Genomic DNA, 60,948 nt, shown 5'->3' with positions numbered 1-60,948 from the left:
TGCTACGGAATTTGATGGCGCTATATAAAACAATAAATAATAATAATATGTCCGGTGGCTGTAGCTATAAAAGCACAAGTTAAGGTCTGCTAGAACAGATCAGACTATCCATGCACTGGAAAGCAAAACTACATTTAAAAGCAGACAAGCTTCAGTAAAGGCAATATGACTCAATATACTAAAGATACGCAGCAGCATGCTAAAAGTGCAGTAGTATGTGTATACCAAATAGATGCCCAAAATAGAGGGCAGACACCAGGAGCTAGTTACTTTACTTGTAGGAGCCTTGGCGTCAAATAAATGGTACTCCATGGTTCAGATCAATGGCACTCCAATCAACCTCAAATTGGGCACTGAAGCAGAAGCAAATGGGCTCACAGGAACCCTACTACAGATTTCTGGCAAAGTGCACGTGAGAGACACAAACTGAACTGGTACCGAGATACCCAAGGGCATTTGAAGGAATAGGCCAAATAAAAAGAACATATGAATGGGTAGTCCACATGGTGCATGTTGTACAAATGTGCTTCAGGCTTCTTTATTACTGGGCCATGTGGCTGGAATTGACCACCCAGGCAAAAGGTTGTTACCTCACCCATGAGCAGTAGTTACTCTGTCCAGACTCCTGGATGTGGGTGCAACAATATGTGACCATACAATGCTAGAACATCGGCTCCCAACAGTTGAAAAGATAGAAGGAAGGATAGAGCCATCCCCCGGACAGGTAAGCTTGTTTTGTGTGTGTGTGAGGGGCCTGTGTTGTTCACCCTTTTTGGTATGAAGAATGATCCACAAAGGTTCTGTTAAGTCAACATTTATTTATTCCAGTTCTGTATCATGACACATTAGGGGCTTGCTTTGCACTCTACTCTGGGTGTCTGCAGTTCTGCTCTTGTTGAGGCATAATGTCACTTCCTGTTATCTGACCCTTATGCATATTCATAAGGCTCAGCTCAGCACTGGGCCCTCAAAATCCATACATGTAGAGGCCATATGGGTCTTAATAATGCCTTTTGGTGGTAGAATGATTGAGGGGACTGTAGTCACACAAGAAAAAAAATGGCATGATTCTCTTTGACATAGTAATTACCAGAAATCATGGGAAGGCTCTGTACTGACAAGAAAGTCTGGTAAGTGTCCAAATGTTAATCCTAACAAGATAACGTCTTTAAACAAGATAACATTTATCAAGCTCAACTATATGACAGTTTGGTCATTGCGAATGCTTCTGTCAAATGAATAGCTGAAAACTAAATTATAAATATATCTGTAAGAAAAAATGCCCAAAGGCTAAACCATAGTATACTAGTATGAAGTACATTTTTTTTATTTATTTCTGTTTTTTATTGCCTCATACATTTAATCTGCTAATTTGGAACTCACCATTTCAGGTTATATATTTAAATTAGTCCCCCACAATGTACTTCCAAACATCACTGTGAATATACATATCAGATTATAAATGAACATAAAATGCAACTACAATGCTGTTTTAAAGTATAATCTATTATGAGTAAACTAAACATTTTTTTTTTTATTAAAACACAAACATTACTATTTTAATATATATATATATATATATATATATATACCGTATTGGCTCGGATATAGGCCGCCCCCGTATATAGGCCGCACCCTAAAAGTTTGGTGCTTTTTAAAAGAAAAAGTTTTTTTTCTTTAAAAAAGCACCAAAAAAAAACATGCTGCCACTCTGTCCCCCCCCCGAGATATGCTGCCACTGTCCTCCCTCCCCGAGATACGCTGCCGCTGTTCTCCCTCCCCGCGATACGCTGCCGCTGTCCTCCCTCCCCGCTATACGCTGCCGCTGTCCTCCCTCCCCGCGATACGCTGCCGCTGTCCTCCCTCCCCGCTATACGCTGCCGCTGTCCTCCCTCCCCGCGATACGCTGCCGCTGTCCTGCCTCCCCGAGATCCGCTGCCGCTGTCCTCCCTCCCCGAGATCCGCTGCCGCTGTCCTCCCTCCCCGCGATACGCTGCCGCTGTCCTCCCTCCCCGCGATACGCTGCCGCTGTCCTCCCTCCCCGCGATATGCTGCCGCTGTCCTCCTCTGCCCCCCCCCCTCGACTTACCGGAGCAGACTCCCGGATGTCTTGCGGGGCCGGCGAGGGACATCTACGCAATACGCGTATGCAACTTCCGGTACCGGAAGTTGCATGCGCGTATTGCGTAAGTGTCTCCCGCCGGCCCCGCAAGACACCCGGGAGACTGCTCCGGTAAGTCGGGGGTGGGCAGAGGTAAAACGCTTAGATAACCTCCCGTGCCGGCACCCCCCCCCCCCCCGTGGGAAGTGCTGGCAGGGGAGGCTGTCTGAGCGTATCGGGGAGAAGGATGCAGGTCCCCTGCACCGCTGCGGGGGATCTGTATCTTAACCCCGCTGCCTGCCCGGCGCCCGGGACAGCATGTCCCGGGCGTTGGGCGCTAGAGCCCGAATATAGGCCGCACCCCCACTTTAAAAACTTAAAGTGGGGGAAAAAAGTGCGGCCTATATTCGAGCCAATACGGTATATATATACGAGGTTTATCTTATAGAAATGGTCCCTCACAACTGGTTAATTAGTATAAATAATTGTACAGATTAGGTTAGCGCAGATACACACATCATCTGGAGTACACATTTTTGTAGCTGCTAGTCTTATTTGAAGTTACTGTGACATTTACCCTAGGCATAAGTGATAATCACAAACAAGTATCCAAATATGTTTGGTTTCTCTTTACCATATGCTCTTGTTGCACGTAATGGGGCCCATAAACCGACATTTATGCCTTTTAAACATGTCCAATAACACTTTATATGGAATGCGGTTCTCTGAAGCTCTGAAGAGACATCATTCTGTCCCCCTATGTCTTTTGCTGACTTTGTATATGCTTAATCACAAGGTACAGTTATGGTATTTATACTTATTTACTGGTAACGGAACCAAACAGTATCCAACTAGGGTAAAACATTTACAGAGGACTTTAAAGAACGTTCTTGATGGTCAGGTTTGATGGTCAGGTGCTACAAGCATAATTATTATTTTTACTTGAAATGCAGGTGTTTCAAGGTTGAATTCCTCAGAAACAGTCCAGGCACATGCATATAGCATCATATAGCACAGAAGGCCATAAGGTGTACTCACTGAGGTTGTGTGTTTTGAGACCCTGACTTTACTATGTATCATAAAGAGCCGACCCCAGTGATATGAAACATGGCAGGGGATACAGGAGAGAGAGAGATAACAGGGCATTTACCCCACCTGCGTTATTTAATTATCCCCACCACGCATATAGGGTGGGAGTAACTGAAAGACCCTCTTGGTTAATAGGCATTAACTAGAACTCTCAGCATTTTGTTCCAATATGATGATATCTAAACTTCGAATTAGTACAAGTCATGATATCCTTGAGGGTAGGTATTAGAATAATTTAATTAACACATGTGATAAATTATTTAGAAAGGTCCCAGTTCTGGTAATGGGGTCCTGGGGACTATTGTTTTTTTTTTGTGTTTTTTTTAATGTGGGAGGAGGAGCTGATGGGACTCACAGGTTAAGTTCCAATACACATTTTGAAAATTAATCTTTAAATTCACATTTAAAGTCGCAGGCAACTTGCAAATTAGTGAATATGTGAGTTGCCTGTTTTTTCAATTTGCATGCACTCACATAGAACTGCATCTCCTGCATTTTTTTGTGAGTTGGCTTCAATGAACTTGCTAGTTAAACTTTTGTCAAAATTGTGAGTTTGCTGCTAGAAACTTGTTACATAGTTACATTATGTTAAAAAAGATCCATCAAGTTCAACCCTTCTATATAACCTTCCTACTCTTGATCAAAAAGAATGAAAAAACCCCAATTAAGCTACTTCAAATTCTGTCATCAGGAGAAAAAATTCCTTCTTGACTCCAAAAGGGAATCAGATTTCTCCTTGGATCAAGAAGCTCTAAAATATTAATTCTATTTATAGCCCTGTATGTCACGCCTTTCTAAAAAATATCCAGACCCCTTTTGAAGGCATCTAATGTATTTAATAACACTGCCCCTTGGCAGTGAATTCCATACCTTTATTGTCCTTACTGTAAAGAATCCCTTCCTTTGTCGTCTATGAAATCTCCGCTCTTCCAGTCTCAGAGGGTGACCTCTTGGTCTTTGTACATATTTATATAATGTTATTATATCCCTTCTAAGACATCATTTTTCTAGTGTATATAGTTTTAACTTTTTAGTCTATCTTCATAAGTAATATCTTCCGGTAGCTATTGTAGCCCTCTTTTGCACTTTTTCTAATTCCATAATGTCCTATTTAATGACCGGTGCCCAGAATTGTACCACATATTCAAGGTGAGGTATTACCATTGACCTGTAAAGAGGCAAGATGATATCCTTCTCCCATGAATCAATACCCCATTTTATACATGCCAAAACTTTATTGGGCCTTGCAGCTGCTTGCTGGCATTGTGCACTGTTACCCAGTCTGTCTACCATATTTTTTGCAAGCCATAAGCACTTGTACTTTAGTGGATAGAGTTGACATGAATGTACCTAAATTCTAAATGCATATTTCTTTCACAGAATTTCATCCTTTAATCCAGGACACTAGATATATTTTTCCATGCTGAAATTTATGTGTTTTCAGCATTTTAATATCGGAGATTTTTTGGGGCCATGTAACTGGATTTAAAAAAATCTGTTTATTTTCTAAAAATCCTTCCATGAATAAGGAACATAACATATCTGTGTATCATACGTGGCATATTTTTAAAGTTTGATTTCACCTGCAATACTACTGAAACCACTACTACTGATGAATGCCTTCATTCTATGTATTAAAGTGTATATGCTGGAGTATCCCTTTAACGATAAATAATCAATTTCTAACTTAGTGATTCCTGCTAGAGAAACATGACAGGTTATAAAACTTGTGAAGTTAAATGTTATATCTCACATCAACTCCTAAAAGTGTAAAACACCCAATATGGTCATAAGTGAGTGCTATGTGAATGTATAGCAGGACACAGTCCTGGTAATATGTGATTATTTTGGTTATGTTCCTCTGATTTTATTTTCTCTGTGTCGGTAGTGTTGTTATTATATAGAATTTAGTTGTAGTCATATAATGGTCCCTTGTTCCCATGAACCTCAGGCGCTTACGTGACAGTGGGCCACTGTCCCAATTTGAATCTGTTGGTCACCTTAGAAGCCCTATTGGCTATAGACAATGATAACCTGGCCGATTGGTTATTTGAACCTTTGATTTTCTTCTATATAAATTTAGTTTTTCCCCACATAATTAGTCTGTCTACCCGATCTTGTGTTGTGTTGTGACTCTGGTGGTTTGTTTGGAACATATTTACCCAGAGTTGTTCAGAGGACTGGAGGGGCTACTTGTCCAAGTGTGAGAAAGACTGCAACAACGCTCAGTGACGTTATAGGATGAAAGGTATTTTCTTTCATTTTTCTTTTTTAAATCCAGTGTAATTTTCTTACAGTTTTATTTAAATTAGTTCCTGTTTGTGTATGTGAGTCTATGAACAAAACGAGTGACTAGCATTGCTGGGCAAAGCAATTAATATTTTGGAAATATACTGTCAGCTGATAACCAGATAAAGCACGGAAATATTTCTGCATAATAATATTTTTTTTTTGGCTTTGGATGAAACACTAGCGGTCATTTGTAATCTTTATGTTTATATGATAAAAAAACAGAAACATGCACTGTTTTATCTACAGTATTTTATCTAGGAATTATTTATTTATTTATTTAGTAAATTTTTTCCATGCATTCCATTGTGCCAATTTCCAAGTACATTTAGTTAAATAACTGTACATTCATTTCTAGGTTTTGGATAGTGAAGGCTTCACATTATTAATTATGGTTGTTTGATGGAAATTAGTCATTTGATTAATTATTAATAAATACTTATTTCTCTTGATTAATTATTTTTCGAATTTTTTAAATATTGTATTGTAACTATAGTATTTTTGAAGTTGCAATTGGTTCATTTTCGTATACTTTTACACAGAAATGGTATTTTATGCCATTTTGTTAAAATATGGTATCAAGGAGGCTTCATGGAAGCTTCAGAGCTTTACTTTTTCGCCTACTTGCTATGGCCAAGGGACGATCAGAAGTTCTCCCCAACTGGCACATGTTCCTCACTGCCTGCAAAAGTGTGAGCAGTGGGGCAGCTAACTGGGACAGATCAACAGTGGCCGAACATCGTGATTCTCTTGTGGATACCGGATATTAATAACAATGTAACATGCCATATTTTTTTCTACCGTGAAAATTTAGTTCTAAATTACGCATACGTATAATACATATAAAAAAACATCTGGCACACTTCTTCAAGGAAGTGTATTAACACAGGTTTCCTCCTCCCAGTCTTCTCCTCTCAAGCTATGCATATGTCTAGTAATGTAATATATTTAAACAATATTTACAGTGGTATTCAGTTGTAAGGCTGGTCCACCTCAAAAATTAGCATTTTACCTCTTGTACAGTATACCACTGTTTTTTTCTTGACTGTAAGTTTATTTGACAGGCCCGCATCACGTTTTTATTTAATTAAGTGCAAATTGTATGCACTACTTATGTCCTATTTGCCCATTGTGCAGTGTGACAGAATATGATGATGCTATATAAATCAATAAATTGCCCTGAGCTCAGTAAGGGCAAGTAATGTGACATTACGAGACGACTTGATAGCACATCTCCTACTGTTTGCAAGGTGAGTGAGCGTGTGAGAGTTAGATTATGGTGTTAGTATGTGTGTTTGTGTATAACTGTATGTGCGTGTGTGGGACTTATGGGGGAGGAGCTAGGGGCCGCTTGGCTTTACTTGCCCCCGAGGATTGCTTTCCCATGTTGTGGCTTCATTGATCACATCTAAGTACCATATATATAATTAAAATAAGCAAAAACAACTATGAAAACCAGTTAGTGTATTTTGTGTGTATTATTATTATTGCCCTAATGATTACAGTATACCATAGTTGTGCAGAGGATTGTCAAGCTGCAATTCACATGGTGAGCCTTCAAAGAAGTAAAAAAAGAAAAAAAGCTAGAGCTACTATAATGTAGCACAGAGCAGGATAAATATTTAAAGTCACTGTTTATCCTCGAAGAACGATAAAGTCCATCAATAAAAATGATATATCATATCTCCCAAACATTATCCACAACAGGTCAAACAGGAAGTGGCACAGGATGTCACTCTGACGACAACAATGACCTTGCTGTATCTGTAGAGTTCAGTATCTGATTTGGGAATTTAAAGTTTGCAAATCAACAAGTAAACGGCCTGTACATAAAGCTGACATATGGAAGGGTGGAGAGGAAAAGGTAATCAGTCAAAAGGCTTTGCTTTAACTAATGTATGGAACTTGTGAGAAAGTACATATAGGATGATAAAATAGGAAAAAAAGTTTTCATGCAAGACAGACATCCTAGTTTGTAGTCTGAAATATTTGATCTTGTACAAGCTCAACAATGTATATCCATGCTTTATTTAATACAATCACTATCTATTTCCCATTTGAACAAAGAATCTAAATAGTTCAACTAAGGGGCTATTCATATTCACCTTAATGGACCCGCATCAAAATTCCCTTGCCCCTCCACCCTTACACAAGCAGAAAAAAGGACAGTAAGTAAAAGTTAGCTGAAAGATTAAGAATTCTGAAAATTAAGGCGGCTTCTATAAAACCCATGATAGATCTTCAATTAACAGTAGTTAAATACTATTTAAAGGCTGTTAAAACCTTGCAATAAGTAAAAATAAAATAAAAACCTCCGAAATATGTACAAATACATTTATTTCATAAAAAAGCAGGTGAGCACTATTTCCCTATAACTGCTATGACCTTCTCCCAGAATAGTGATGAAGATCAAGCTATACCTCACAAAAGGGGTGTCATCATTGGGCAAAATACATTTAAGTACATATTGCAAAATTATGGCATATAGTCCTCATCTAATCATTGTCTACCCAGAATTATGTTGTCATGGCAGCATCTGTTGTACAGCTATATATTGCTATATAGTATATATATTGCTATATAGTATAAATGTATTAAGGGGCTTGGGAATTGAAGAAAAATTATTACTTTTTTTTCCTTTTTCTATTAGGGTTTCCATATACAGAGGCATAATTGGGAGGAGTTATATTAGGGAGTAGACAGACATACAGATACAATCATGGGGTAAGTGCAAGGGTCTTCTGATCATGCAAGCATAAGCTAACATGTTTTGTCACTAAAAGAGGTAGATTTCATTTGTCCTGGTGAGTACCTAACACACAAAATGGAATGGGCTTTAATAAAATTGAATGATTGTTCCTCTAAATATTTGCATTTGATATATAGTATAATTAGAGTTAACCGTACAACCACCTAGTTGTCTATACCCCACAACTTAGTTAGCGAACAGTTGGGTTTTCATTAATGTGCCATTAAACATGCCCTAAAGAAGGAAAGCTCTAATAGAAACAAAAAATACGACAGCAGATAAGAACTATTCAGCTCATCAAGTCTGCTAGTTTTTCCCTGCTGCAAAGACTCAAACCTTAATCAGTGCTTGGTCTCTTCTTAGATTTAAGATGCCATATGCCTACCCAATACTTTCCGGCTAATTTTATACTATGACTTTTAATAGTTTGGTATAAAGTAAGTCCCAAGCGGATACCATGCTGCTTTAATCCCTACCGGCAGTAGGAGTAGGTTTTTACAATAGAAGCTTTGAACATTTCTGTCTATTTTGCTGTTGAAGATTGGACTCTGCACCCAGTAGGTCAGTCTTTAAAAAGTACACGTGACAGTAAAGAAAAATCGTGAATTGTATGCACACTGCAAATGATACATGCATATACTATATGACTCCTCACCTGTTGTCTCTGTAAGTCACATTGTTATGTTACATACTACTTGTGTCCTGTCCACCCATTGTACAGCGCTATGGTATTTGATGGCACTATATAAAACAATAAATAATAATAATAATAATAATAATATGCAGACCATATTGAGCCATTTTTCCAGGACACATATACATTTTACTTATTGCCGACCAGCACAGTATGTGGAATGTATAACAGTAACTGATGCATGATAAAAAATGGTTGAATGTGGTCAGCTTAGTAGAGTAGTGATATGATGTCACAGTTTCAATGATGTGACCCTACCCCTGATGCTTACTTTCCTCCTACATTCTTTGCACATATTGTGGGACAGAACTATATTCCAGAAACGCTATATGAAACAACTCTTTTAAATGACTTAATTAAAACAGGACATCCTTCTTGCCAAATAATTAAATTGGATTTAGAATAGCTTGCCTGATGCTTAATGAATTGTTATGGTGTCATTGTCATGCACATGAAAGGGTACTCATTGGAGTTTATTTGGTGTTTTAATAAACACATTCATTTTTGGTGGTATAAAACATGTTGCTATAGGAAATTGTTACTGGCTAAATGCATGTAAAGTAAAACCTTTACAAAACGGCCACATTTTTTCAATTTGAATCTGGCTCTAGCTTTGAACAGAATTCTTCATTATTTGATGAATGGTGTGCTAGTTGTTGCACTTGTCTAACTCCCAGGTTTGCATAACATAAACTTTAAAAATGCTTAACAGGAATAACATTGTTTTCGATGGCTTAGACGTGGACAAACACACCACCACAGCAACTACAGATATTTGAAAGTATCCCTTACAAAGCTATAATATTTTTGTGAGTTGAGTTTAAACATAAAATATATAAATTTATGATTTTAATAAGGGTCATACACCAAGTTGACAAACTGGTTTCTTTTTAGGGACCACCTGGATCAGGAGGCAGATGATGGTCATTAGGATGATTTGATACAACCTAGCTAGAGAGTGAAACATGCTTGCCACCAGTCCATTGGCCGGTGGGCAAGCAGGGTAGGTAAGCTTACACAGTACTGAGCAATGGCTTGTTTTGCCTTTTGCTTCCTTGTTTGCTCTTGCTTGTTTGCACATAAGTGCTTAATCATAATATAACTAAGCACTCAGTGTGAAACACGTTAAGAGTATCCAGTTTGTTGTCCTGCTGTTTATTAAAGTCTATATAAAGAATATACAGTATTTATATACTGAAACACTAGGGCTGGCCTTGCCTATTCTAACACATATATAGAAGGGCACTGTTGAGAAAAAGAGTAGGAAAAGTGTAGTTTGTTTGCATATTGCAAACAATTGATATATCAATCATAAATATAGTGGGAGAACACTTTATAAATGTAGAGGGATGAAATTTGCCATACTTCATTTCGGTTAATTATTCTGTTGGGTTTGAAAAATTACTATTCAAAATATTTCTGTTTATGTGAAAAGAGAAGATAGAATGGAGAAGAAAGGAGAGCAAGAAGATGCAGAACAAGAACCAGCAAGACACGTTAGTGGAGCAGTGAGACACGGAAGCGTGGTTGGCAGAGAAGGTAGGGAGACATTCAGTGAGCATGAGAGGGAGAGTGAATGAAAATGAGAGTCTCAGAGACTGTGAGAGAGTGTAAATGTGGGTCTCGAACAACAAATGCATTCCCGAATTTAAAATGGCAGTAAATGGAATTTGTTCCCTAAAAATGAATGGGCTAAGAAAGAACCCAAACATTTGTCAGAATCATTTGGTCCATTTGCACGTCTAATATATATATATATATATATATATATATACATTCCACTAGAGACACACATTTATAAATAGCATCGTGTTTACTTCTACGTGCTTATGGTATTGTGCTTCATTTGTTTATCCTACACTTTCGTCTTGCTTTTAGAAGTAAACGGGTTTCCCTTGATCACTGTGTCTGTTTATAAGATTGGTGCAGTGGAAATAAATACTTTACTTCCTTGAAAGTTAGTGGTGTGGTAAATTGATCCCCAACAGCTTTAGGATATGGAATTGACCATGTAATTTGTTTGGTCAATGACAGTATTCCAACAGATGACGGTCTATAAACAATTCACCATGTATTACCAAATGTATTTAATTGTGTAACCTGTTCTCCTGTTTAAATATATCCTTACATTTTTAAATTAAGTTCCTCTACAACACTCCAGGAACATTAGAAGTAGATACAATTTCAATGCATTAATACCCATATTAATATAATGCCTATTCATTGGCAGAAATGATATATCCATTAATTCCATCCAATAATACCTTTTTTAAGAAAATGATGTATGGAAGCATTAGAAAGAAGATTGATGCTTTTCCCATATGTTTCTTGATGCTTAAGGTTTGCTGTGTTTCTCCTCTATTACATGTATTACTTTTACTTGTCATAGTAACCATGCTCATATAATGTGGCCCTCCTCTTTGAGCACACATTAGTATAGTGATATCCAGCCAAGCAGGTACTGCCTCAGTAACTAGAAACAGAGATAGCAGCATCTGTACTCTACTAGGGACTACAATTCAAGTTCCTTTGGAGCATTGTTTAGTCTTACAGTCTAGTAGGTATGAGTTAGGCGCTCACCTCTTTCCGAAGAGCCCATAATAACATCTTTTGTTAAATTAAGTGTTTAAGTAGGGCTGATCAAATGAGAAATTCTGGGCTACATAGAAATGTCCTTGATTTTTTTTTAAAAGAAAAGCTCTTTGTAGGCATACAGAGATCCTTTTTTCAGCAACCATCACTCCTGTATTCCAATAGCATGTTGTGTTAGCTAATCCATGTTTAAGTTTAAAAGTCTAATTTATCATTAGAAATGCCTATTGCAATTATATTACAGCTAGAAATGGCATTGCATTCCATGAAAACAGTTGTGACCTAATCTTTTGAAAGGCCATGTATATTTATCAACAACTAGTAATAAGTTAAATTTTTACTTTTTTGCATAGGCTACTTCCTAATCACTATGTGTAAAAATAATCGTTTTTAAAGCTTTCGCTTCAAAATATGATTATTTGTAGAGTTTTGAGTGTGTCCTAATCATTGTATGAGAAGGACCGCTAACAAGGGGAGGTTGTGGTACGTGACCATTGGTCTGTAGGTCAAGGACCCACTCTCATTCACACAGAGGCTACATAAACAGAAAGTGTTCCATCAAAGCGCTTAATTGCATAGTAAACTGTATAATATAAACTAACAATAAAGGGAGAGTAAAAAAATCTTACATCCACCAATCTGCCATTCCTTTAGAAATATCGACAAGACATGCTTACAGTCTTCAGCATAATCTGCAAAGTTTGTGAAATTACAATATTATAATGTTGTGAAAAAGTGGAATTGGCTATACACGATATTTCATTTTGTTTGTTTAAAAAGCAGAACTTGTGGATCTCGCATGAAGAGGGGCCAAAGCATGCAGGTTCAGTAGGCCAAGAACAACCCAAGTAAATTAAAAAAAAAAAAAAAAATCAGTCCAATTCAAAAAAAAAGACAGAGAGACAATCCAGAAATGAAAGCCAAAAATCTGGTTAGCCAGGAGTCAGTCCAGTCCAAAACACCAATACAAGGGGAAATCCAGGAGCTTAAATTAATGCCAAGTCCAAGTCAGAGCCATATATCAACAAAGTCCAACCAAACAGTCCAAGGAGTAATCCAAGAGCCAAAGACAGAACAAAAATTCAGATCAAACTGTGCAACAGGAACTGGAAACAGGAAGACACAGAGAACCCAGCAAGACAGGACAGCTGACTACCAATTTCATCCACTGAGTTGGTGGAAATGTTTGAAGTAACCAGGTGAGAAGTAACCAAAGCTTGATGGCTAATGTCAAGAGGAAACAAAGAAGCCAGTGACTACATACGCTCCTAGTGGAGACATAGTTATGTGTAGGATCTTTTAAGCACAAGGTTGCTTAAACTAGTCATGTGCCTCCTAAGAGTTAGCGCTTCTTAAATGGTATATAAGCATATCCTCTCAGTTATAAAATCTGAGAGTTGAAATTAAAATTTGGACCGTCACTTGGATAACAAACAACATGTGTGTATATACCGTATTTGCTCGATTATAAGACAAGGTTTATTTCAGAGCAAATGCTCTGAAAATACCCCTCGTCTTATAATCGGGGTCGTCTTATAATCAGACCTCAAATAGGTCTGACTATGAGACGACTAAGATCCAGATCCCCCGCAGCTGCAGGGGACCTGGATCCTCCTGTCCCCCCCCCTGCCCCACTTACCGGTGCTTCTGAGTCCCCGGTGTGCAGCCGGGGCAGCGTGTAGATGTCTACGCGATTCGCGTAGACAACTTACGCTGCAGCCGGAAAGGAGGTGTTGCTAGCAGCGGGGGTTGTCTGCGTCCATCGCGCAGACCTTCCCCGGCCGTCAGAGATCAGAGTTCCCGGCACCGGCACCGGTGTGGGGAATTCTCTCTGAATGTTTGGGGGGGGGGGGCGGGGGAGTGTTAAATGGGGGGCTTAAGGCATTTCTGGAGGCTGAGTGTTCTATGAAATGCCTTTTAACCCCCTTAATGCCACTCTGCCTCCTGAAATGCCTTAAACCTCCCTATATGCCACTCTGCTCCATAATATGCATTTTAACCCCCTTAATGCCAGAGTGGCACATAGGGGGTCAAAGGCATATCATGGGGCACAGTGGCATATAGGGTTAAAAGGCATATCATGGGGCACAGTGGCATATAGGGTTAAAAGGCATATCATGGGGCACAGTGGCATATAGGGGGGTAAGGCATTTCTGTCAATGTATTTTTCTTAAGTACTGGTTTTTCTTCTGGGAAGGCAGTACATATATATATCAGGGGTCAACAAATTTGGTCTGGATCTAGGAGCCAGCCAAACAGTTTAGTAGCCAGCTAACCAGCATTTTTTTCTTCCCCAATTATGTTTTTATTTTCATACATCACCCCCTGGTCTGCAGTTAAAATACATATATTGTGGCAACATGACATAAAATACACCTTTCTTCAGTGCTGCACCACTTTGTATAGTACCAAAGTACATGACAAAGGGTATTTTACACCTTAAAGACTCACTTAAAGCTTGTGTGTTCAACTGTTATTCCTCTTTTTGTGTTTAAGTGTGCCGGTCAAATGCTTGGCACTCCTCCCTCCATATTTGGCACGCCTCTCCCCATTTATTCTAATTTTTTAACATTTTGGCTAGAGATCTTTTTCGGGTTTTTATAGAGCTTTCTGTGGAAGCTGTTCGAAGATGTGTTGCTTTCCACTACTAAAGTGTTTTTCATTTGTTTATTTTTTTAAAAACAACAATGATTAATTTATACTTTTTCAGCTCTATATTCCTTCCAATTCCCATGACTTTTTATCACAAAGCTTATAAAGATAAGACCTAAAGCTAAATAGCTAGCAAGACCTTTCCTCTGATATTTACCAACATGCATGCACAAAACAGTGAATGAAAACATCAGTTCTTTTATCTGCTCTGTTTGTAAATGGATGCTTCATCCATGACAAATTGGGGTATGTACCTGTTACATCATACACTAGAAGACACTGTATAATATACACTACTGTTAGGTCACAGAGTCACAGCTGTTTTCATGGAAAACAAGGAAGTTTGTAACTGTGTTAACATAATTACCAAATAGTTTTCTAATGATCAATTAAACTTTTAAACTTAAACTTGTATTAGTGAACGCAACGTGCCATTGGAACACAGGAGTGATGGTTGCGGATAAAGGGTCTCTGTACACCTATGAAGATATTCTATTAAAAATCAGCCATTTTTCAGCTACAATAGTCACCTACAACATTAACAATGTCTATACTGTATATCTGATCAATTTCATGGTATTTAAATGGACAACGAGGACATTTCTAAGTGTGTGTATGTTTATATAAGGAAAAATTTTGAGGATGAGTGATAATGGACACTGCATTAAGGGATGCAGAGGGAAATTGCATTAAGCTGTCTGGCCTACATAATTAAGATTATTTTTGTCAGAGAATTGTATGTGAGGTCTACAGTGACATGTGTTTCAGTGAGTCTCATTTGACTGAAACTTCTGTACGGTTTAAACACAGAAACATAGAATGTGTCGGCAGACAAGAACCACTCCGCTCATCTAATCTGCCCAATTGTTGAATACTTTCCTTGGTACCTGGCCTAATCTTATATCTAGGATAGCCTTATGCCTATTCCATGCATGCTTAAACTTGTTCGCTGTATTAACCTCTACCACTTCTGCTGAAGGTTTTCCCATGCATTCACTGCCTCCTCCTGATCTTTGCACCTCTCTATTTTAATTTGATGCTTTGGTTGAGTGTGGCGTGTGCGTAACCTCCCTATATAAGGCGAGGTAGTTCCTGCCGACGCCACTAGGTGGCACAAAAAGGACCTCGTCTGGACAGGAATGGCGAACCCAACTCCTGCCGTGCCGAGGCGGGGGGTCTGCCCCTTCTTCGCCGTGGCTGAGGCTGCTGGGCAGAGGCGGGAGGTCTACCCCTTCTTCGCAGCGGCTGAGGTTGCTGAAGAGCGGACCCGGACGATGTCACAAGATACGTAACACAACAGCCTGATTTTCCTTTTGCTGTATTTGACCTCTTGCACCCAGTCATGGATTGTTTCCTGGAGAGTTTGCATTTGCTAATACTTAATAAGCAGCACCTGTTAGATTTATTGGACTACCCACTTTGAACCTTTATCACATTTTCTGGAAATATTGCCAAAATGCTAACCACAGCTTTTTTAAGCCTACTTGACTTCAGAAAAAGTAACATTTTGTAATTACTGGCAACCAATGTGAAAGAGAGATTACTTGGCTACAACGGGCAAACAAATAAACACGTGTTAAGGACATTTTGGAGGTTTGTTTTGTTTGTTTTGTTGGAGACCCTCCTCAACAGGCAATCTTGTTAAAGAACAAGTTTGTACGAATGCGAATGCACAAATCTAGTATTTATATTGTAGATAACAAAGGAACTAGTACAAACAATATTAAACAACAGCAGTAAACATAACTTAAATAGGTTTATTGATAATATTTTTGCGCCCACATATGACATCATTATATAAAGTCACAAGACTAAATGCATCATTTAAACGCACTATTCTCTTATAATAAAACAATAATATACAAAGAATATTACTTTATGAAAATAACATTTACAATTCTATATTTATTGTCTGTGTTACCCGTTTTGAATATAAAAATGCATTTATTGGAATAAAAAATATCTAAAATATATTTAATAGTTTTTGCATAGTAACTAACTCCAAGCAACTTTATAAAATCAATAAACTAATTTAATATTAGCATATTGTTTGAATTTGAGAACACTGACTTTTTTGAACTTAAACATTCTAAGATGGGTTATTTCTCCATTAACCGTGCTGCCTTTATTAATGTTTCACCCAACGTTTTGTATTAAATTACATTGATATATTTGTGATGTATGTTACCACCCAAGGGCAAATATATTTTAATACTCCGCACAATATAATAATTAACACCACAATGTGTTATTTAATACCATATTTAGATATGACACTCTACTCTCACCCTAGTTAATACATTTTCTGAAGATATAACCCCATGATCCTACAATAGGGATGGGGTTTAATCGTGGATCTGTCCACTTCTTTATCTTGTAGTGCATACTTGAGATTAAAGGTGTCACAACCCTATGGTTTGCAAAACCATACCCGATGGCTATAGAGGTTTGGCCTGGAGGCTCTGGGTATGACAGATGTCTGCCAGTCTTCTGTCACAGCCTTTTGCTATCCATGCAGGGAAATGATGTTAAGCAATGCCTAGCCTCTACTTCCACCCAATGCCTAGCCTACTTCCACCCACTTACCATATATTCTTCCCATTTTCTTCTTCTAGATCATACTGTTGCATTTTAGTCCTGCTTTGCTTGGATCAGCTCTGTCTTGACTACCATATGAAGGTGCAGAGACATTTGGGGAGCATAGCCATGAAGTTCCCAGGCATATCAATAATACACAATGTGTTTGATCATTAGATAAAATAGAAAACAATATGAAAGGGCTTTACCTCCTGATTACTGATCTGTTTGCATTCAAACATTGTGGGTACACTGTGAAGCACCAATTTGAGGTTGTAATGCCCACCTGCATGATATCTGCAGTGACAGTTGTGCAAAGATGTATTTAAAAATATATGTAGTCTAATGTGCCTTATTTTCACAGTTTGTTGCCTTGTTTTAGCATGACTGTGTGGTTGGATTTACTGTAAAATATTAAAGTATAAAATATACTACAATTGTAGTCGTGAGTTTTAGTGGTTTTCAGCATTTTGAATTTGACCTTTTTGGCCATATTTTCCAGATACCCAATTTATTTTCATCCTCACTCTCACTAAGTATTTTTTTGTTGGTCGCCAGTCATTGTTCTGTATGATTAAGTATTATTTTGCTAGACATGAGATATTGCTAGGGATAAATGGAATGAAGATCACTGGGAAGTACAGGCTCACATTACTTGAAATGTGAGTTCTTGTGAGTTCCTTTTGTTTTGGACCCAAGCCTTTAAATTATCAGCCTTGTTTATCTGTCATTTTGCTAAATGCTATCCAATATAGATTACAAATAATGATTACAGGTTACTTAAAGTAACATTATACATGATGTGAAAGGTGTCTTCATGAAGAACTGTCTTTGATATTTGAATGAAAATTGTCGTATCCTGCGTGGTCGTGACCTTTGAATTTCGTACAGGAATGGTTATCTTCCAAGCTCAATAAATCTTTAGGTTGGCACCAACAGCATAAACATGACTAATGAAAAGCAAAACAAAAACATAAAAGTTAACTATGACAAGTACGGACATCATGCATTTATATATACATACATTGGTATATCTAGTATGTTTGTACAGTATGTATAGTATATGCAATAACAGATCTACAGAGTCATTTGAATGAGTGAGGAATGGATACATTCTTTAAAATCAATATATGATTGCAAAGAGTTTTGCTCAGTTGTTAAGTCGACTTAAAATCCGATTGTGCAAAAAAAAAGTTAACCCATTAATAGCGTCTGAATACATATTAACCCTTTGTTTAGAGGAATGCCATATAAAGATAAAAAATATCAAATATAGAGCACTAAAAGGGCCACTACATGCAGCACATACCCATGTACATCCTCCTGAAAGACTGATGTCTCATCAGAAACTATTGTGCTCATTGGCACTGAGATTGAAAGGCTGGGATTTTACGATTTTTCAAAAAGTTAATGATTTAGAATGGCTAGAATTGTAGTAAATGTAATAACATTTCCTTTTTGGCACATTGGAACAATATAAACAGGGAGCCCATCCTGTCCTTGCTATCAAATTGTAAAATGTGCTATATTCACATTTTTGTGATTAAATCTACCCTGCAGTGAAACAGTACAGCGTAATCTTTAAATAATTATTAATAGTATTGAGGAGATAGGGATCTTTAAACAAACTCATAAGCTATCACTAAAAAATGGTACAGAATTGCCCCTTTTACCTGCATAAACAAACAAAAATACTTTATTGCTTACCTTAAAACAATTTTTAAATTTTTTGCTCACTAAATAAAGAGCTATTGGGTTGATGCAGGAATTCAGATTAGACATGTTTAGTCCAATGTAGTCCAAGGAGAGGAGAAAGCTGCAATAAAAGTACAACGAATTACCTTATTTGCAGCAATATTCTCTTATTGCTTATACATATCAAATGGTTCTCTCTATGGATCCATACTAAAAAAACTAAGATGTAACCCCTGAAAGGGAAAATGTGACTTTACCGCACAAATAGTCACGCAAAGTGTAGAATATGATGGTTTTAAGTATTTCTTGTATAGCCAGATATTTTTCATGCTTTCTCTACGGAGCTTTAGGCACTCCCGGTTTGATCCTTCAGTGTACATTACATTTAGTTTGTGTGTGCCAAATAAAGTAGGCAAATCAGCTGTAGCTGAGATAATACAGGGAAGAAATGGAATGGGTTGGCCTTATTTGTTAAACCAATTTGTTACCAATCTGCTGCTAAATAATCCAAAATAATGTTATACAAACAAAAATAGCATTCCTGGATTACTTAAAATATGGAACATATTTCTATAGATTATAAACAAAGTGTTACAGTGTAATTAGTCATCTATTGGAATCACTCTATTAAGGCTTATAGCCTTCAGACAGTTTTTGGATGTTAGTCATGCTGAAGAATTGGTGAGTTTATATATATATAAATATTTTTATTTTGTATCTTCAGTTGACAAATATATTTACCTTAGAAGTTCACAACGATTGGGATCTTGTTCATCATAAAAGGTAAATTTTATAATCCGGCTTAAATGTAGAGGAAGCCAGCAAACAGCAAATACAAGCACAAGACAGAATACTGTTTTAGCGACTTCACGCCTCTGAAAGAAAAGAATTAAACAGATGTTTAAAATATTTTTACATTTCATACCAAACGATTAAAATCCCACTAAACCATACATGTATACCTATTAGTGCACAAGAATGTGAGACTAGCTAAACCAAAGAAAGACAACACAGTAGTAGTCCTACTTTGAGTCCTCACTTGGAAGGGTCAAATGTTATCTCACTACAATTACTGTAGGAAAATCACTAACACATTTTATCTCACTTCAATTGCAATAGGAAAATTAGACTAATACAGAACCAAAAAATGAACAACAGAGCTCAGTGTAAAATGGTCAACTATAATAATTGTTATCAGAATAATCCTGCCCACAAGGGTAGTCTAGAACCAGGTTTAAAGGCATTTATTTTATCAGTACAAAGATGCTTATTCACAACAGCTGTATGTTATTGTTTGAACATAGCAAGAATGTGGGAGGCATATATTTAGTGATTTAGATGACCAAGATTCCCAGCAGAACTGCAATAATAGGCATTGTTAGAGGTTTAGAGGTTAGATTGATAGAGGTTTAGTAGTAGTTGGGTCTTTTAAGACTCAATGTCTTAGTACTTAAGAGCCCTATTGCATTACATACAACCCTTAACATTCCATCACTGTGAGTAAAATAGTTGGGGAAAAGAAAGTACATTATAATTATAGGGTTTATATTGATAGTTTATCATTTTGTCAAATGATTATGCAGTATTTTAAACAATTGCATATTGCGTATAGAAAGAAGATTATTGGTGGTTTTTGTCTGGATTTAAAAATGATTGAAAACAATATCATAAATCATTATTACTACAATACCTGTCTTAAGTTGTCTGTTAAAGCAATTGTCATTCCACTTTTTTTCCGAAGTAACTCCAGTGTCATCAATGTGTAGAAAACTGCCGTCACAACCAATGGCAAACAAAAATAGAAGATAAAGAGCCACAGATGCTTGTATTTCTGATAAAACTAAAAATAAAGACATGTATTTTATTAATTATTTGTGCAGAGCCTGCAAATAAATAGTGATATGTCTTGCATTAATCTCTAATTAATCCCTCATGTCCTTAGGATCTGTCAATCAGTCACTCCATTGACTCCCCATACCCTCCAGAATCAAATTCAATTTTTTTTTCAGGCATATCCAGCCAGCGGCCGCACACTGCTGCAGAGTATGGGGTGCTGAAGGCCTGTCAGGACCTGCCTTAGGTGCATAAAGACACCAAAGACATCCAGATAACAAAAAAATGAAAAAAGTGACTTAAATACCTTACAGCTCAAATACCATAAAGCCTTCCCACTAGAACTATAAAATAAAAAGCCCTTACCTATTCCCCTACCGAAAACTTTAAAAAAATAAAAATAACAAATACCATTGCCTCTTGGAGTCGAGAAGGAATTTTTTTTCCCCCTGATGGCAGAATTCAAAGTAGCTTTATTAGGGGGTTTGTTGCCTTCTTTTGGCTCAAGAATGGGAATGTTAGGTAGAAGGGTTGAACTTGATGGACTTAGGTCTTTTTTTCAATGTTATGAACTATGTAGCTATGTATATATGTAACAAGTGAAGTATGTAAAAGAGCATTTTGCAAAAAACCTATGCATGATGGATATTACTGTGCTTACTGTTTTGTTTTTTCAGCAGTGGTGCCAAAATTGTTGTTATTTATTTTAACATAGTACTCATACTTCATGATGAATATGTATAAAAAATGTATAAAAAAGCTTGGGGTCAGCTCTATTGGATCACTATACTACTTAGGTGTCTTAACAAGTCTTTGTGAATGATGTGCCACATTCAAATTACAACACACATATATAAACATTTAGTAAATAGTTTACTTGATAATTTTTTATATTTATAAGGATATATAACAATTAAACGATACGACCAACTCACCATCATAAAGGATGTTGTTTGTACAGGAAGCAGCAAGCATGCTTGAATCTGTTGTGTGGGGTTGATTGTTACCGTGCCGAAACCAATCGCTTCCGGGATGGCTAGCACAACTGATAAAACCCAGATTAAAACAATTTCCAATGCCGTCCATTTTGAAAAACCAAGCCCTTTAATATGACTCCAAGAAGCCACAGCCCGGTACCTATGTTAGGAAAAATATTATGAATATTATTTAAGAAATAATTAACTTTTTTGAAAAATATGTATGCAAGTTTATCCATATATTGTTTTTGTCCATACAATACAACAATACATGATTACATTTTTCAAATGAGAATTCAAAATAATAAATATTGCACTGAAACAGCTCTAAAACTAGTCGAAGCTACCCACAATTAATGGGTTGCTCATTCCCCCCTTTATGAGATGCAACCTATAATTCCCAATTCAGTATGTTCTCATGTATACAGTATACAGTATTGTGCGTGGTGGAAACAGATGCATATGTATAACTAATTTTGAATAGAAGTACCATTGTTCTTGTCAATGGAATTTACCAACACTGGGTTGGACTGGAGCAGCACTTTCATTTATCCTAAACTTTCTCTCCTTAAATTCTTAAGGGAGCAAGAGATGCTTGTATGATAGCACAGATATCTAAACCTCTGCTGTTGTGATGGCCACAGGACGGGCAGAATTAGCATATGTTTATAAATCTTGGCATCCTTAATCGCAAGGTTACACATAGCATGAGCAGCGGTATTTGAGCATACAGTGGCTCCACTTTTAGTCTTTAAGAAAAATCCAATTAAATCAAAATCATAATCCACTCTTGAACTTGTAAAAATATAAATAAAAATGGTAAAATAGTGATAGATGTTACCTGTCAATACTAAGTGCACATAAGCTTAGTACTGTAATTCCCACTGATGATTTTTGTAGAAATGGTACTAGTTTGCATATTTCAACTCCAAAGGGCCAGTCTTGAGCTAAAAGCTTTGGAAATAGAGAAGAAACAATTCATTTACGGCACAATATGGTAAAAGCTTTCTATACTATTCTGCAACATAAAAGCAAGCAAACTGTGGCCAAAATTGCACATTACAAAAGTAAGATTTATTACATGCCTGGAAGTATAAATGTTGAACACTTAAGACTAGACGTTTTGGACCACATCAAGCATTGGAAAACATCAGATGTTGTTTTTGCCAACACAGGTTCAAGTAGGACATGATCTGCCTAATGTTAACCCTGAAACAAAATTAACGACTAAATGCTGGAAAAATAGACACAGACCATTGGCAGAATGTTGACTATTTTAGTATTCATTTTGTAGAAAAAAAATACTCAATAGCTTATGTGCCTATTAGTGGGAATAGTGTACATATCTTCTAAACATATGTAAGCAATCAGACTGTTTCAACAAATATCGAAACGAGTTTGGAAGATTATTATGCATTTCTTTATGTTATTCATATTTCGAGAAACTTTGTTTGGCAAGTAAAAGTAAATGTCACTTAGATTGACCAAGTGTTTTCTTACAATCCTTTCTTAAAGATCACATTCATATGGAAATGTACTTTGATTTCCAAAAATTGAGTTTTTGAACCTATTACAAATATGTTTAAGCATCCAAACGTATTAAAACTGGTGCACATGAATTCCTGTAAAATATTTATACATGTAACCGGATTATACCTGATATTGTGTCATTATATAATAGAAACTAGTAGTGGGGTGTTTTGATTTGGATATTAATGCTTTCCCTTTTAAGTTTGCCTGCTAATGATTAAATATTCCTAATAATCTACAAAAACAGTGAATGTAAAAAAACCCTTAATTTTAAAAGTTTATCTATGTAAATATATTAAGGATCAAAACCACGTAAAGTGGCATTAAATCTTTTTTTGACTCTTTGGAATATGGTTAAGAAAATATCAAAACTAAGATTTCCAAAATCATGTTTTAAGATTTATGAAGAAAAAAGCTTGCCAGATCAAAAAGTGTACTCGGCTCCATATTGTTTTATGGACATAGCCAGCTGCTGTATGGTTGGAGACTGGCTTCTGCAATGAAGATCAAGGACAAGAGGGCACTATCTAAGCGAAGAGCCAACAACAAGAATTTACAGTGAAGACCAAGGACAAGACAACAAGCAGAAGTGAGCATTGACAAACAAGTACATTGACTTTTTTTCTTATAAACTATTTTAAAAGATTCTTCAAATCTTATTTTTAATTATTTATACAATAAACACAAAGTTTAACGCTAAATGTTTCATATCAATAAAGATGATGTGGAAAAACTAGTTAACTCTTGTAAATTTAGCAGGGCAGAACTTTTGATGCAGTTTAGGTAAGTATATCGTCACTAGAAGGTTGCTATGAATAAGTGGAACAGACATTATTATTATTATTATTATCTTTTATTTATATAGCGCCAACAGTTTACGCAGCGCTTAATACAATACATAAATTCAAGGGATATGACAGGACAAGAATTGACAGACTAAGACAAACCGATACATTTGGTGGAGAGAGCCCTGCTCGCAAGCTTACAATCTAGAGGGAAAATGGGGTGATAAACATAAGGCATAGAGAAAGGGTGAGAGGTATTGTGGGGGTATCAATGACAAGGATGTTCTAGCAGCTAAGATGGTATGCTTCTCTGAAGAAGTGGGTTTTTAGATGTTTCTTGAATGTCGGGAGGGAGGGTGAATTCTGAAGGTTCCTTGGGAGCAGATTCCAGAGATATGGGGCAGCTCGAGTGAAATCTTGTAGACGGGAAAAGGAAGAGGTGATGAGTGAGGAGGAGAGCCTTAGCCCATGGGAGGAACGTAGGGATCGAGTAGGAGAGTATTTGCTAATGAGGTCAGAAATGTACGGAGGAGCAGTATTGTGGATGGCCTTATGTCAGTACCAGGATCTTAAATTTAATTCTAAAGGTAATTGGGAGCCAGTGGAGGGATTCACAGAGGGGGGAAGCAGAAGAGGAGCGACGTGCAAGGAAGATGAGCCTAGCAGCGGCATTAAGGATAGACTGTAGTGGAGAGAGTCGAGACAGTGGAATGCCAACCAGAAGAGTGTTGCAGTAGTCAAGACGGGAAATGATAAGTGAATGAACCAGAGTTTTTGTGGATTCTTGGGTGAGGAATGGGCGGATCCGAGAGATGTTTTTTAGGTGCAGGCGGCAGGATCTGGCGAGGGACTGAATGTGAGGGATGAAGGAGAGGTTTGAGTCAAGGATGACCCCAAGGCATCGGGCCTGGTTAGTAGGAGAGATAGTTGTGTTGTTAATGGTGATAGAGAATTCAGGTAGTGGAGTGGAGATGGAGGGAGGGAAGATAATGAGTTCCGTTTTAGAAAGATTAAGTTTCAGGTAGTGTTGTGACATCCATGAAGAAATAGCAGACAAGCAGCTGGTGATCCGGGACATGAGAGATGGAGAGAGATCAGGAGAAGACAGGTAGATTTGGGTATCATCTGCATATAGATGATACTGGAGGCCAAATGAGTTGATTAGTTTGCCAAGAGAGGAAGTATAAAGAGAGAACAGCAGAGGACCAAGGACTGAACCTTGGGGGACACCAACCGAAAGAGGAAATTATAGAGGATAATGTCAAAGAAATTATAGAGGTTAATATAGTTAGGGCAAATGTGAGGGCATAACACAAACATAAAAACAAGCAAGGTTGAGGTGTTACAGTAAGTAAAAAAATGGGACCTAGTTTACCCAGAGAGCAAATTCTAAAATAATAAAATGATTTGTATATGATATTGGCCATTACACATGGGATATAAATTGTTTTGACATAACTCAGAGTACTTCAGATCTGTACTGAGGCTTAAATAATTCAGTTGAGTCAGACCAGGTGGAAATGCTTGGACTATATATATATATAATATTTAGAGATATTTTACACATATTAAGTGCTATTTTTACTTTCAGGATTCTACACGAAGCTGTGCAGACCCTTTTAAAAATCATAAGATCAACAATTACAGATCTTTTTACACACAATAACGCTATAGGTATCAGCCTGCATAGTCATGTTAAAGATTTGGTAGTTTAAACTACATATCTATAGCAAATTGATTTCCAAGCATGTAAAACTGTTATTTAAAAAGTGAAGTGAATTCATAGACTGGCATCCAGCATTGGTGATTAATATAGAAACAGGTTAGGCCTTTGGGGTGTGTGACCGCAGAGGGTGCCAAAGGGCACCTCCTCTGCGGAGGACTGGACTGCCCGCCACTGGAGGAACAGGACCAGTTGGGGAGGTCATGGATCTCCCTTTAACTGTCCTAACATAAAATGCTGCTGTCTCACAATGCTCCTGGCTATTGATATCATATCCCAGCACTCAGCAGTGAAGTCGAGTGTAGAGGCCTGTAAAAAGAAGGTAGCATGGAATCCAATAGTAAAAAAATGGAGATATAAAGAGAAACAAATAGGGGAGAGATAATAAGGAGGAAAAGAGAAAAAGAAAAAAAGAGAGAGGAGGAGAGGAAAACAGAATGGCGAGAGATAGGGGGGAAAGGGTGAGGTAAAGAGAAAAAGGAGGAGAGATACGGAGAAGAAAAAGGAGCAGACGTAAAAAGAAAGGGTGGGGAGCTAAAAGGAACAAAGATATAAAGAAGAATGGGAGGTAGAAAGGAGGGATAAAAAGAAAGGGATGATCAAAGAGAAGGGGGAGAAAAAAAAGAGAGGGGAGAGGTAGGAAGAAAAGGAAGAGATAAAGCAAGTTTGGGTATGCAAGGGCAAATGTAAGCCAGGATGTTTATGTGTAGGGGCAGGCATGTTTGTTTATGGGCAGGCATTTGTAAGGGTAGAGTATGTGTGTGTTTTCTGAGTCTATCCGTTACTGGTACTGTTTTGAGCCTAAAGGTTATAGAATGGATAAAGGGTGCAGGTGAGCCAGACTGAGAGGAGACCTGAGACTCTGAGGAGGCCACCGTGGGTACAATCCAGGTGCTGGCTAAATCCTGTGGATACAATCTAGGCAAGTCATGTGTCTGTGTGTAATCTGGGTGCTGTGGCAAAATTTGTGGGTGCAACCTGAGTTCTGTGTAAACTATGTGGATGTCATCTGGGCAAGTCCTTATGTGTGCAATCTGGGTGCTGGGCAAATCCTATTTGTGCAGTCTGGGTGCCAGGTCTGGCCTTTGGGGTGTGCGACCTGTGATTTATGTATGAAGTTTCCATGCATTATTTATTTGTTCTTTGCCTTCGATGCTAAGTGTGTTTATGATTTGTTTCCATGTGTTATGTATTTATTTTATACCTGCAAATACAGGGTTTGTATGTCTTATTTAGCTGAACTATACCTGCAATGTTGTGTTTCCATGTGTTGTTTATTTGATGTATACCTGAATTACATGGGGGAAGGAATAGATAGGTCTAGCACAGTGAAGGGGGGACAAAGGGACTCCTGGGGTGTTGAGCGGGGGTGGGGGAGTCTCTAATGGAATACAATTAAGGCATGTGACAGGCTTAAAGCCAGTCTTAAAAAAAATAGCCACCCGTCATTCAAGTCTGTTTCTATATTTATAGCAACATAAATGGAAACACGCATTTAGCACAATAAGATGTAGTTACAATTAAGAGCATTAACCCCATACTAATAAAACAGAACAATGCTTTCTTTATGATAGTAAAACATCTGCCCTTAAACACGATGGTTCTACAGCACAAACGTATGCTTATTTCAAAGCTTATCATGACCATTAAAAAGGCATTCTTAATATTGAAAAAAAAAAATATGAGGAGCCAGTTTCAAGTAGTATTAAACAAAAAGATCTACAATTGTTTTTTGTTAATTCCTAAAATCAAAATCTTCCATACTGCTTAGAGGTACTTGTATACAGAATAACATGACTGGTATTCCTCACTTGAACTTTATTGGAGGGAATACAAGGGGTGTATTGCATTAATATTAGGGTTGTTTCAATTAAGCAATAAAAAACTATATCTCCCAATATCTATGTTTTCAACAAATGTGTTATAATGACTTCCTGTATTGGCCAGGGAAGCTTAGACTTCTTAGATGCTCTGTCAGTGTCTTGGGACACTTCTCAGAAATTGTTATTGCGTTTGTATGAGGATTTGAAGTCCTTTCCCGTTCTAAGAAATGACTACTAATAATAAGCATGTTATCATTTTTCATGTTTGATATTGTGCAGTGACAGTCTTAAATATTACATGATGTTCAGACAGAAGTCTTTATGGCAGTGGGAAATACCAATGCCTTTAGATAGTGAGCTTTAGTGAATAGACTTAAAGCTATCCTTACTATGGGACCAGACCAAGGACTGACATGGTTTTGTATATTTTACATCAGTCGTTGTTAGGTATGTAATGTTACATATGAAACATAATCATTTTAATAATATTTAATAACAATGGTCTATTCAGTGCGACAAAGTCAAACAAAACTCTATCCCATCTGTCCTAGGGTTGATTTCTCAATATTGATGTTGAACTGTTTCTGTTCTGAAAAATAAACCAAGGGATTTTGCAGAGATCTTGCCAATGTTAAACAAATGTGTGTCAACAACAGTGCAATATATTGAGAACACAACCATCATTATTTTCTTAGGAGTGTGTTGGATATTAAAATGGGTCAGGCTTCTAATTTAAGTTCTGGAAGCTATTTTCCCATTGTCTGTGGTGCCAAATACTACATAATGCTCGCATGTCATATTAACCATAAAATTGGGATTTAACATGGGTCACTTGGCTTTCAAAAGACCATCTAGAGAAAGAGACAATGCTTCCTTTCTGAACAGGATTGAGAGGAAATACATGTACACTGTGATATGTATAATTTGTGTTGGCAAATTATCCACAGAAATGTGGGATTTTAGCTGAATCGCTTACAAATATAACGTCTTACAAAGTTTATTTGGATTTATTTGAACTAAAATAATATAATAAATATTATCTTTGTACACTGTTAGTATAGTGATATACTATATATATATATATATATATATATATATATATATATATAAAACAGTAAAGTTGTAAATAACATGTAGCAGGTTTCTGTTATATATAAATAATTATATTTATGTAAATAAATGTATTGTCTTTCTAAAGTTACTGATTTATACAAACAGTTACAGTGTATGTAATATTACTGATGTATATTAATAGAATGATATTTGAATAATTAAAAAATAACAAAAAATAATGAAATATATATATATATATATATATGAGTGAATGAAACTAATACTAAAATGACACAAAATGGTATAATGATCAATGTGAATACATACATAAGTAAAAATGTTGTAACCATGACAAAGGAGTTATATTATTATATTGTGTAATTGGTTTTGCCACACTGAATTTCAGTTGATAATTTATAATTGGGAATTCTGAAGTCTAGACAAAAATAAATAAATAAATAAAAAAATACATTAAAAATAATAAAAAGGCTCTATAAGTAGAGTGGGCACGGATGAAAAGAGACAGTAAATAGGCAAGTAGAGTGGAGTACAAACAAGACATTCTTCAGCATGTGTTAAGTGAGTAGATTTATCATTCATGAGTGGGGAAGCACAACCATATAAGAAGATTAAACAGCTCCTTAGGGCCCTAATTAGTTTTAGGTGTCCACCATGGGGTGTGGGAGGGATGAGACACAGATCCTTCTTAGATATATAGATTTTAAATGCACCTTGTTCCTTAACTTCTGGTCATAAGTAATGTGCTCCATTGTCCCCTAGAACCTCACTAATGAAGTGCTTTAAAATGTATGCTTTTAACATATAGGGGGGGGAAATTGAATGACTTTGCTATAGCATCTCTGTGGCCTGATTTTCCATGCATCTGTTGAGGCAACTACTAGTTGTAATGGTAGGAAAGCACTTTCATTGATGACCAAGTGGCGTAAGACCTCTTAAAACTCTCACATGAGCCAGTGCTGGAGCTGGCTGATGGCGAGACGCCGCCAGGAAAGAGGTAGATATATGGGGAGAATTCTGCTGACTCCTTCTATGCATGAAACAGTAATTTAAAGGGGCCGCCCACCTATCCTGTGCATTAAAGTGCTTGGGATGGCTCAAGTTTTCATCAAGTAAAGTAAAACATTTCTGGTTTTATTTCTGCCTAGCAGATATGTAAAAAAAAATAACATTCTTTCTATAAATATATTGCAATTACAGTTAACAATATATCTTTTCTTTGAATTAACGTTTTTTAAGTGGGTTACCAATAACAACAAATTGAAATATACTGTCATAACAGATCACTAATCACCTAAAGTGCTACATTTTTTCATAACAATTGCAGTCTTTGATGTTCAGTTAAGTAGTTCCATGCACGTTTGAAATTTGTTCAACCTGCAGTTCATTCGGAATAAAATATGCTATTACGACCAGTTATCAACCTGAAATTAATATTATGCTGTAATGGAATAACGGATTTATGTCATTGTATGAAGAAGCTCTGAAGTTCCCATGATGCCCAGGCAACATTTGGTGTTTGGATTTCTTTGACCTTTACAGTACGGGACTTGGAGCACAAGCTGGATATACGTTTTTTCGGCCTCGGTGGCATAAATAATTTACGTTAGACAATATAAAGCACACTTTTTTGCTCCTGTTGAAATTTTAAGGCCACAGAAGCTGGAACATCATTTCTGAATGTCACTACTTGAGTGCAGGTTGCTAAATTAAAATGATTGAAACCTGTTAAATCACCAGAGATCAAACAGGGATATCCAGAAATCCTGCTCTGTTTGTAGTATTTGAGGCCTGGAGTTTGTCACGCTTGATAGTATTTGTCATTTCACTTTAACCCCTTGAAAACTAAGCCTCTTTTTTATATTTGCAACACATTTTCTGCATTCTTTCTTTGACCCTAATATCTTTATCTCGTTATCATACAGTACCTCTTTCAAAGTATATGGCAAAAAATAAAACTGCATTTTTGCACATATATTATTTTTTGTGTTTTGAAAGAGGCAAAATGCTGCCTCATACATCGCTCTAATATTTAATGAATTAACTAACTTATATTTATACGTTTATAAGTATAAATACCCATAATTTTGGTTAGTGCGTATCACAGAGGATTTCTGAAGTTTTTTCCTGTGTCTAAGGCTTTTTGATACTTTTGTTTTTTTTTAACGTTGTTTCCCCTTCTCACCCTTATATCTGTGCCTGCTAATAGCTATAGGGCCATGTCTGCTTTGCTGGACAATGCAAATGTGCTGAGAGCAGAGGGGATCGTTAGGAATGCCATCAAGGTCTCTGTTATTACGAGGATCAATACTTGCAGAACAGAGGAGCAGGGAGATCTTCATACCCGACTAATAAAGCGGAGCCCATAATAGTATTTCCTTCAACGGTTGCTTTGTAAAGGCCTTACTATTTCATCTTTGGCACAAAGTTTTTGATTTTGGCAGAAACAAATCTATACAATTATGTAACAAATAAGAGGCATAACATACACAATGTTTGGCTTTCCTGTTTCCTGTTCTTACCTTGTATGTATGGATAGGAATGTCAACAATGATATGGAGCAGGTCACCCAGTGCCAGGCTGGCAATTAATATGTTGGGGCCATTTCTCATCCGCTTATTTTTGTAGATTATCCTCAACAGAGTTGAGTTGCCGATGATACCCACAGTGAATATCAAGCAGGAGATCACTGTGTTGATGTATTTAAAGGTGTCACGGATCTCAATTTGTCTATTACACTTTGGCGGGGTTTTGAGTCTTCCATTGCGGAAACCTTGACTTTCAAGGTTTGATATACTTTCATTTGATGAATTGAGGCTTGTAGTGTTTACAGTGTCCATTACACTTCCCGTAAATGATTGCATTTTGTTAGATAGCGGTTTAAATGAGGATTCGCTCTCTTCTCCAAGTACCAGCACGGCGGATAGTATCATTGCTGTTACGGTAACATACTGTGTTTTCGGCATGTTGTCTGTAATTCCTTAACTTTGATGGGAAAGAAATGTATAAATATTTACTTGGGATAGATAATTAGTCCGTGTATCCAACCAGAACCTAAAGGCAGAGAAAGAAAATGTTAACTTTGTGCTTTTAACTTGTGTTAATAAAGCATTTTTATTAATTGCCCTTCCTCCCACTAAAAAAAAATATTTGAGTACAGTTTCTTTATGCATGTAATATAACAGCTAGCGTTCAGTTATAATCTGAGCAAAAATATACTTAAATTACTTGTAGGACACCAGTGGTATGGAAAATACTTTTTTTTAATAAAAAATTAAATTACTTAAAAATATATATATATTATTATTTATTAATATTTATTGTTTTATATAGCGCCATCAAATTCCGTAGCGCTGTACAATGGAACTCAATGCAAAATCCATAGCAAAATTATTAATTCAAAGCAGTTACATATCCATAAACTAGCTAATAAACACAGTATCATATAAATAGTCAATATTTATATCGGCGTATAATAAATGCAAGATAACTTATAACCATAGTGAAACTATGGTTGCGCAAGCTCTGTTCTACAATACAATTATACAGTTTTTTTACTGAAAGTGACATGAAAAAACAAAGCATTCAAGTCTCAATAGCTGAATTTTAACAAAACAATAAGCACGTTCTAAAAAGTAGCCAAGTATAATAAAAATGAACAAAGTAGTACATGTCACTAAAACGTACGTAAATTCCAAAAGGAATGAATGTCGATTTACCTTAAAGAATAGTCCCAGTCTTAGGGAATGTTGGTAGCAAAATCCCAAAATGAATATGCCACAGGTTGTAATTAGTGAGCGTCTCTGGAAAGTTTGTTATCAGACAGACTGTCTTGAAATGTTTCAGAGGATGTCAGTAATGAGCGATTCAGTCCCTGTTCCTGGCTATGTCTGTGTCTCGAAAAGCCCACTGCATCAGTCAAATACTTCCACATCAGTCACTGACAGACCCCACCTACCGCTCCTTATAGGACAACAAGCTTTTTCTCCTATCCTCCGCTCGATCTTAAGACTTGCCTGGAAAGCATCATTTTCACATAAAAGAGACTGCGGTATCATTATGCTGAAACCTTTCTGTTAAAAATAGATCCTGCACGCCATTCACACTATTTTTCTCTTCATTTATGAATGGAAAAAAATCTGTTTGTCAGAGCAAAAGGAAAAATCCAGAATTCATGTTTATTTTGAATCGTTTGAGGGGGGGGGGAATGTGGGAATATATATATATATATATATATATATATATATATATATAAAAAAAAAATTATAGACTAATGGAAACAGTTTTTTTTGCAGCCTTAATAGTAGGTTAGCAAAAAATAGATTTGGCAGAAATGGCAGGAGGAAATGTGGTATTGAAAATTCCAGGGATACACACATGGATATTATACAAAGGAACATTTTATGATGTTTTTATGTACTGGCATTAGCTATATGTTGAATGTAAAGTTTTAAGTCTAGGGCAGTCAGAAATGTGCTATTGGTTTCCATGGCGATTGCGCCATATGTCTCTGCATTACAGTCAGTTATCATCAGTCACCAAAAGGTGTTGTGTGACAATAATAGTACATTCAGTTTAGTAAAATGAATCAAACAGTTTTGCATATAACAAGACATCTTATCAACAATATCAAAAGCAATACAAGTGTTAGAAAGGCTGTGCAAGTTATTTTTAACAATATCTTTGACAGAGACCTATTGTATGGCTTCAGTGTTTGCATCTAAGTGACGTTTATGTTGCATAACAAAATGGATATCTGTACTTTTACAGAATGGGACTGAATAAGACTATTGTAATGCAATGGTGTGTCCTCATTGTGAAGACCCAGAATGGAATGTTAGTGAGGATATGAAGCAGAATACGTCCCTAGGGCACAGATTTAGATCAGCATGTGTCTCTTTCAGCATCCAGATAAACTAGCTTTGTGCATTTACCCACATCCAATTTCTCCTGCTTAAGAGTTACTTTCGATGGTCTACATTTCATTTTATACCAAGATCCTCTTCAGAGTTCTACGCTTTCTGGTTGTCCTCTCAAATACCTAGCAGCATGTAGTATGGTGCTCTTAAAACTTTTCTTCAGGCAGAATAAGTATCATTGTATTTAGATGTGAGAGTGATAGGGCATGATCTTCATAAAGATGCCAATTGGATGAAGAAAGTCAATGTTGTGTCAGTGTTAACAGTTCACATGCTTGCATTTGTGTAACTGTACATATGAGTTGGTCAGGTGTGCCTTGATGTGATTAACCCTGAAAGGTTATTTGTGACTACAGGGATTTTGTCAGCTTAAAAAAATCTATTCATTACTGTAGCAGGACGGCAAAGAAATGTGTAGTACTTTATAAATCAAGTTAAAGATTGGAAAAACATGAACTTGTCCCTTATTTGTGATGTCCTCCATTTGGCACCTTTGAATATGGTGCTTCATGGTGACATACATAGTTCAAAACACATTTGCTTGCAACTCTGCTAACACAGTGTAAATGTATTGTGTCCCTTTAAATGGCAATACAAGCAACACAACTTGCATATTATGTGTAAGAAAATACTGTGTTATCAAATAACCTAATAAGTTTTCCTTGGCCTATTATGCATAGGAATATTTAACGTCAGGGGTAAAATAGTCAATTTTTGCAACTCTCTATATGCTCAATACATTGTGACTTTCCTATAGCAGCTAAAACGTTTATGTGCCATATAAAATAATAAAAATAAATATGAAAAAAAATTTAATTTTTATTGTGTAAAAATCCTACACCTTCCACACCCTTCTTGGCATATAAAATGAACCAGTATGCACAGAGGAGATCTTATGTGCTACGAGCCATTATATACAATCTGTCACCCTAGATGTGATTTGGCTTGCGTGGTTTTTCTTCCTAAGAGATAATGTCCCGGGTTTACTGTGTCTGAAAAATAATAACGTTTTATTTCACTGCATGTTGCAAGTGTATACTTTAAAAGTACTGACTGTTATTTCTTCTGGTTTTAATATAAATATGTAATGTAACCCTACGGAGTTGAAAATGGCTTTTAGAATATTTTCATAGTTATTTCCCATAGGTTCTTTGTAAGAGAAGAATTAGGATTACACTTATAGCTTACTTTTGATTTTACAGCATTATAAACAAAATCAGTCAGCTCTAAATGTATTATAAATCTGTTCCATATTAACGTGACTGGTTGATATATCTTGTCCTCTTGGTGATGTTCACTTTACCCGGATACCCACCCATGTCTTTTCTCTGATTTCATATATATGGAACTTTGTGTACATCAAACAAAAATATGATAACTTTTAGTGGATCAATGTGCATAGATTAAGTTGTCACAAAAAGGCAAAACTGTCATAAGTCTTCAAGACATAAGATGTATCATCTAAAGATGTCCACTTTGTCCATATATAATTATCCTGCACATGTATCACATTAGCCGCATTCTGAGGATGAGAAAAACAGCACTCGGTTGGGGAAATTATTTGAAAGCTTGCGAGTGAACACATTTCATTAGTAGAAATCAACACCGTTTTATGAAGGACACATCATGTCAGGCTAGCTTAATTGAATGAAGAGGTGATTACAAAAAAGTATAATTGGGCTGTTTTTCTGTGATTTATTTAGATTTTGTAAAAAGTTCGAGTTACTATAAAAAATGAGAGATAGCCTTGGGAAATATTGCTTGTGTCTGTATTTAAAACTGGCGGTTAATTAAAAAAAATACCAATTAAACAAGAAATAAGTGGAGTACCTCAGGGTACCAGAGACATTTAATGCAGTGGACGTTGAAATTCATGCTCTTGTGTTTGCAGATGAAGCAAAATGAAGTGAAGTAATACAGTCTGAACTAGACGTTATTTCCCTGTATTAAATTTTATCAAATTGGAGGGCCGGGTAGCCGAGTGCCAGATGAGCTTCAATATTGACAAATGAAAAATTGTTCCTTTTATGGAAAAAAAGAAACATGTAAATTATACCTTAAATGGGTTTGCATTAGGCAGATTCTAAAGGATTTGAGAATAATTGTACACAATAAATTTAGCAACAGTATAAAAGATATGTCTTGTATAAAAAAAGAAAGTGTATTGCTTCAGGGGAGGAATTTTGCCTCTATATAAATCAATGGTAAAATCTCACCAGGAATATTCAGGTCAATTATGGCCTGACGATACGAAATATATAATATTAATTACTACTGTCTCTCTAAGTTTTTCTTTTTCAGAGCTGCCATTGTTTTTCTTATTCTCCTTTATTATGTTGAAATTTCCCACATATGTCATATGTTGTAACTCAGCAAAATTAAGACCATGCTTGACACTAGTTGCTAATCTTTATACGTATGGTTTAAAGGAAGTGCTCTATAAACAATATTGTGTCTGGGTAATTTCGCGGTTAAGTCCCTAAAATATAAATAGTTTTATTAAGAATTGCTATCATTATAAAGTAAACAACAAAGTGTAGAAAGAATGATAAATATACACAAGGGGAGTATTTTGAGCGGAGCACCTACAAATAAATAAGGATGGGTTCCTGGAAATCTGACAAGTAACGTATGTTCCTGCTCAGAGAGATTGTCAGGGGAGTTACAAACACCATAGCAATATAACACAGAAGGCTGTAGAACAAAGTATCTGTGTAATGTTTTGACTTACTGGCATGGGACAGTGTTAGATACTATGATTAATAATTAAATCATTTCAATGTTTCTTTTAATGCGCTTTACTGTATGTACATTTATATGTGCACGTGGCTGGCAAACTGGGCTTAGAATGCCAACCACATACTGTTAGAAGTGGCTATAAAACAATTGATGTAGACGGCGGGCAGCCTTCTCTTACTACTCCTGCTGGAAGTCTTGTGTATTTAAGCGCACAGGCGAGGCTTGCGTTATAAAGGAAAAGCCTCACATTTACACCAAACCACAATGGTTTCCACTACAATAAGAAGCTGCCGTCTGAAACTGATCAGCAGCTTCTCTAACAGTGAAATAAAAGAAGAATTGAAGTAAGATCACTTCCTAAAACCGTGAGTTGGCAGCCTAATATGGCTGCTTACTACAATGGTATCTTGCTAAAGAAATTGTGGTAAAAGGCTGTATGCTGTCAGCCTACAAGTGGCTAGCATACAAGATAAAGTCTGATATCATGCAGAGATGAGTGTTATTTTTCTCCCCCCAAAAAAGTAAAAATAAATTATAGAACACATAAAACTCCTAGTCTTATATTTTGATTTTTTTTATTTAAAAAATCAAAGTGAGAAGCTTGTTGAACTACTCCCATCACTCTCCAATCTAATTATAAGGTAAACAAACTTTTAAGCATAGTCACATAAGGACTAAGGATATATTTCACACATAAAGGGTTTTAGAACTTCTGTTATCTTATTTTTAAGAATAATTTCCTCCTCTTCCTCAAAAATATGATTTTTTCAGGACCAGTAGGGCTATTTTAAGAAACCTTATGCATGTACATTTTAGAAAACCTAAAAAAAATATACACAATATGCAATGGAATGTCATGTTTTTGGATGTGGTGGGATCATTTACATCCACTTTTTTTAAAAAAAGGTTCAAAATTAATTTTTATGAGTTTTTACACCAGATCTTTGGACCTGCACTAATTTAAATCCCCCCAACATTTGTTGGTCATTTGAATCGCCCCAACCCTATGTGTAAAAATAACAAAACATAAAAAGCCCTTCAGGTTAAAAAAAAGTAATCAAGCAGTTAAAAATCCAAATTAAAAAAACAAAAACTGTGTGGTACTCATCTCAGCCATCTTATTTCCTTCTCTCTGCTTCATAATCACTGCTGATGGCAACTTGCATATGATTGGCTCTTCGAGCAATGACATTCATGGAGGTGGCTCCTATTGGTTGCTCTGCCTGGATCTCCGTGCAGCCAGCTGCCGAGGCCTTGTCACCAATTGCGGCTACGAATTGTAGCTGTAATCTGTGATGGTAGTAGAGAATGTAATATTACATCATAGGCCTTAAAGATCCGTTTTAAGGGATGTAACATTTGGTCCTCCATCCTTAAGGGGTTAAAATCTATTTAGAGTGACTTTTTATGTGCCTTCTTAAGAGGGAGGTGTTGTCACGCTACTGTACTAAGCTCTAATACAATGTCGTACTATAATATCTATATGTAATTGGAACCAGATAGTCTACCAGGATGTCCCTGGCCGTCGATGCCGCCTTCCTCACACTCTGGCCAAAACTTAACACCAGAATAACAACTTACCACCAGAATAACAACACAACACTAGTTAGGGGCAGACTAACTTTTTTTTATACATAAAAGTCAAAGCCACCATGGATAAAATGACAAAGAAGCAAATCAGTTTGGTTATAATTATCTATGGCTAATGGGATGATAAGGTCATGGGCATATGTCCCTTCACAGTGGCCAGTAGATTCAAACCTGGGGAGGTGCCTTTTGTGTTGCATATGGGATGTGCGGGTCATCATATAGACACCAATGGGCTGATGGGAATAAGGGAATGTGGGAATATCTAAAAAAATATATTACTTACCTAAACAGGACAACGAAATTATAAGAATAGTAATTTTGACAATAATAGTTATATATGAGCTGGATCGTGTCTGTCTACACTATACATTTATGAAAGCTTGGATATAAACAGGCAGATTTCCTACACTATAAATACTTTTTGAACCTGCAGACCTTAGCAACAAGTGTCCTTCGTACAATAGTTTCTTAAAAACATAATGAATGTCTCAAATTAAGGACATTTCGATTTCCTATGTGCGCACATTCCATAGTATGAAAAACCTAATTTTCAGAAACATAGAATTGAACAGATTAAATCTTCCTGCCCAATTTAATCCATATTGGACAATATTGCAGTATATATATATATAATTTGGATAATAAAAATAATATTAAAAAAGTATTTCGGAAGATACCGCCCTGCGTATAAAAGCACAAACTACAATACTTTATCTTTGTTCTGATTTTGAGTACCATATTCTAAGCAGTACCTTATCATTTTAAGTAGATTGTCTAACAAACATTCAGTAGTATCATGGGTATCTTGTACATTTTCTGTATGAAGCTACTGTCCACTCATTTAGTTCTTTCATTGTTTTATTGCTTTTTTCAAATTTGCTGGAGCTTTGTCTGAAAAACTCTTTTATGCCATGTTGTCTTCCCATCATTTCATAGGGTCAGTATTCTACCCTACTTTAAAACAAAGGAGATTGTCTTCAGATTGTTTGGCGCCCTTGTCCCCAGAATATGTTATGCCTTGGATGTGTAATGGAATGCTTTTGTATGCAATGTAATTAAGTTCTAATTTGACATGTTACACAGCAAGATGAGGATGGTTCTGTCTGCTGGAGGCCAAAGGTCAGCCATTACAGGGCCGTGGGCAGACTCCAGATATTGAGTTAAGAGACTGGGGAATGTTTTAGGGAAAAAAAAGAGAAACCTGTATTTTTCTAACTGTATGGAAGAGATTATGCTGCTTATTTGAACTATGCTGATTTGTTTATTTAATCCTTTGGGCCAAAAAGTTAGCTTTTTTGACATTCAAATGGTTAGCCTTTTTTCTATTGAAAAAATGTGTTTATTACTCAGTTGATTTGAGTTTTTAAACAAGGAATAATGATATAGTCATATTCACCCAATAGAAAATTGTGTTTTATTGGAATGTAGAGTCTTGTTAGCCTTCAGAACCTCAGATGTCCCTTCTACTCCTTGAAATCAACAACTCAGATGAGATCACAACAATAACTAACATGGGTTACAGTTAATACAAAATATTAAACATGCCAATGCATCCTCTTTTAAGGGACACTCATTTTAAAGCATATGATACCTATGTGTCCCTCTTAAATTAACATTTCCCACCTTGCAAATGCATGTGGGGATCCATTCCCTACCCAGCTACTTGGCTTCCAGAAGATGCATTTGGCCAAACTCATCTCCTGCTTGCCAGTTCACATACCCTATACTCACCACTAGCCAGCTCCAGGGGTCTAACGGAACCCACTGCATGCATGTACATTTAATTCAATGGGATCATTGAAATGTTTATGTGGCAGTTCTTTTGTGAAATGTTGTACTGCACTACAACTGAGAGATTGTAGAGTGGTGTCATTCACCTTCAAAATTTCCTGAAAAGTTGTCAAAACAGTCCTAAGATGTGATGCAATGATCGGTTTCATAAGTAAATACTGTATGTCAGCTTATTAAAAAAATATGCATTCCACTCATTCCATTTAGCCATTAAGATGATTTTGCTCCACAGTTTAAACAAACTTTTAGGGTTCTACAATAACAATTCAGGACTAAAGTCTCCATAGAGCTGCATGTACAAAAGATCAACACATATTTGAAATGACTGTAAATTTGCACTTTCCATCCACTTATTTTAAACAAACATTTATGCATCAATCTAGTCCGTTCAACTTCCCCCTACACAAAGAACATCTGAAAAAACATGGAAACAGTGTGTGACTAATAAATCAACAGAACAAATGATATCTCGTCACAGAGTCAATATTACCAATTTAAAAATCCGCCCAACACCTGAACGGCATTAGTAGCCACATGCAAGCCTGCTACAGAGCAAATGAGTGAATTATGCGTGAAGGTTAATCTATTAAAACAGAACATATCTCGCTTAAAGCACTATTGCTCTTATTCTGCTAGACGTAACACATTTTTATCTAAATGTAGCATTAGAAATGTAATTCTCACTTAATGCCTAAAACCATCCAAGGAACAATTATTTTAAGTAAAATTCTGACTCATTTATAATATTTGCAGAGAACCCTTTATTGTCAGGTGATTCAAAACAGAAAAAGTCTCTTTACCCCTTAATGGCCCTATAAACCTACTAATACTGACACAAAAGCAGGGTCACAATGATCCTTTGGATGTATCAGTACCTCCAGCATTTTGTGCAGTGGTAGGGGACATCTCTCTAGCGCTCCACTGGAGATCAGGCTGTCTGAAGATGTTTGTGTGATTCTCCATTAGAGGTTGAAGGTCACCTGCAGGATGTACACACACTAAACAGATGGATGGTACCTGAACAGAAGCCACACATGTTCTTATCATCCCATTGGTGCCAGGGGTAAATCCATGCTTTACATGTTGTGGTTTTGTTACTCCTGCACTCTTTCCCTAATCTGTGCATCTTTATTTTTATTATTGTAACTTTTTTGTGGGTCATTGGACAATCTTTTGTGTTGCAGTCAAGGACATGCAAAGTATGAATGAATATGAAAGTTGGTTTGTGAGGTAAAGCATGTATCATGCTCAACTAATGAACCAAAGGGACGCATTCTCTAAGGAAAGAAGAAGTTCTGTAATTATTAATGGTTTCGTGATGTGTGTACCCCACAATTACTAAACAAACTTGACTGTAAGCTTGTGAGCAGGTCCCTCTCTACCTAATGTATTAGTTTGTCTTTGAATGTATGTACTATAAGAAGAGCTGTGTAGAATGGTGGTACTATATAAATAAGATGATATTATAATAAAAAGAATAAAACCTTAACACAAACAGTTTACTCCCTCTGACGTTGACTGCTCCATCATGCATCATTTTCTTGTCTGCATGATCAGGGAATCCATTATTTTAGCATGCTGTACTGGGTTAATCACTAAACTATTCCTCAGTTTGATGGATTGTTTATTAACATCTGTATTCCCGTCCTTCGGAAATGGCATGGCCCAGATCTAAACTTTGGGTTAACCACTCTTGTATTGTTTATGCTCTACTCATTTATAATGTTGAGAAGACATTATCTGGATGTGATCTATTTCCACATTAGTCATTCCTCACATTTGGAAATATGATTAATGAGAAACATTGTTTACTTTTTGCATAACAGTCTACATAATGTGTTCAGTAATGTAACATATTTTTGAAACCATTGGAGCCTGTTGGCCATGGGAGTAATTACGCACATGGCATTTATGGCACAGTTGGTGACTTAATCCGTTCTATGATAAAGTTTCCATTTCCCAAGTTAAGTGCCAGTTAAAAACTGGTATATTATTTACATAATAATTTAAATAAGTCGTTTTGAGACTAGCCTGGTAAATGTAAATTTGTTGTAGTGACTTTTAATGACAACAAAAGCAACCTGTTTTTAAAACTACTACTACTTCTGTTTGCTAAAATAAATGCTAAATCTAAATGATTTATTTTTCAGCCAGTTAGTGAAAGAAGATTAATGAGAGTGCCTATTTCTGTGTCGCCTTGTGGTGTAAGAGAGAATGTGGGTTATGTGCTTACCTGGATACTCTCAGGGTTTGCCTCTGGGTCTCAGGGTTTTGGCTCCAATGTAAGGGTCACAGGGTGAAGGGGCAGATTCTCAGTCTGGAACTGACACCTTCCTATTCTTCATTGCCTTGATCATATCAGTGGTATGGTTGATATACCTGCATGAATGCAGGTGACTCAATTAAACATATCTTGGTTTATACGTTTTCTGTTAGTCTGGGTAGTAAGTTGGTGGTTATTGGTATTCATCAAACATAAATACTCAAGTGAAGACAACTTCTCTTAATTAACACGGTTACTGGTTGATATGAGGTGCAGCTCCAAGCAGGCCGTTTTCACTTGCATGCAGAGGTGTTCCTCAGAAAGTAAGGGGCCTGCTTATGGAATGTTCAATATATTTGGAAAGGGTTTTTTGGCTTGACCCAGGGCAGTGCCCCCAGCCGCACACCCCACAGCCGCCATATTCTTTACGATCCCTTTGAAGCAGTATATGGAGGCACTTGTTGTAACCTTGTAACTGGCCTATTGAGCCGTGGGCCACTTTTCTTTACAGAGTAGCATATGGGCAATATACATAATGCAAAGACTGGTATGAGAATAAATCTTCGCTAATACTAACCTTATATGTACTGGGGGCAAACTGCTGTGTTAAATAAAATAAACAAAAGCAGTTTTCCGGCGTGGAGGAAATTAAAAAAGCATTTATAATCTATATGCTTTTTAACAGCAGAGAGCACTGTGACATAATGATACATTATCCCACGCTTACGATATAAATATGCACGTTAAATGTCTGCTGTGGATAGTTTTACGTGAAACACGATGCATTAGCATCTAGCAAAGAAGTGGTAAACTTTGTCTTTTCCTTTTGAAATCCAGACAGGAGACTCGTCAGTCATATCTGAAATAAAATTTGCTTTGATATCCAAGCCCTTGCTAATAAGCAGCATTTCCATGCAAAACCATGAAACGGCAGTCAGTTTGGGGGGGCAGTTGTAAAATAGCATCCCTGGTGTTTGCACAATGTTACTATATAAACCACTCAGCAAGACCCTAACCTCAGCCGACTGCGGACATTGTATCGCCTACTATAGAATCCTTGAGAGTGAATGCACTTGGTAAATTATTATATTATATTTCTATTAATTTGTGCCCCTTCCACATTATTTATCCTGTTTTAGATCTATATGGATTTGTCTTTGAACAGGTTATTGAATGGGTAGAATAACTGCTTAGTTATGTACACATATTTTATAGAGCAAATAAGCACAATTTTGTTAAAAATGTGATCTAATGGTATGTTAACAAACAGCTTGTCTGGTAAAAAAAAAAATATTCTGGATGTCAGATTAGTTTTAGTTTCCCAGGGCCCATTTCTGCACCAAGAAGTCTTGGGGGCACCCTAAGACGTGGAGCTTCTATTAGTCCCCTGATGATACACTGATCCCTGAAATAAATAAAATGTGCATTTACTGTATAGGAGGGAATAGAGGATACATTTAAAAAAAAGACAAAAAAAACCCTCACACACATGGTATTATATTCGTGTAAGTTATTATCCTCTCTTGCGTTACCAAACTCTGAAATGAATTCTGATTTTAGGTGATTTCTTTTTTTCCTTTTTCTTTTTATCTCACAATCTTTACTAAAAATGTCAGTAAACCTTTTTCACGGTTTGATTATGGCAAAAATCTTAAGTAAATATTGAGTGCCTTTTTTTAGTACCCTTATGTGTAATACCATAAATCTGTTATGGCTAAAAAAAGACTTATAAATATTTCTGGGCCCCACTACTAATCGGGTCTACGGCATAATTGGATAGCAGTTCGGAATCGTTTTATCTTATATGTAGCATATGCAGAACAGATGCAATGTATTTCAGGAATCTCTGTGCTCTAATGTGAAGTAACATTTGAAAAGCACTCATGAGCAGAGTTACCACCCAGCAATTTTGTTTTTATTATTATTATTTTGTTAGCTACAACATGTTAACATATTACTGAAAGATTTACGAAGAAAAAATCCAGTATGCTTATAAACACCGCATATTAATAGCTTGCACCCAGTGTCAATTTAATTCATATTTAATTCATATTATATTTAATTTAAATTATATATATGTATATATATATATATATATATATATATATATATATATATATAGTATATTCTTTATGTTTGAGAACCAAAGTTGTTCTGCAATGTCTATATTGATATAGATATTGCCGAAATGGGTCATGATGAATATATATATTTGTTGAATATGTTAGAAGTTTAGTATATAGGACCCCAAACAGCAAATAACAATGCACATAAATTGTTTGCTAAATAGGCAAGCCATTCTGAAGTTAACAAAAACTATAAAAAATGAAAGGAGTTCTGTCATGTCAGTCGATTGTCTACCTAGTGTCTAAGTAATCGATTAGATGTCTTTGCACGATTTTTTCTGGTCAGGTAAGTGTATTAGTGTTTCAGTATTCAGTCTGTCCAGGTATCTAAAATATAATTGCGTTGTATTGTTGTCTTGACTTATGAGGTCTTTCCTGTGTCTGTAATGCTCAGTTTGTTTGAACTAATGTGTTACCAGAGGTGCTTCTTTTTTTCCCAGTAGATCGGTATGATTTGTCAGGCTGCCAATATAACCTGTATCATTAAAGATTTTTGTTGTTAGGTCAATGACTGATTGTTTGAAGTAGAGGAAAAATAAGGTATTAGGTTTAAAGGTAGAGTAATGCTCATTGCATTCTTAATGGGTTTTTGTACTTGTCCCCCAAAGTGTTGGGTTTTGTTGCATGCCCACCCAATATGCATGTGGGTCCTATCTCTTTCCCACATCTGCAGCAGAAATTTGTTATGTCATTTTTCTGGAGATTTGTGATTTTTTGTGAGTAATTTGTGTGAGAGCAGTGTACATGCATCTGGAATATGTTGTACCACTGTTCCATTGATATTCCTCTCCTAGTTCTTTATCCCATTGAATAGCATAAGATGGTATATAGTGGAGATGTTTTTCGGCGTTCTAGTTTGTTTGTACACCAAGTTCAATCCTTTCAGAAAATGTTTCTTGGGGAGTCTTTGTATGTAGTATTTTAGTTGTGAATAATAGAAAGGATCAGAGTTTGGGAGTCACTGGATGCAGTCTGGGTGCTGGGTAAATTCTTTGCCTGTGTGTAATATGGGCATGGGAGGAAATCCTGCGGATGTAATGTGGGCAAATACTGTGGGTGCAAACTATGTCCTTATGTATATATTATAAAGTATAGTTAAAATGGGATGTGTCTAAAGCAGATAGACTTGGTTGCATATTTCACAGAGATTGTTGATTTATAAATGTTTTGCAAATATTTGTTTGTATATATATATATATATATATATATATATATATATATATATATATATATATATATATATATATATATATATATATATATATATATATATAGCGGTTTTTTTAACCCCCCCCTGCTTTTGTCCCTGTTCTCTCCTGTGCCCCCTCTAAATATGCTTGCTGGAGACGCCACTGGCGACAACATGCAATGAATAAGCTGGATTTCAAAGACGAGTCTTGCTGTTTGTTGTACTTCAGCACTGTGAAAGAGCAGTTATTTTACTGACAGGTTTATGTGTGGAACGTATCGATCAAACATTGCAACTATGTTATTCTAGTAACAGTTATTTATATAAAATACACATCTTCACAACATTTGTGTATTCAGTATAATTGGCCTTACAATCAAAATATATTGGTTTTATTTAAACCATGTTGCCACGTTCTTATGGAACATATTGAGTGTTACCTATTTACCAAGCTGTTTTTACCCAGAACTTACGTTGTTAACTTGTGCAGACGTATTAATAGATGTAGAATGAAATGAAAACGTTTTTTTAAGAGAATTCCCTTCTACAAGCGTCTGAATCTACTGACCAAATAAAATATATTGTAACACAGTAAGGATGACATTCCTCCAAGACACTATATAACCATCCCTAACTATGTCCTATTCATCATTGCATAATGGGATTGTATCAATCCTCTTGTGACAAATATGTATGTTATGAAGACAAGCATTCTAGGCACAGATTCATATAATTGTTTTAGCTGCCTGTTTAGCCAACATCATCCTTATGATGGGATCCAATGTGCTATCAACAGAAAAGCATTATGGTGTCTATTTTCACATGCATTACCTCCAAATAACTACATTTTACAAGAAGATGTTTATATTAAATCATTGTGATGGTGTATACAATATTTTATTTTACTGGACAACTTGGCTCTCTGTGTCCAAGTTGGACCCACTACAATTGAGTGTCACTGCCATGTCATATATGATCATGAAAAATTCTATATCAGTCGCATAAGTATTCAAAGAAAGCCTTATATCTCAAAACATTTCCCGGGAGGTAATATTTTCTGTGGCTTGGTCAGTCAATATTATGTGAATTTTAGCCATGATCTTTACTCATAAATCATGGTAGCGCATATTTCGCTGTACAAATGGTTATGATGCCTCTCTTTCCCTTTTTAAGTTGTAGGTAAATCAAACTGTGGGTTTAAATAATGTCTCATTGTAAGCTCTTATGAATACTAATGTATCCAAAACTGTAATTAAAAAATCCCCAAAAATACACAAATAAATACAAATAATGCAACCTTACAATTACATCACAAAAATACTCGTTTATGGTAGAGCTAATACAAAAATTGCTAAAAATAAATAAAGCAAATTGATATTTTTCCTTTGCTTGCATACATTTCCAATTTATATATTTTAACAATTACGGTAATCTCTACTTCTGTCATGTGTATGTTAGATCCACAACCGAGATTGGAGATTGTTAACAAATTGAAGTGTTTATTTTGGAAACCTTTGTTGGTGCTCTGTAACCGAAAACCCCAAATACATGAGATCCCTGGAGTGCAACATGTATGAGTCTTTTAAACAAAATAATACAGAAATGTAAAACCTTTAATTCCTTTTGGTCATCTGAAATCTCACCATCTAAGATTCTTGGAGGCAACAGCCCTGGAAAGATTCCTAGAAATGAGAACATGAGATAACTAATTCTACAAAAGGCCTATCAGTGATCTAAGATACAAATATAAAATAGTCATGGCATTGATTTATATGAAACGTTACTCTTAAATTTAATTTATAATAATAATAATAATCCCTGAAAGAATAATATTTTTATATAACAAGAGCAGAAAGAGCTCTAACAATCTGAGTAAATAGCATATGGAATTAATTGGCAGATTGGTCGGTGTCAATCACAGACCTGCACAGGTGCTTTTTAACTGATGTGATATAAGCAAGCAGTTTGCAACAAATCTACTGCACAAACAAGCATTAAGGCTAAGAGCTAAACTTAAATCTTATATGAAGTGTAAAATAATTACGAAAAATAAAACTGATTAAAGTGCACCATCTTTTCTCCTTGTTTTGTTTTAAACAGGATGAGGTTTCCAAATCTGTCAGCTTCCTTCAAAGACCCCACACAAAGGTATTCAATGGACAGGAATTAAAGTGAATGGTATAATTGATAGACTGACATGAGAACGCTATAGGTGGTTAAACATCTGCCACGTTCGGTCAAAGGATTTGTTGAAGAAATATTTAGTTATCTTTTCAGGCAACATCTGGATTTCAGGTTATTCTATACCACGATTCCCATTCTCCGTTTCCTCACTGGGGTCCAAATTGTCTAGACTACGCAAGGTTATTTATTATGAGACCCTACCGAAGCAAATCTAGTAGCGTAGCTCACGTGGTGTTAAAAGACAGTGTCATAAATATGTCTAAATTGATGTCTGTATGTAATACATGAGCTGTATACAAGTATGGCCAACCGATTACACCATTTTTTACTTAAATCTACTGGTAAATCAGTAAATATGCAACTTTATTTATAGTAAACAATGTTTATCAGGTCAATGGCATATGGGCTGAATGCACCTTGCCAAAGTAGAGATGAGCAAGCCGGCTGTTGGTAGGGCATGAGCCACGCTTTGCAGGAAAAATATACTACATTTTCCCTTCGGGTGCCATTAGTCAAGTCAATCACTTAAAATTTTGTTTAGTTTATAAATGCCAAAAGATTGAAGTTTAGCAACCAAAGCTAATTTATAAAATGGCTAAAATAAGCCCAATAATGTAACTGCTTCTTACGTTCAAGTTTGAACGAGTTTTGAATTAAAGACAATATACCAACAACGGTTCTGTAAAGGTAAGAATTAGGCAACATAAAAGATTTGTTCATGTTAATTTCTTAATAAAGGGAGATATTTTGCCCTTTTAATTTTGATCTTAAGATAAACAGTTTAATCTACACAATTTAATACAGAAACCATGTGCGTTACACTTATTTAGGGAGTATTATTGGTGGTATTGATTATATACTCCCATGTGTTGCAAATTTCGGAATGCAAAGACATTTGTAAGGCATTTAGAAAACTGTAAAAGGCAAACCTGGTGAAATGTTCAGTGATTGAGGTTTTAGCAATGAGGGCCAGATTTGTGCAATACAACAGGTGTCCTTTAACAGTTCACAATTCATAACATATGTATGTGGTTCTTAACAGAGAACAGTCGTGTTATTGCTGAATAGAATGTAAAAATTAATACTTTGAACTAGAGAAATATTGGCTTGGTTTCCCAGAAAACATCTTCATGTTGTAAAGAATTTTGATTGGCTATGAAATATCATAGAAACTTACAGAACATATATTAAGGCCAGGGAAACTTTATATAGCCATTTCGATAACAGTGTAATAGGAGGTGAATGATAAAGCCATCGCAGTAAATAAATATTGGCATATTCTTTCACTTTTATGACATTCAGGACAAAAGAATATATATAGACATATAAGAATAATAAAATCATTCAGATATAGGATGAAAAACTCCATAACTGAAACAAGTACATTTTGTTTTAAAAAATCTACTACTTTAACATTGTGTTCAAATCCATATTTACTCTCATTTCATTACTTTAGGCATTTGTTTCATGTTCGCATAAACTGATGCTGGTATTCTGCCAAATCAAACATGTTAATCCTAATTGTTTCCTCTTTTAATTGTTTGCCCCAAACATGAATTGTCCTTCAATGTGAGCAAACCCAAATCATAGTGCCTACACCTGAAGTCATTTTGCATGGTCTGATCTTTGACTTTGACCCACACAGCCAGAATGTGAAAGAGAAATCAGATGAGATTTAGAAAGACATTTGTTCTATATTGGTTTATTTGGTAGCTCCTAATATACAGTGAAGGACAAAATATTTGATCCCCTGGTGATTTTGTATATTTGCCCTCTGACAAAGACATGATCAGTCTATAATTTTATTTATGTTTATTTGAACAGTGAGAGGCAGAATAACAACAAAACAATCCAGAATAAATAAATTCTAAATTGATCTGCATTTTACTTAGTGAAATAAGTATTTGATCCCCTATCAATCCCAGGTGTCTTTTATACAGGTAATTAGTTGAGATTAGGAGCACTGTCTTAAAGGGACTGCTTCTAATCTTAGCTTGATACCTGTATAAAAGACATCTGTCCACAGAAGCAATCAATCAATCAGACTCCAAACTCTCCACCATGGCCAAGACCAAAGAGCTGTCCATGGATGTCAGGGACAAGAATGTAGACCTACACAAGGCTGAAATGGGCTACAAGACCATTGACAAGCAGCTTGGTGAGAAGGTGACAACAGTTGGTGCGATTTTTCGCAAATGGAAGAATCAGCCCAGAACTACATGGGAGGATCTTGTCAAGGATCTCAAGGCAGCTGGGAGCATAGTCACCAAGAAAACAATTGGAAACACACTATGCCGTGAAGTACTGAAATCCTGCAGCGCACGCAAGGTCCCCCTGCTCAAGAAAGCACATGTACAGGCCCGTCTGAAGTTTGCCAATGAACATCTGAATGACTCAGAGGAGAACTGGGTGAAAGTGTTATGGTCAGATGAGACCAAAATTGAGCTACGTGGCATCAACTCAACTCGCTGTCTTTGGAGGAGGAGGAATGCTGCCTATGACTCCAAGAACACCTGGAGTGGCCTAGCCAGTCTCCAGACCTAAATCCCGTAGAAAATCTGTGGAGGGAGCTGAAGGTTTAAGTTGCCAAATGTCAGTCTTGAAACCTTAATGACTTGGAGAGGATCTGCAAAGAGGAGTGGGACAAAGTCCCTCCTGAGATGTGTGCAAACCTGGTGGCCAACTACAAGAAACATCTGACCTCTGATTGCCAACAAGGGTTTTGCCACCAAGTACTAAGTCATGTTTTGCAAAGGGGTCAAATTCAAGGAGTTAAATGCAAATCAATGTATAACTTATTTGAAATGTGTTATTCTGGATTGTCTTGTTGTTATTCTGACTGTCACTGTTCAAATAAACCTACCATTAAAATTATAGACTGATCATGTCTTTGTCAGTGGGCAAACGTAAAAAATCAGCAGGGGATCAAATATTTTTTTCCTTCACTATAAGCCACTACTTTGGGTTTTTTTAAATTTGAATTTGTGTATATTTTTGTGCAAGCAAATTCATTAAATGAAAGCCTAAATAAATGTGCAACAAAGTACACACTTCATTTTTATATTTAGTAAAAAGGTAATATATTTTGGTAAGATTTAATATAAAATGACTGACCTACTTATAACGTGCCCATGGAGACTTTGAACTCTCTAAACGTGTAGTCTTCTTGTACAGGTGTTTCCTGTTAAGTTCCTCTAAACACTTCACAACACATGTTCAAGGAGCTTTTCCCATCTGGAAAGAAACATGATATAGTTAGGATACTTAAACTATTATAATGAAATCCAGGCATAAACAGAGTTTTAAAAATAGAAGATAAACCTGTTCCTCTTTCATGTTTATTGGCAGTGTCGTGCAAAAATAATTAAATCAAAGATCACTTTTGTTTTGTACACCATCCTGCCTATTTTATCTACTGAGAAGCAAGCCAATAAATAGTTAACAACGCAGAGCCTGTACTTACAAGGAATATAGTTATCAGACAATACCAAATGGTATGATGGAAAAGGGAGACATAACCGGCACAGGAATAGTTGCTTTAAAATGGAATTGGAAATGGAATTTGCATGGCTTCTAGATACATTCATATTTTTAATGATTCGTCAGTAAGCAAGTAGGTGTGGAACCTAAGTCAACGCAATATTGGCCAAAATTGGGTGACCCAGTACCCCTCGTTTTTGAGAATACCCATAACAAGGATTTTTCCAGGCCCGCCACAGCTTTCCCTCTCCTGCTCCTAATAGGAGGTAGGAAGGGGTAGGAAGGCATGTTCACATAAAGGAAGAAGGGCTAGCCACGGACTTGAAAGGGACAGGTCATAGAGTTTGTTTGGCCTAGACAAGCACTGGGTAGAGTCTAGTTCCCTGAGTCTAGTTGAGTCAGAGGCCTGACAACCAACGTGATTGTGGGAAATCCAGTTATGAGTTACCAGTTATAAAAAGTCACCCCTATCTGTTCCAACAACTCTGCAACTGCTGTTAATAATTTGTGTATTTACCCCAGCCTTACCTTATCATGCAACATGACAACTGAACGAATTCATGCGTAGACAAAACATTTTTTTTCGGTGAAATTTCAATTTCATGTCATATTTTTACCTAAATATTTACCTAAATAATTAAAGGGATTAAATATGTCAACATTCACACCAATATGTAGTTTTTCCAATTCAAGTAAGTATGGGAATAAATATCAAAATAAAAAGCAATGAACAAAGAAAATCAACAATATTTTTTTGAAAAGATTAAAAATAATGTAGTCAAGTAGCCATAAAGGTCAGAACAGGCCAGACAAGGAAATTGCAGTAACAGAGGGAGTAGTCCAAAGCTTGATAAGGAACACGATAGGGTCAAAGCCAGGAAACAGGTATGAGAAACAGGGGCCTGGAACAATCCTGCCCGAATTATGCAGTGCACAAGTGAGTCAAGCTGCAAATAGAAGAGCATGACCTCAACTTATACTTAGAGTTCAAAATGAAGGCAGACAGCTTCTCAATCCATAAGGAAATAACAGGGGTGAGTCTAACTCAGATAGGATCCATGAATAAAGTTCATTTGTAAAATACACTAAGCTGCTAGAAATAACAATATGCTATTATATTAAAAGGTTAATCACAATATCCTGTATGTCCTATACTGTATATAACATTTTTAGGTAATATTGTGCAGAATGCTTATGAGGGCATTTTGGCAGTCTATCCATCTTTAGATATTAAGATTCCTGTAATGTGTTACATGCCAGGTCTCTATGCCTGATGTTTCTATGTAAATAAATGACTCTCGTTTTAGTTATTGATACGTTTATATATCTCTACAAACGTATATGTTCGTATATCTCTACGGTAATTTTGATTATAGGCAGATATTGACTCAGCACTAACATTTTGCATAGTTTTACTATTTTTCAGGGAGGTCCAAATTACATAGGTGGGTCAGGAGGCTGGTGTTGAAATGAAAATGGTTTGGTAGGCCTGCACCTTATAGCGTTCCTCGTGGCCACGGCTTATTGATGTGCCTCCCCACCACCCAATGCCCTGTATGCCTACCCTCTTTTTTTCTAAAGTGTCATCAAATTAATACGTGTGATTTGCAGATTTATGTACAAAGATTAGCATATTTGCGTTAAGAATTGGTGGGACCAAAACAATAGGCTTATTGGCTTTGTGGACAGTTGTAATCGTAGACCACAATTCTACATTAACACATAGGTAGCCCACCAAGTGTATTTTGTTTGTTGTGCCCATGTTGGGCTACTTTTGTGACATAAAAATTGAGTACTTTTGGATGCTTAAATATAAGTTATTAATTTTCTAATTAGCTTTGTTATATACTGAAATTATAGTATAAACTTTGTATTTTGTCCTCTTAAATATGTAAAGCAATAAAACACTACACCAAATTAATATAGTTTAATTATATGCTATTTTGTTTAGTTATTGCACATATGCACATGAGAATTTCCTGACTATTTTGAGATATCAAAAAACAGTGAGATGGATGGTAGACTAGAAATTTCCTTTGTGGTGTAACCCCTTTTATATATTTCTTTTTTTAGTCTTCCTTTTCAAGCGTCACTGACCTGAACTATAACAATTTGTATTGTATATTTTTGCTGAAACTCTCAGTATTATCATTAAGGATGTTATATTGATGTAGATAAACATAACCCCATAACCTGTTTCCCAGCCTTATGCTGGGAAAATCACCATTAGCGCTAACCTTCTCCTTGTATAATGTTACTAAAATGATTCCAGCAGACTATACATATATACATATAATATATGAACTGCAATGGCAGTAACATACAAATGAAAATATAAACATTCTAATTGAACTCACGTAATGATAAAACATGGGAATAGTTTGTCCGTTTGAAGAATAGAGAGGGTAATTAACCAGCTGGTTGACAGAGATATACATATGCAGATACTGTATGACATGTCAAGGTTGATAAATGGACCATTCGTGTATACTAAGGGACATGGGAAAAAAAGTATTAAAGATTGTGGGGATTACAATGGATTAATCGAATTCTCATGTACTGTATGCACAAGAACTGCACGTGGTAACATTATAAAAGAAAAAGTTCTATGACTATAGAGGTCACTGTCCAGTCCACGCAGTCTGTTGCTTTGTATTAGTGTTTGTTTCCCACTTGTTATATTATTCATCAAGGAGGTCATGAAAACCAGCAATGTCCTCCAACCTCTAGCCTGATGCCCTCTCTTTTTTTTGTCAAAAAAAGAAGCCTGGTCATCAACTTGGCCTTGCTGAATATCAGCACTGCAGGATCGAATGGTCCAAAGGCAAATACAGATAGCAATTTTCAAGATGGTGTTAGGATGTCAACTTTGCATAGCAAATTAATTGAAGTTCATTTTGTTCATGATTGTTTTTTTATTTAGAAATAATCTACTCAAAGGTTAAAATGGTGGCATTTGTTATTTCTTCTAAATAAATTTAAAATGTATTTAGAAGAATAAAATGTTTGTTCGTGAGATTACCTCTAAGCTGAAGTGACCTGGCACAAGGAGTGGACATTGTGTTAGCATGAAACATTTTGTTCCGGTAGCAGCAGAAAACACATTTGGAAACGGTTGTATGTTTTTTTTTGTTTTTTTTTTTTAAATCATCCTAAAGCTAATTAAAACCAAGACTAAATATTTCAGTATTGTAGAAGGCACAGTTGCTCTTCCCCATTCGAGCAAAAAACAGATAAAACAGAGTATATCAGGAAATGGAGACTGGAAAACATTCTAAAACAAGAAAACAAGAGGATTTCACAAGCACAAAAAATGAACAAAATGTTTTTACAGTTCCTTTAATTACTCATAATGGCATCTGAGTTAATGCAAAAAAAGAGAGAAGCATCAGTCCGTTTGGTTTGCATTAGCGGCTGTTTCATTGGCATAATGTAGGAAAGATTTCTAGCATGTCCAAGACGTGTATTTTGGTACTGCAGGCACATGCACCGTTTATATGCAACTTTATAATCCTGATAAAATAGCAAAGCGGAAAAAAAACAAAAATTGGTTGTAGTTTTGTTTCAGTGAAGTAGAGATGATTTTCAATTAAGATGAGTGGACAACCTGGTTTGATCCACTGGTTTCAGGGACAGCCTGGCCAAGATTGAAATTAAAGGATATCAACATGGTTCCTGCAACCCATTCAGATGTTAATGGGTTAATGGGGCTTTTGGGCCATCGTTTTACTGAGTCATATCTCTGGGTACTCCTCAGCTTAAAGTTATCAGCACTCCATTTGGTCTCATAAAAAGTATTACTGGATTCATAGGAAAGGTGGGAACAAAATTTGTAGTAGTATCCCCTGAAAGATACTCTTCATGCATCCCCTCTTTTATGTTTTCCATGGCTGACAGTTGCTTTTTTGTATACCTTTGTCTAGAATATTTGGTTTCACAAACTCAACCCCACTAATGAGGTGTCATGCTAGAAGGCATAACTTGACCTGTGTTTTTTTTTTGCTTGGCTTTGCTTGTTTATTCATTCTATAGAATATTTTATTGAATTGTAGAATGAGGCTGCCCTATTAGTGTTCATTTCTCTTTTTATGTTCTCAAATTGTTATCTTCTTTGGAAAGGTTTTCCATGAATATCAATGTGTCAATTCTTATTTCTTACTTTTTCTAAATCTGTTCTATGGATTGGATTTTAAGAGGTGTGATGTTATGTTTTTATTAGGTGCTTAGGCAAATTTGGCAAACTTGACAAGGAATTTCCATGTGTGTAGGGTATAAAGGTTGCTCTCAAATAGAAAAAAAATAGCTTTATGTTCATTAGACAAGGCAGTGATATAAATATAGTGGTGTGCTCTTCCACCTTACCTGTTCAAAATTTGTATGGCATGCAAAGCCATTCCCAGGTGAAAGTGTTTACATTTAGGGCTAATACTTCCCTATTCATCAGAGCCGCCATTGTCTGCCTGGAAGATACTGTACTCCATTCTCCACTGGAGGGTCATTTGTTTCATATTCTCCTTGTTCCTTTTCTTTTGAAGTAACTTATTGCCAGCACCTGCTGATTGTTATGGATATTTAAACAATCTGGACCCAACAGCATTTGCTTAGATGTTCTTTTCCTAGGTGACTTGACATTTCCCGTCCCTGCACCTGATCTTGGGTTGTTTATACATGTGCTCCAGGAATTGCTGTCTGTTCCAACTTGATGAAAATGATATTTCACTATTGCAACACTGCTGAGTGTCATAGACCATGAGCTGCTTCAGCCAGTGTCTGCCTCTGTTTTTGATACCATACCTAACTACAGAATACCTGTATTCAATACCCAGACATTGGTCCTCTGCTGCTGCGTGGGAACAGTTACTAGTAGGTGATAAAGTCCTTCCTGCATCTTATAGTTAATATTTTTCACTCACTGGGAGTTATATAAAAAAAGAGTGATTCTGGTGCCAAGCCTGAAAAATATTCTTAAAATTATAGAACCTTTTCCTCAAAATCATCTTTAATCACAATTCACTATGTCATTGTTACTAGCAGTAACATCCTGATATCTTGCAGATACATGCTTTTTAAATGGCTGGCCAGTTACTTCATGTTTACCGAAACATATTGAAACATTCACTGAGCATAATCCAATTCACTACCATACTAAACACAAATGGAACGGTGGATTTATAGAAAGCCATGTGTGATTTATTCTAGCTGCTATGCTAGCACATAGACATTTTAGCCAAACCCTTTTCTGTTGTCTATTAGTACATGTTTTGCATTCCTAGTTTTATCTGTGATCTCCCTGATGCTGATGAATCCCCATTAATGACAAAGTCATGGTTTTCTAGCGGATCAAAAGGTTTGCAATAATGAATCTACACTACATAGACTTTATACAGAATATATATTGGGTGACATGGCGAAGAGATTGCAATAAAAATGTGCTTTAAAGAGCTTCAAAAAACTATTTTGCTACGTAATGTCTGTTGTATGAAGTTCAAATCCAGCTGTGGCAAAATAGGGTAAGATAATTTGTAGCTTATCAGTTATCAGGCATGATCATCCTCTTTACTGTACTTTCTCTGGTGACCAGGGTTTGAACCATGATATGCTTTACAGTAACATCTGCAGTGCAGCTGATACTTCAGGAGTAAACAAAGCCTCAAGGTATTAAGATATTCACTGCAGGTGGTAGTCCGTTTTGTCATTAAACATTTAGGTCACATACCACCATGTTTTTTCTATTTCGTTCTTGTTTTCATATTGAAAGTGCAGGCTAGTAGCTAGTCATTGGCATACCTTGAGTATTTGGTACACACAAACACTTACACATACACATCCATGCTCATATACACTTACATATGCACATACATGCACACCCATGCTCACACACACTTACCCATACACACCTATTCTCACACACACACATTAGTCACACAGACATAGAGTATAGCTGTTATTGATATCATTACGCTAGTCTTGCTTCTAGAGCACTTTTTCTGGGGGGCTGCATAGGAAGCAGGTGGAGAAGGGCTTAAAGGAACAGCAATCTTCAACCTGGAATGTTGCAGCTCCAGAACTGCAGCTCATTTCTCCCTTTATGATCATGTTTCTGCCCCAGTGTTGGCTGCTTGAAGTAGACAGTAGCCATTAGAAAAGCACCCCCAATGAAGCCAATGGAACCACTTTTTGCGCATGCACCCTTTTGGTCTCAGTAGATTGGCAGTGCTTTAGCGTACAGGAGATTCTCTGTAACTTAGGTAAGCAACAACTCTGCAAGCTTGGTAGCAGGAGGGGGTAAGGAAATGAGGCATTAAAGTGTATATGATGCTTTAATTGGCCCTTTGCACCACTACACATGCACTTACTTTCAGTTACCTACTATCCCTTTGTTCAGATGTTTTGTTCATTTTCTGCAAAGCCCTGCTCTTAAGGGCAGATGAAGGTCTGGTACGGCCCTGGGGCAATACTCCAGAGGTCCCCTCCAAAAATAAAAAAAATACATTAGATAGTTTATTTCAAGCCATTGCCTATTGTGTATGATTTCTACTTTTCCAATTACAGTTTTGAAACTTTGTTTTTGCCCACTGTCACAAAATGCAGAGAGAGAAAAAAAAACTCACTTAGAGACCTAGGGAAGAATAGCTTTATCTGGAAATTCCAGGTCAAACCCAGAGAGTTCCCAGATATGTCTATACACACGCAAATCACAAGTTAACCTGGAAAAAAGCAGCAGCATCCGCAGGAATCACATTTAAGGGGACAATAGGAGGATTACAGAGAAAACAATGAGACTGTCATGCAAAGCAAGTATTTGTTCCCACAAAGCTGCTTTGAACACTAATAAATCCTATGGGGTAATAAGACAAAATATGGATACAAAAAAGCAGGACTGGTCCCAGACCAAAGGACACCACAGGCACGAATACTCTTTGGTGCCCCCATGTTTTTCATTTTAGAGAGGATTAATCTTTTGGACAATTTGTGTGTGTTTACACAAAACATTCTCATCACTTAGAAAGGAGAAACATGAGGGTAGGGAAGATTTCTAGTTTCAAGGTCTGCCACATAGAAATAATATGCCACTGTCTGACACACCATGATGCTAAGATTGGCCCTGCAAACATAAAAAAAAACAGATATTGTTATGAACAGATATAGGACACATTTGGAACTGTGTCTGTTATTATGTCACAATCTTTTGGGGCACAAGAAGAATATCCTGCCTATAAAAGAATTATGGATACATTCTATGTAATACTGTTTTGTTTTACTTGTATGGTTTGATGATAATGGCTTTTTTGCTTTGTTGATGCCACCCACAACAGCATCTGGATATTACCAGTATGGGCTCTTTATTTAGTATTATATACAGGTGCTCAATACCCGGGAGAGTGCAGCCAACTGTCAATCTCCGCTACTGCTACTACAGATAATCTTGAGTTACTGGAGAAGCCTATACCTGTAAGCATGAAATACATGTTGGGTATCGCTTATACCCATCATATAGAACCATGCCCCCCACCACAATGAAAGATGCCTAAAGCTAGCCCTGTCACTTCACAGAGCTACTCCCCCAGAAGAGGGAGACCTCTAAGTAGTCTACCCAGAGTAGTACCCAAGTATGCACATCCGGCTTTCATGGAGACATAAAACCATCAAGGTCACTGAACTCAACCTCCTAAGGCTTAATATACTGATCCATGAGATCCCTTCTATCAAAATAAACAGTTTACTAGGAATGCCATATTTGCAATTGTTTTCCTTGACAATCAAGTTTATTAATTGTTCATAATGGTCAGCAACATGTAGAACTTAGATGTGTCCTGGAAAAAAGGCATGTATGATTAACAACCCAAACTCCCATGCAGATCCCGTGCAGATTTTATAATCCGAGAACTGTAATTAAGTGTTTTAATATTAAACTTAATTATATATATATATATGGAAGTACTAATCAGTCCCGTAGTTTCCTTCCAAAAATCTGGTCATTTTACTCTAGCAAATGTTTGATTCTCGTTCCAAACAGCTGACAGCAGATTAGCTCATTTATTTTACAATCGTGCCTGTTTTTCAAACAGAAGTTTGCATTTAGTTTGTGTTTCTATTGCCTTATCTCTAAAAATAGAAGCGTTTCAGTCTAACTATAGCTAACTAATTGGGGACCCAGGAAGGAATGTTCCAAAGATGTATCTTTTATGAAGCTATTTATAGTTCGGCAGCTTGAGGCTATTATCTAATTACACACACCAATCCAAAACAGAAGCCTATCTGAAATTAAGCAGGAAAAACCCCAGCAACTAGAAACTTTATAGATTTACTAAAGTTCTATAACACAACGCCTGTCTGTAATCTGATGCTTTTTCCTAATTACTAAATATTTAGACTTTCAATGGGGAAAACACCATTCATATGTGCAGTTCTATTCAGCCTGTATTCTGGAAATGTAAAAATAAGCCCCAAAATATTATGGGACAGTCAGATTTCACATTTATCTGGGGAGTGTTTGCCATAGGGTTGCCTTAAAATAAATGCACAAGCTCCTATTTAATCAAATTTTGCGTTCACACTTTACTACCAACAACATTTTTTTAAATAAAATATTGTAGAATACACATTTTGATGGTTTTATTTAAATAATTAATATTTGTAATAGTTTATAAATGACTACCTTTTATTGTTATGTATGTATTACATTTCATACGTAATGTACAAAAAGATCTTATGTTGGTCAAATATCTTAATATATTCAACTTGAAACAAATAATATCTTTGCCATATATTGAGCTTCTCGGTTACCCCCCTCGTCATGCTTCATGTAAATGTGGGTAGAGCTTAAATGGAATAGGTGGGATTTAAACATATCAGAGTCACTCAAAATCAAATGAATACTAGTGAGGTTTGAATAGACTGATTTTGGTAGATTGATCTCCTCTAGTGAGCTTGTGCTTCATAACCAAGGTTACTTAGTCCTGCTATTTTATGCCATATGTAGCCCTCATCATTTATAGGTCTACAGATCTACAGATCTATGCCCCATCATTATTAAATTATATTATCTGTCTAAGACAAATCTAGATTGGAAGATATATTATTGTCTTTACTACCAAACACAACCACTATTTAGAGGATCCATATTTCCAGGGACCCAGACAATAGTATAATTAGCAGCTCTAATGGATGGGTTGATACCTTCAAACATCACCAAATAATAAGCAAATCTAAGAAGGCTTTTGGAGTCATTAGCTGTTCAAGCAGCTTTGCCTGGGATTCTTTGGACAGTAGGCCAATGAACCATGTTAATATTTATACTTTACCCCCTGGGATAATGACTCAAAAGCACCAAAAGAAACATTCATACTATATATGTGTATGTATTGAAGTTCACTCAACCCTAACCCTGCATTCATATTATTTGTATAGTAGCTAATACTGGCTGGCACTTGCTTTCAGCCCTTGATCTGTCTCATTCTAAGTTTAAGATATACAGTATATATAAAACAATGGGATAGTCCTGCTTGAAAAGGACTTACTCGCTACATGAAATAAAATTCGGCTAACGTCGCATATAACCTCTGTAGTGTCTCTGTAGTTTTTCATTGATTATCGTGTTATTTTAAATACAATATTTCTTAAATATTGAAATTACCTTTTGTTAAGTTAACCTAATAATAATTTTACTATGACTAAAAAAGTTCAGTTCTGTGCTGCTAAAGAAGGTGCAATATTTATTAGCTTCCTGTCATACATATTCTGACAGGCGTAATACCAATAGAGAAGTTCCAACATTATATTACAAACCTACTCTGATGACAGCTATTATTCCTTGCACGCATGGTTGCTCAGTGTTTAAGTATGAATTGTGATTTAAAACCTTTTTTTCTGAAGGAGCTCCTCTTCCTCAATATGCAGGTTAGAGAGATTTGGGGTACAAAAAATATTTTGTCTTTCTTTTCTTTAATAACGATTCCATGCCATTGGAGATACAAAGAATACAATACCACAGATTTACATTATAACAAAGTGATGCAATGTAACATTACGCTTTCACAATGAGTAGATAGAAACAAAGAGACTGATAAATCAGGCTCATGAGGTAGGTATTCCTGGAGACAACTTTTCTTTAAAGATATGAATATATCGCACATGCTTTTAAAGAAATGTATTCACTCGTAATTCTGTGAAATATCTATTATGTAGCATCAAAATGTATTATTTGGTTCATACATTACTCTTCTAAAAGTAATGTGCTCATGCACAAGCCGTGTTACGTCCACAATTGAATATTTGGAGAGAAAATAAGTCATTAAAAGGTGACAGTTGACAAGAGCAGTTCATGACCTGGAAACCTTTTTAAGCAGTTTAAGGCAATTTTCTCCTTGGTGGTTCCATATGTTTCCTAAAGAACCCAAGGCAGGTTGATGCCACATAGCACAAGGAATTAAGTAATCTCCATCCCATCTCAGTAACAAGTTCCAGGACTACTTAATACGGGTTTT

General features: G+C 36.2%; 1 protein-coding gene across 1 annotated transcript; it reads right to left on the bottom strand.

Moving 5' to 3' along the window:
* Positions 1 to 16,767: 16,767 nt before the first annotated feature.
* Positions 16,768 to 32,067, bottom strand: EDNRB (endothelin receptor type B). Its single transcript, XM_053455386.1, has 8 exons — positions 31,900 to 32,067; positions 30,703 to 31,234; positions 22,090 to 22,202; positions 21,207 to 21,408; positions 20,129 to 20,278; positions 19,180 to 19,313; positions 18,451 to 18,559; positions 16,768 to 17,693 (listed from the first exon to the last, which is right to left on the bottom strand). The coding sequence occupies exons 2-8, from the start codon at positions 31,144 to 31,146 to the stop codon at positions 17,559 to 17,561; spliced, it is 1,287 nt and encodes a 428-aa protein (XP_053311361.1). The 5' UTR covers positions 31,147 to 31,234; positions 31,900 to 32,067; the 3' UTR covers positions 16,768 to 17,558.
* Between the last annotated feature and the right edge of the window lie 28,881 nt (positions 32,068 to 60,948).

This window comes from Spea bombifrons, chromosome 2 (genome assembly GCF_027358695.1).
Source record: "Spea bombifrons isolate aSpeBom1 chromosome 2, aSpeBom1.2.pri, whole genome shotgun sequence".
Classification (NCBI taxonomy): domain Eukaryota; kingdom Metazoa; phylum Chordata; class Amphibia; order Anura; family Pelobatidae; genus Spea; species Spea bombifrons.
Note: the sequence above shows the minus strand (reverse complement) of the source record. Positions and strands in the feature narration are given on the sequence as shown.

What these genes read in the sequence shown, in the direction of transcription:
- EDNRB (XM_053455386.1), bottom strand. Translation starts at nt 31,146, where the DNA reads ATGCCGAAAACACAGTATGTTACCGTAACAGCAATGATACTATCCGCC. An exon ending in TGTGCACTTAGTATTGACAG is followed by an intron (nt 21,409 to 22,089) that starts GTAACATCTATC and finishes TTCCTAACATAG; the next exon opens with GTACCGGGCTGTGGCTTCTT. An exon ending in AAACAACATCCTTTATGATG is followed by an intron (nt 20,279 to 21,206) that starts GTGAGTTGGTCG and finishes CTTTATTTTTAG; the next exon opens with TTTTATCAGAAATACAAGCA.